The sequence below is a fragment of the Podarcis raffonei genome, chromosome 15, assembly GCF_027172205.1.
Source record: "Podarcis raffonei isolate rPodRaf1 chromosome 15, rPodRaf1.pri, whole genome shotgun sequence".
In the NCBI taxonomy this organism is placed as follows: Eukaryota; Metazoa; Chordata; class Lepidosauria; order Squamata; family Lacertidae; genus Podarcis; species Podarcis raffonei.
The window spans coordinates 22,168,415-22,240,503 of NC_070616.1; the positions used below are offsets into that span (position 1 = coordinate 22,168,415).

The 72,089-nt window shown below is 44.1% G+C and overlaps 1 long non-coding RNA gene across 2 annotated transcripts; it reads left to right on the forward strand.

Moving 5' to 3' along the window:
* Positions 1 to 16,477: 16,477 nt before the first annotated feature.
* LOC128402798 (uncharacterized) lies at positions 16,478 to 34,221 on the forward strand. Of its 2 annotated transcripts, none has more exons than XR_008327776.1 (3): positions 16,478 to 18,275; positions 21,949 to 22,747; positions 32,823 to 34,221. It is a non-coding gene; the product is annotated as an uncharacterized LOC128402798 (long non-coding RNA). The 2 variants fall into 2 exon arrangements; XR_008327775.1 differs by lacking the exon at positions 16,478 to 18,275 and having other exon boundaries at positions 21,457 to 22,074; positions 22,650 to 22,747.
* The last annotated feature ends 37,868 nt before the right edge of the window (positions 34,222 to 72,089 follow it).

Sequence of the window (72,089 nt, forward strand, 5' to 3'; positions counted from 1 at the left end):
TTTAGTCTGCTCTAGCGTTTATTCTGCAGACCTAACCACCCAATTATTTTGGAGAGTACATCTCCAAAATAAAAGCAGAAGGATTTTCCCCGCCTCCCTGGGCCCGCAAGCGTTAAACTTTTTTTGGCACACAAACTGCAGTGTAGCAGCGGATCGATTCATTTCTATGAAGGGAATCGCAGATCCTGCCATCTGATTTTCCAATTTTACATTTCATGCTTCTATTCTGCCTTCTGCTTTCCTCCTCTCTCCTTAATTCACACACCGTACACACGCACACACACACAAAACTCTTATTGGTTCAATTTGAAATACTTATGCTGTTAGTCGTACTGGATTACTGTTTTTCCCAGCTTCTGTTTTTCTTTCTTTCTTTAAATTAAAAAATCACTTTCCACTGAAGCATAAGACCTGTGCTAGTCAATTTCCTGAAACTGAAGAGGGTTTGATGATTATTTTCATTAGAACAAAATAACTTTATTCTTTGTTATAATTATATTCCTGAATCCAGTGAATCATAGAGACTTAAATTTAGATAGTATAAACATTCCTGACACTGATTTAGTATGTTATATTTAGGGACGCCTACCTCTAATTATCTACATATAAACAATATGATTTGCTCTAAATTTGCCTATCTATGTGGTTTGTGCTTTTTTTAAAAAAAAAAAAAGACCATCACATACATTTCTTTATTTCGCCATATCAGTACATCTGGTGCAAAAAATTTGATTGGTCTGTATAGTGTACTACAAATTTGTGGTCCAAAAATGTAGAATTACCTTCATGCGTCACCATAAGTTTGCCATGACTGTCCGTTGTACTGTCATATGTGGAAAAAATAAAATTATTTCCTTGATCATTCCCCACAAAATTTACAAAATTTAACTTTTTTCCCCTTTTAAACGCCAAACCAGAAAAAAACCAACCTCAAAACACCGTAGTTTCACTTACAGTCACCAATTCCATTGAACAATTGTCCTTTTCCAATTAGAATTGAATTCTGAGAATGACTCCTGTGCTATTGTTTATTTGGGTGCAGTACCATTGGCAAAGACATAGACAGTATGAGCTTAAGAATGCCGGACGTCCTAAAAACTACATTATAAAAGGAATAAGAGGGAAACCTTCCTCTCTCCCTTTGTTTTGGTTTTGAGCTTTGTCCTTCATGGGAGATGGAATGGAAGAGGAGAGTGTGGAAATGGGCAGACCCAAGCCACCTCACCCAACAGCAGCCTTTACATAACTATGGTGGCTAACAAATTCAAACAATTTAGTTTCGCCTGTTTTTTGAGTGGCATCCCTGGTCATTTCATAAAAAGAAATAAAAAAATCCAAGTTCTGCCTCAAGTATGAGAAAGCCTCCTCCCAAAAACAAAACAAAAAAACACATCTTTGTAGGTATCACTCCATTTCCATCCCAGGGGTGGTCTTCAAAGCAAAACTGAAATATCTCCTCCTCCTCCTCCTCCTCCTCCTCTTCTTCTTCTTCTTCTTCTTCTTCTTCTTCTTCTTCTTCTTCTTCTTCTTCTTCCCCCTCCTGTTAGCAGCTGCGTGGTTTTAAGTGGTTGCGAAAGGAACAATAAAATGAAAGGCAAAACCGGCATTTTGAAAACTTGGCACGAGAAAGAGGTTTGGACTAGCAGCCAAGAATCCTGCTGGGGCATAGAGAGAATAGCATTTGCAAAAGCACCAAGAATAAGCATTTCTGCCGCTCTCCTTCCCCCCCCCCCCCCGTGATTTTTCTATTTTTCTATTTTCTCTCTCTCTCTCTCTTTTTGGGTAACAATCTCGGCAGCCGGAGCAATTATTCCTCCATCCATGTTAAAAGTTACAGTGGAGAATTGATGAGCCTTTGTGGAAACAGGTAACGCTTCTCTAAATCTTATTACTTTTTCTCAAATGCATCTACATTGTGTTATCCACTGTCCCTAGTACAATGTTGGTAGCTACCCAATATGTGATATGTTTACTGCAGTTGTGCCCTTCCCCTTGCTTATTTGGGCAATATTCAAATTAGCACCATCCCCCTGCCCCACCCATTGTCTTCAAGCATGCAGGAAAGCAATGCTATTTTGTATTTTCTTAAAGTTAGCACCTTATCCTGGAGGTGAGTCCAGGCAAGACATGTCTATGTGTGTGATGATATAGACAACTGGCTTCTGTTTTAAAATATCACCTGTCTCTAGGGGGATTCCTCTTGCTTCACATCACAAACACTGCTCATCAACAACTCTTTCAAAAACCCAGCATATTGGTTAATATGAACCCAATATATAAGGATATTTTTTTTTTAAATCAGTGGAACTTCACCCTGACCCCCTGAATTCATTTGTCAAAGATTTGGGCCCAACAAGATGGGGACATCTATTCACTAAGAATTTCCCCAATGTGTTGACGAATCGTTAACATACCTTTTGTTCCAGTTCTGGGCCTCCCCCAGCAACAGTTCTATATTTTTTTTCTTGTTCCCATTCTGCCCTCTCCACAATAAGTTCTGCGAAATATAATAAGTTCTGGAAGAATAAATTTATGACCACTGACATAAGTGTTTCAAAAAGCCCCGAATGTCTTCACGACATTGGTCTGGTTGAAACACAAAATGGTTGCAAACAGCTTTTATTTTGCATGCAAACTATATCACCAGTACACCAGCAGAAAGGTCCACCCTATCTTAGATTCCACCATTCCAGAAAAGAAAGGGGAAGTGACACTCCTCTGAAAAGCACAGAATGGGATCCTCCACCTACCAGTCACACCCTGCGTGGTGATGTCATGGAGCCTGTTGGATCAGACCAATGGGCCTTCTAGTCCAGCATCCTGTTCTCACAACGACCAACCAGATGCCTGTGAGAAACCCTCAAGCAGAATCTGAGCATGATAGCACTAGCTTCTCCTGTGGCTTCCGGCAACCGGTACTCAGAAGCATCGCTGCTTCCAACCGCAGGGGCAGAGCATCACCATCAGGACTAGTAGCCATGGATAGCCTTCTGCTCCATGACTTTGTTCAATCCTTTTTTAAAAAAGCCATTCAGTTTGGTGGCCATCACTGCCTCCTGTGGGAGCCAGTTCCATAGTTTAATCTATGGAATGATGAAGTTGTGAAGATGCCAAGGAGATTATGTGAAGTTGATGTGGGGATGTTGCAGAGGGGTCGTGGAAATGTCTCCCACTCCACAGCAGCTGGACACAGGAGGAATCAATTCACTAACTGGCATCACCCACCAGTATGATCCTCTGACACCCCGCACCCCAATATGTCAGATTATTTATTATTATTATTTATTTGAAAATATAGTCCATTGTCTTATTTTAAAAAACAAACAAACAAAGCACTTTATAACAAAAGTACATAAAACCACACAGTAAAAACATATGTAAAAGATATGCTGCAAGAGCCACTGTGGTCCACATAGTAAGACACCAGCAATCGAGAACCAGAGGTATTCCTGCATACAAAGCTTCACTTCCCCTGATTCCCCCCCCCCCCACTGCTCACAAGTGCTGGTTTTTGGGGGGAGAGGTCGTGTAAGGCTGCATCCAGACAAGACCATTGGGAGAAGGCATAGCCCCCATTGGGAGAAAGGTTCAAGGGTCACCGAGCGAGGAAGAGTCTCTCTCTTTCTGTGGAGTAGGGATGGAAAAGGGCCAGGAGAGGCAATGAGGGAAGCCACAGCCACCACAGCAGCAAAAGTACCAATGCTTCCAGTGAAGTGCTTTGTCTTTGTCAGTAGAGAGCTAGGATACATGGGGGAGTAAGTCTTAGATGAGAGACACTCCCGACAATACAATTTGGGCAAGATATGGGATGTTCACATACAGCAAAGGAGTGGAAGAGACACAGGACACAACTGCGGCAGATACCCTATGTAGCATGGCTACAGGATGCTCTGTCCAGTTGTTCAAGTGGGGTAGAGGTTGCTATTTGCAACTGTACCTCCAAGGCAAAGCAAGTGTCCTGGTCGAGTTCCTCTTTGTATTCTGGAGACAGGGTGTTTGGTGCAAAACACTTCCTTTTTCTTTTTTTTAAAATACAATTTATTAATTTTCTGATATGAAAAACATCACAAACAAAAATTCAAACCATAATTCTTAATTCAACTATACAGTAGTACCTTGGTTTAAGAACAGCCCTGTTTACAAACTATTCGGTTTACGAACTCCGCAAAACCAGAAGTAGTGTCCTGGTTTGCGAACTTTACCTCGGTCTAAGAACAGAAGCCGAACGGTGGAAGGACACCGGTGGCCAGAGGCCTCATTAGGGAAAGTGCGCCTCGGTTTAAGAATGGTTTCAGTTTAAGAACGGACTTCTGGAACAGATTAAGTCCGTAAACCGAGGTACCACTGTATATACAAATCATAACATCACCATACCCTGGGATTTCAAAAATCCCTTGACTTCTCTCCACTCCCCCTCTTGGTTCCATTGTTTCGTGCTTATTCATGCACGTCTGTAACACCTTATATTCTTAACAATCCATTTTTAAAACCTTATTCATGTTATTACAAGTGACTTTTAAGAGTTCTAATGTAAAGATCTATACACAAAGCTTGAAAAATATGCATTAAACATTTCCCTTTTTTGCAATTAATGTAATGTCCTCTTTCTTTCATGAATTTCAAACTGTCTAAATTGTCCTGCATAGTTCATTAACTTATTTTGCCAATCTTCTTTATCTTCTTTGGCGGTGGCTTCTTCCTTCTGTCGGGGTGGGCTGGTCGTGGCCTGGTAACCAGCCTCAAGTGCAAGGACAAAGTCTTTAGCTAAAGCACTTCCTTTTTCCATGCAAAGTGCCCTATCTCCCTCTTTCCCATCATCAGAGTTATCCCTCATAGTGTTCTAGGCATGCACAGGTTGAGGTCAGACAGATATAGCCCCATGCTATATTTGCATTGTCTGAATCAGAGTCTCCCTTGGTTGGGTTTATTTCCTGATGGTGGCATGCCGTGATTGGGTGCTGATTAATGCTAAGTCCTGTACTCTGTCATTGCAGAGCAAGAGGCAGTGGGAAGCAGTGGTTTGCTTTTTCCTCCAAGTCTTGTTGAACTGGGTTGGCCAGTGTTGAGTTCTCCCCATCATTTAGGGATGTATTAATCTTCTGATGGGTTAGAGGATTTGTGACATCAGTATGCTCCTCCCTTGTTCCACACACATCTCTGCCATACTAGCAGAGTCGTGTGAGCATAGCAGGTCCTTTGGTGTAGCGCTGCAGTGGCAAAACTGCATGGTTGCAGTGGCATATTCTGTGTGCTGGTGGTGTATCTCACATTTTGCCAGAGAAGGGGGCTTCTGCCATAGCTCATTGCCGAACAGTCCTCGTCCTGGTGTAGGATAGTGGCAAATTCAGAAGTGCAGGGTCCCTTCATGATAGTCACACAGCCCGGTCCTTTCGCAGTCCGGCCCCTTCTAAGATTATACAACAATAATGATGATGTTAATAATAATAATAAGGGATACATTGCAACCATCATTGCAGATCTCCATGTGTTGCTTTTCAGCTAGATCTATTTTCTTTTGACGTACATGGGCCAATGATTTGGAGTGCACCAGCCACTTCTTTCAGAGTGATTTATGCTGTGTTTTCTGTGGAGTCCTATTTTATGTAACATAACATGTCCCCTTTGTCTGGAAACTGGCGTGCCTTGTGTTTTCAGTGTGCCGAAATGCTTATCTTTGGAGCATTTGGTGTCTAAAAAGCTCCCATTTCATGCTGACTGAGCAATTCTAGGATACTCTAGATGGGGGACCATGCTGGGATCCTGCTGGAAAAACAGCAGCAGGTCTTTGAACACCCCCATGACCCCTAACCCCTACTTCTGGGTGTTTCAGACTCCAACTCCCATCAATTCCACCCAGCATGGCCAGTGGTCAGGGATGATGGGAGTTGTAGTCTGAAAACATATGGAAGGTCCATGGGTCAGGAAAGTTGCTGTAGCCCTTCTGCTGCCATAACTGTAGTATGTATAGGATTGCACTCGCAGTCTGCCATATCTGGATCAAAGGTTACTTCTTTAATGAAGGCTACCTTCAAAAGTATTATGAACTCTGCTTGCTCCATTTCATTTCCAACCATCCTTTCTTTGTTCTCAAGATATTTCAAAGCTAATTGCAGTGTGTGTGTGTTTAATTTCATCAATGGGCATTACAGTCGCAGTGAGGAAGGGTTTCATACCACCATGACCCCCTGGTTGTTGTTGTTGTTTTTACACCCAGCACCTGACATGGATGCAAAGTATACACAGCCCATCTCCACCCATTTCTAACTAAATTGCTCATGCTTAAGCCATTTCACTGAGCATTTTGGAGCGGCCTTCAGTAGCATCTTCTATCTTTGGTGAATAGGGTTTGCTGCTGTGTTTTGCCCCTCAATATGCTTGTCTTTCCTACAAGTAGAGGATTTTACGAGCTGTAGACATTCCCCCCCCTTAAAAAAATGGTTTGTGGCTCTGTGATAAAAGACAAAGGGAAGATTAATTTGGTTTATGATTGGCTGGGTGAAAGGGTCACATGATCTTCTTAACTAATGTGGCTTCCCAGCCATTTCTCTCCGGCATCTCGATGCCTCCCTCCTTCCGTATCGACCCATTACATCAGTTCTTCCAAAGCAATCCCCCTGCTGCCTATTTATAAAATGCTTAGGAGCATAGCTTGGCCTCCCCATCCCCTCCCTCACCCCCCCCCGCAAAAGCCACGAAATAACAGGTAGCGTTGATGCTATCTTTGCAACTGTGCAAGCCTTCCTCCAGTATTTGCAGTTGGCTCTGTGGTTTTGCTTTCAAGCAAAATAAATGCAAGGTGTTCCTGCAAAAAAAGCCTCCTCAAATAAAAATTCTCTTCTTTTGTTGGGGGGGGGGGGCAAGCTGTAAACAGAGAATGAGCTTCCCAGGTGAGAAAAAGTCCAAACGTCACCCTGTGACAACTCAAAAATGAATTTTATGAAGGGACACCTCAGTTTTTGTGAGGAAGAATCATGAACAAGATCTCTCCCCCCACTTGGTGCTTTTAAAGTGCCTCATAGGTAGTATGAGGGCAGGAATTGATTCAGATCAGGACAACAATGCTGAGGGAACACCCCGCCCCTTGAAATCTCTTCCCTCCCTGCATTTGCCCCTGCCCATGGCTCTTGCGCATAGGGCTGCTGTCCTGTGGCATGTCACATGGTGCGGGATTGCCACACTCACCATCTCTAAGCACTGGTCATGCTGGCTGGGGCTGATGGGAGCTGGAAAGCCACTGGCTAACCACCTGAACTCTCCTGTAGGCATGCAAAAATCCTGGCCGAGCTGTTTGCTAAGTGTGTTGGAGCAAACTACAGTTCCCAGGACCTTTTGAGGGGGAGCCATGTGTCAAATGCACTTTAAATCTAGGCCATGGGTGTGAGCTCAGTGTATATAGCAAGGGTAGGAACCTCAGGCCTCCAAGCGCTTTCCTTTCCCACCTCAGGCCTTTCATGAGGCCACGCCCCCTTGAAAGACCTCAGGTGTCACCAGCCCTGCCCCCCCTCCACCCTCCTCGAGTGATTTTGCTGAGCTGGAATATATACCCTTGAGCTGTGATAAGGCTTCACATTTGCCTGGATAGAAAGGTGGAGGGTGCACATAGAAATACCTGGATTTTGTTTTTTTAAATATTTTTATTAAATGTACAAAAGTTCCACATAAAATTCCAATACATATTATAAAAAATCTTTTGTATTATCGACTTCCCATCCCATTTTCTGTTATGTTTTTCTTATCCACCCCCCTTTTCTGCATCCTCTCTTCCGTATATTTTAACACAATAATCTTTAACTCCTCTGTTGCTTCTAGTTCAAAACCTGTTCGCTGATTCTTCATGTTATAGTATTTCTTCAAATAATCCCCAAAAAGGCTTCCATTCTTTCTTTCTTTTATAAAAAAAGTCATCATTAGATTCTCTTATTTTAGCTGTTAGCTTTGTTGTTTCAACACAGTCCATTTGTCTATGAGTTTTGTATGGCTGGAATGTGGCCTCCTGAGCACAGGGAGGAGCCACAGGCCTTGCTCCACCCACTCCTTGCCTCCAGCCCCTCCTACCACTGGCACGCGGCCCCTGGAAGGTTGCCCATGAGAGAATGTGGCCCTCAGGCTGAAAACAATCCTCTACCCCAGGTGTCTAGGCTGGCAGCCTAAATCTTGCCGATTGCCTCTGTCTAATTCACTAGCTTGCTTTCTCATGCAGTTTGATGGGGCTGCCTTAATTGTGTTGATGCCTTAATTGTACAAACTGTCTTGGAACCAATTACATTGATGGGCAGTATAAAAAATGTTTCAAACGAGCAAATAAAGAAATGTGATGTATTGTTGATATTTAAAGTGGCAAGGGTAACAACAAGGGGGGCAACAGAAAATAAATGGGAAGGAAGCGTGGAAGCTGTCAGAAAGCTGGAAGCCAAAGCTGTTGATTGGCTTCACATCTGCATGTGTTCCTGGGGGTTGTCGTATTGGTCCTTGGCCACAGATCACGAAAGAGGAGAAGGATTGGTAAAGCCTCCTTCCTAGGCAGATGAAAGTTGAGCTGCGTAGGGCAGCCCAGAAGGGAGCTGGCCTCCAGGACGTATGTAAGAACATGAGAAAAACACTGTTGGATCAGGCCAATAGTAATCCAAATGTTCTGCTTCCCACTGTGACCAACCAAAGGCCTCTACAGAAGCCCACAAGTAGGTGAAGGAGGCGCCCTAACCTTCTCCCACTGTTGCCTCTCACCAGGGCCAGCCTAAGACATCTTGGCACCTGAGGCAAAACACAAAACGGCATCCCACCAGCCAGGGAACAAGGGGTGAGTGAAGATCTACATCAGAAGCAAGGGGGGCATAAAGATCTGTGTTGGGAACAATGTGGGGAAGAGATCAAGGGGCTACTGTAGAGGCAGCATAGATTGGGAGGAGCTGACAGAGAGGCAGCATAGCCAAGGAACAGGACCGTCTTTAGCATATGCACCACCGGGGAGCAAATATCCACCCAGCGCCCCCAAATTTAGTTTAAAGGTAAAGGTAAAGGGACCCCTGGCCATTAGGTCCAGTCGTGGCTGACTCTGGGGTTGTGGCGCTCATCTTGCTTTATTGGCCGAGGGAGCCGGCGTACAGCTTCTGGGTCCTGTGGCCAGCATGCCTAAGCAGCTTCTGGCGAACCAGAGCAGTGCACGGAAACGCCGTGTACCTTCCCGCCGGACCGGTACCTATTTATCTACTTGCACTTTGACGTGCTTTTGAACTGCTAGGTTGGCAGGAGCAGGGACCAAGCAATGGGAGCTCACCCCGTTGAAGGGATTCGAACTGCCGACCTTCTGATCAGCAAGTCCTAGGCTCTGTGGTTTAACCCACAGCGCCACCCGCGTCCCTCCCTAAATTTTTTAGGGGGGCAAACTCAAAGTTGCTGACCTTTTTTGGTGGAGGAAAATCATTCACCTGTAACAACAAAGCAGCGGAAATAACTGCTTTTGTTTCCTGACTCGTCAGGAATATTTGATGCTACGGAGAAACAGAGCGACGGGGAAGGGGGACTTTCACTCCATTGCTTTTCACTGCCGCCAGTCGAGAGAGACCGGTATACAGTAGGTATACATTTGGCACCCCCCAGAATTTGGTGCCCACAAGCACCGCACCCCTTGCACCCCCAGGTAAAGGTCGCCCTGCCAAGGAACATGCCACAGTCAGCGCTGCTACCACAGCAACAGCAGTGGGCAGTGAATTCCTTGGAGGCCAGATCTGCTGCCTCTGTGGATCCTGCAACCCGAGGCAGTCACCTCACCTTGCCTCATGGGTGGGCCAGTCCTGCCTCTCCGTAGCTGGTATTCATTCAATGGCACCCTTCCTCTAAACGTGGCCAACACTCCCTTATAACAGTGAACTCAGTGTGCCTGGAGAAGCCTGAGCATTACAGAAGTACAAGTGCTTTAGGTCTCAAACCCCACCATCCTACCCCCAAAATCCAGTTAGGAGGATTGAACCTGCTGAGGGCTTCCAGGAGCCCTGGAATGTTGAGTGTCAGCTGGGAAAGAAAATAGCTAGAGGTGGTAGTGGATGCAATAGAGTAGTCTAAAGGAGGGCATGGCTGGCTGCAACCCTGATCAGGAGAACATTTGCTCTGCTGTACTGTAGGCCCCATTTTTCATGCCTAGCAGCCACTGGACACTGCAGGAAGTAACCAAGGAGGGCTGGGTTCATGTTCATCCCGCATATTCATCCCTTGATGTGCATCATCAAGTGAATATGTGAACAGGCCATTGCAAATGTAATTCCACAGACCCAGCTTTCCAAGACCTCAAATATTTTCCATTTCTTCCCCCATGGCATCATGTCTTCAGTTCATACATTCAGCCCCCAGCCATTGAGCAGGGATAAACTGCATATAATCTAGGCATGGATAAAGGTACTAGGAAAGGAGCAAACATTCTGCCTGTTTTTTATTCTTATTTTTGGTGGGAATTGTTTTAGTTACTAGAATACATTTTGGATATTTGCCACATCTTTGAGACCTGTTTTGGGGTGGAGATCAACAATCCTTTCCTGGTGTAGATTCCAGTATTTGAAAATCAGCTGGTTTTTTGTTTTTGTTTTTATTGTCTTAAGTGCCTTTGTGAAAATGTTGAGAGTGAACTTTTCCCATTTCTAACAGCCTTGTGTTTTCACTTCCAGAAATGGCTTATTTCTCTTTAATATTATAAGAAGACCTTCCTGCCAGTTGCCACAAACCCGTAGATCCGAACTTGTGCTCCTATCCTACACAAGCTTGTATCTATAGGTATGTGTCTGCTTGGCCAATGCACAAAACGTGGATTTTAAAAATAACAATAAATGTTTAATGCTTTTCAATATGGCAATAAGTAGATTGGCCTAACTGCCTCACTTGTCTTCCCCCTTCCCTTCCGCTCAGGAGCACTGAAATTAGCCATACAAATCTTGCTGCACAATTAAAATGCCATCCTGGGGACTTCCGGGTTAGCGCCATTGACTAATGGCGGATTCCCTCCGAGCTCCGGAGGGAATCGGCTCCGCAGGATTTGGGTCTTGCCGCTGCGGCGACGCGGGGACCCTCAGAAATCACAGGCGCTGAAGCCTGTGAACCTGGTGACTCAGCGGGCACCATTTGCGCCCCCCGACCCGCGAAGGAGCCTTTTTAAAGGCTTCGGAACGGGGGACGGGGCGAGCGGAGCGGTGCTGAGAGTTGACTGCTTCTCCTGCGGAGTGAAGCTGCATGCCATGGTCGGAGAGCGCTGACTTCTTCTTGTGAACAATTGGACTTTAAAAGCAACAACCCGTGAGTAGTATGGAAATTGGATTTGCAAAGAAAATTTTTTTTTGAATTAGGCACGATCGGGGAAGGCGCAAACAGGAAGTCTGTCTCCCCGCCTTGTAAATAATTTAAAGCAAGGACTAGTTAACTAAGGTCGAGAGAACTTCTTCTTTATTGGGTAAAAGACATTAATTTCACGATTTGGCAGTATAAGCAATTTTACTGGAGGATAAGAGCTAATTTTGAGAGCTGAAGTGCCACCCCCCTGGACCCGGGAGTGATCCGCGAGAGAGCCTGTTGAGGAGATATAGAAGAGTTTGACAGCTGTCAAATTAGCTGTCAAGAAGGAAAAAGAGAACTTTGTTTCTGCTGTCTCTGCTGGATATATTTGTTACAATTTGGTTATATTTTGTTGAAAACAAGGAAGAACTGATACAAACTAACTTGATTTTTGGATTTGAACTGGAAGGAAGATTAAGTAACCAAAATCCCTCTAGAGGGGGTTTTGGGACATTACAAGAATGGCTGAAGGAGGAAAAATTCAAGCTAAATTGGACAGAGTTTTTCTTCTCTTGGGAAAGTTACAAGGCCAAATTGATGTTTTGGCTACCAATGTTGCAACTCTGGACTTAACAGTAAACAAATTCATTGAATTTGATAAGGATTTGACTCAGGAAGTTCATGCAGCTGGACAAGAAGAGAAACTTGAGAGATTTGAGAGTGTGGAGAAAGAGATATATGTTGTTTCTGAGGAAAAGGAAGGAGGAGATGTAATGTTGCAGATGACAAAGGAGAGCCAGAGGCCTGACATGATGGTTACAAAGGAAAATAAGTACTGGATGATGAAAATCTGGTCTGAATTGGAGATTGAAGAATGGAGAGATCTCCTTATGTGGATATCTGAAGACTTATGGATTACAAATTTGATTAAGGTGGAAGTTGGAGCTTTCGGGACATTTGGACTTAAAAGGAGTAAGAAACAAGATTCGGGCTCCACTTTTAAGTATGGAGGTCTGGCTGGAAGAAACATGGACCCTACTGGGACAGAGCTTCTCCGAGATCTGGTGTTTAATACTAAGGACTACCAAAAAAACCGGCAGAGAGGAATTGAGAGAGAATTAAGAGCCTCGGACGTGAGGTCTCCAGACTGATAGTAGACTAAGACTGATGGACATTTGTTGGGGATCGAAACCGGGAAAGGGGGGGTGGGGTTTGGGAATCCAAAGGGTGTACAATTATAATCTGTTTTTTTATTTTGTTTTGTTATTAGTATGGAAATTGGGGAATTCGTGGAAGGGAATTTGGGTCGACTTTAGAAAAAGGTTTTAAGAATGAGCACTGATGTATAAATATTGATGTTTATAAGTTAAAATTGGTTTTTCTAAAATGAATTAAATATAAAAAGGTGAAAAATTGGGGATAAGAACTTGTTGAACTAACAATTTGAATTGGAATATAAGAAGGGGAGGTGTGGGGAAGTCAGGGAAATATGTTATTGAAAATACGGATTGTAAAATTTATGTGTTTTTAACTTTTTTGTTTTTTCTTTTTTGATTTTTTAATGTATTAAGGTGGAAAATCTCAATAAATATCTTTTTTTAAAAAATGCCATCCTGGTTATGCTTCATACAGTGCCCCAAATGTGGTTTAAATGACTTTATTCAAAGAAAGTAAATGACAAGGTGTGCAACGTAATGAATGCAGGAGGGCTGGCTTATATACTTTTGCACTATTGGCCCATCTAGCTCTGCATTGTCTGTTCTGATTGGCAGAGGTGCTTCTGATGCCCCATGTGTCACAGTGGACCATTTCCCACTGGGATGCACCCAAAAAATGCATTCTGGTTTCATACCAGTTTTAAACCGTCATGGCTCCCCTGCAAAAGATCTTGGGAGCTGTAATTTGAGGGCCTCACCCAGCTTACAAAAGAGCAACCAGGAGCTCATGTCAAGCTCCAAATTGTTCCTTTGTAGCTACATTTCTACCTGCGCCATACACGATATCACATACGGCATGGGACAGGTGGGAGTAGTTTGGGGGAGAAACAGCTTTGTGGGCCAAATTGGGGACCTGTCTTCATACAACAATGAAGGACAGAACCTTGCCATGTTTCTTTTAATTGGAAGTTAGTGAAGTTCTCAGGATGCTGCCAATATCTGCTTATTTGGGTTGCACGGAGTCGTGGGACGCATGTGGTTCTTGATCTCACTGTCTATGGCGTGTGTATGTTTGTTCTTCTCTACATGTGGGAGTTGACTTGGATTATGATGGAAGACTTCAAAGAGCCTAAGTCTCCCCCTGCCCCACTTTGAGCTGTTATTTAGCTACCATCATGTGGTAGATTTATCTTGCGATATTATTTTTGCTTGTAGCATTCAAATCCACAGGTGTTTCTCAGGACTGGAACAAAGCAGGTGACTGCTTTTGCCTTCCTTGATCCTTGCTTTCCAAGGAAATTTCACAGGTTGACTCCCCCCCCTCCCCATTCCCAATTTTATTTATAATGCTGATGTACTGTAATGCTAATAGGCTTCACTATTTCATTGAAGTCTGCTTGCAATTGGACAGGAAGTTCTATTCCTTTCTTGGCAAAGGATTTGCTATGGATGATGAGCTTAGAAGGGTTTCTCAATTAATGTCTTCAGTCAGCTTCTGAACCAAACTTTTGCAGTGCTTTCATGCTTGATTTCTGTGTTGATGCTTGCTTGCCTTGAATGATGTCAGTGGTGTTTGACAACACCTGTACTAATTAGGGATAACACCCTAGAATGCAAAGCTGATGGAGGACTAGGTAGAAAAAAGAGGTATTCTTTAGATTATTATTTTTTTAATACTAAGACTTGGTTCCTACAAGAATGATATATGGACATGAGCAAAAACTGCTTTTGAAAAACAAGAGTAATGAGCAGGAGAATGAGATAAGCCGCCTTATCCAGAATCACCCCAAAAGAGCATATGTCTCAAGGTGCTGAAAAAGTATAAAATCAGTTGCAAAACAGTTCAACACACTTGAACCTTCTTCAGTGGCTAAACTGAAAAGTGACCTGCAGAGATGTCTGTTAGATATAGCCCCCAATATATTTATCTGTGCTGGCCATTTTCCAGTTTAACCCCTGAAGAAAGCCTTTTAAACAATGATTGTCCAAAGTGTGTTAAGCTGATTAGAAAATAAATCCCAAATTGTTTTTACAGCATCTTGAGACACATGTTTTTTGTTTTAGGGTTTATTTTGGATGCTCTCTGGGATCCAGAATCACACTGTTGGTCTGCCTAGTCAGTTTGGTCTACTCTGCCCAAGCTAGGGATGGATGAATCTGTCAAGTTTTTTTCATTTTTACAATATTAAGCTCAGTTCTCTAATGCATGACAATGTGCATGCCTTTCACCAAACATACACCTTTCTGTATGCAACCTTGCATAATATGCAAAAATTTTGATAGCATTTTCTCCTAACGTAATACATTTTAAACACATTCACCAATATAAGCATTTTTGTGAGCATGCTTCCTTACTGCACACATTTTCATGCACATTTTTTGATGGAGAACTGCACTACAAAATTTGGAGAAGTGTAAGTTTAGAAGGATAGCTGTGTTTCAATTTGCATACTGTTCGGGGCAGAATTGCAAACCAGGATGTGAACTGGATGAATTTGTCCCTGTCCTTACTCCCAGCCTTAATATTTTATAGCCTTTTAACTGGAAATAGTGAGAAGCAAATCTAAGACCAAAGGCATGCAAAACATGCGGTTTAGCACTAAGCTATGACCTTTCCCCAGAAAACTCATGGCCCCCTGCTCCCAAGACTCACACCACTTTTGCTCCCTCTTTTGCCATCCTGGAGCACTGCTTCAGCCACACACATGTAAGCAGCAGGTGGGCCACACATAACCTGAATCCACTGTCAGCTGGATGAAGCCAAGCTTTTCATGTGTTCTGTGAATTTTGGTCATTGTTGACCATGATTTTATGAAACCTACAGAGGCTGCAGGAGGAGCCCTAGGCAGGTAGAGCTACTTCTGTGTTACACGTGGGATTGATTTGAATCCAGCATGCAACCACACTCTAGGAAAGGTGGGGTCAGGGCCCCAGACACAGAGGCACAGCTGAGCCAAACAGAAGGAGCACTGCTTCAGATTCCTCCTGCATGGTTGTGGCTGTGAGTGCTCTTCCTCCTTGAGCACTGCAGTGAAACACTGGGTATGAACAGTGTTTGCTTGGTCTGCTATATGTATCCAGGCTGCGATTTTGTAAGGCAAGAGTGTGCATGAGTGTTTGGCCATGGTTGGCGTGGAGTGCCTGGCTATTCTCAGCAGGTGAGCTTACCTGAGAATGAGCACTGCACTTGTGTCTGCAGGACACTGCTCCCTGCTGTTAGGAAGTGAAGAGTGCTAGAGCAATCCAGCCCAGACGTATATGAAAGAGGGTGGGAAAGATGGTGGTGACTGCAGCTGTCATACATTATAGCATGTGTTCTCTCCACCCCCTTGCTTAAGTTTGTGGGGTGCCCTGGCCTCTCTAGTTGTTGGAGTGAAGTTGGATTGAGGGTTTGCCTCTAAAGTCCAAAGGTAAGGGACCTGTTAAAGTTCTGAGCAGTGAAGTGTTAGCAAAGCGTCTAAGCTCCTCCATATGTTCTAGTCTTGGGATGTTCTGCGCAAAGTGTTCTCTCTGTGTGTGCAGAGAACCCAAGTTTGGGAAACCCTGGTTAACCAAACTGCAGCAGTCATTCAAAATTCACACTTCTCTGAATTTTGCAATAACATCTCCAGCTAAGTAATGTGTACAAAAATGCATTTACTAGAGTAAAAATGCACATGTTGGTAAAAAAAAAAGTATAGGGGGAAAAACAATCTTATTAGGTGAAATTGCTTGCAAAAATGTGTATATGTCAAAATTGCATTTAAAAGTTGCATGTTAAGAAAATAAGAATGTAAGAAGAGCCTGTAGGATCAAGTCTGTGGCCCGTCGAGTGCAGCATCATATTCTTAGTTTCCAATCAGATGCCTGTGGGAAATCCACAAGCAAGACCCAAGCACCCTGTCCTACTGTGGTTTCCAGCAGCTGATATACAGCAGCAGAGAATATTCATCCAATATTAGTTTTTTTAAAAAATCCCCAGGAAAATGCTGGTAAATTTTATGAGAACCCAACAAAAGAAATTTGGAGAAGTGAACCTAAGACTTGGAAAATGAAAAAAATAAAATAAAAACAAAAACATAGATTTGTATATTGAAAGAAAGAGAGAAAACAAAAGTAAAGCATGCCAAACAGATAAACTTAATCGCAGCTTTTGGTTGCTACTTTTATATGCCATACTTTCACCATTGTGGTATATTTACTCACTAATGCTTCATGACATTACTACATATTGTAATGTCACATTGTTATTACATGACTGCACATATTCAACCTAATTGCATAATTATCTATAATTGCACTAATTCGGTAAAGACATAATTGACTAAAATCAACAAGGAAATACTGCCAATAGGAAAAAGGACATTAGAGGAAGCAGGGCTTGTTGTTTTCCCCCTCTCAAATTAACTCTCTGAAAGCATTCAGGTGTCCTTTAAATGTGCTCCCATCCACCTGGGGACTGCTTATCGGTGAGTAGATCCCATTTGGTGGGAGAAAGTCAGGATCAACCCAGTGTGCATGTGGCAGATTCAAATGGAATCAGCACCCAAATGAGTTGAGGATACAGGGCACAAACATGGGCGCTCATGTGTGGAAAGGCTATACTTTGGCCATGGGGGGAAATGAAGCTAAATGGTAAATAACAAAGAACTGGATTTGACTGGTTAGCTGGATCCTTCCTTTCCTTTGCCCCACCTGCCGCGGGCCATCTTTGGCAGGTTGGTGCGACTGCCCACCTGCCAATCATCTGATGCCAGGTGACAACTTGAAAGGGGCTTGCTGAGTCTGCTTGAATACTGTCTGTCAGCACTGATCATCTGATGGGTGCTAACAGTCATCCCCTTTGAAGTCCACTGGTAGGCAGTTTGTATTCATCTGATGGGTGCTGAGAGCCATCCCCTTTGAAGTCCGTTTGCAAGCAGTTTGAATACTAGCTGCTGCAGACTTCCTCATGGCCATCAGTTGATCAGCACCTATCTTCTATCAGGGAGTTCCAGATGAGCTGCGAGATCCATTCTGTGGGAGGATCAGATCCACCTGCATCATCATCATCACATCCCTGGGTAGTGACTGAGCTAAAGGCCATTAGCTGATTCTGATTGGATGGTGATACTGTGATGTGGCTGGGCCACATGATGCTACAACATGCTTGCTTTTCTTCACCAAAACATTTGCAATCTATCAATACCCTCCTAGAAATGCGCTGGCCAGATGTTTAACCCACAGCACCACCCGCGTCCCCAGATGTACTGTAGTTCTTTTAAATAAATGTATTCTCCACACCCACTCCATTCTAGGCTAAGAATGATGTTGACCTTCTTGTGCCACAGCATCCCACACAGGACTTTTGTTGTTGCTTCTGATGCTGCAACTTCTAATTCACCCCCCCCCCTTTTTGCCAAACTAATGCACAATCAGTTTGATCCTAGCTTGTGCCTGTGTGTGTGGTCACTTCTTCCTATGTGGGATTGCCAACTTCTTTTACTGGTCTTTTTCGTCTTGGTTGTCTCTTCTGGCACCATATTTCCTGCTTGCTCCTTGTTTATCTGGTAGGTGGTGGTACTCCCACTGTGAACTTGTTTATTTCATTTATCCAGCACGTTCCCAACTTCTGCTGCTGTGCTGGTCACTCACGTTATTGGCCTACCCTGGCAAGTACGTGCTGGGACATTATTGGGGCAGGGATTTTGACCCTCCCAACATATTTGACTTCTTGCATGTATCCGGGTTGAGGTAGTAGGTTGTATGGTTTAGAATTACACCAAGGGAGATAACTGTACAACCTCCTAGCTTTCCCTGGGTCTTGCACAAAACAGCGAGCATGGTGAAAAGGCTATAAACCTTCAAGAATGTTTTGCTGTCCACGGTCAAATTGAGAAACAACAGGTAAGGTGTGTTTTGTGAATCTTTTTTTAAGTCAATGAAGTCTCTCTTCCCCGGCATGCACCACACCACAAAGACAAATCAGCTTTGTGGTTGGGCTACAAAGTTGCAGCCTGTTTATGGAATGGGGTGGTGATGTCTGGACATCACCTTTGGGTCCCCTCCACACCTATGGATGGGATTCTTTAGGATGGGATTTTGTAGTAGAAGGGGTGGGCAAAGTGGTCAAACCTTTTGAAGTTAATGCCCCTAGCCCTGTCTGTAAAGCATCTCTCTGCATGACTAAAGAGTTGGCCAAGAACTGGTGTGTTGCCATAGAAACTACAAGTGAATGATGCTTCCAGAGGAAAAGGACAGGACTTCCCCCCACACACCTGTTATTCTGGGCATAGGAGAACAATAGACACAAGGCCAGTTTTGGGCTGATGTTTGGAGACAGACGGTCATAGCCAACTAAGCTCTACTCAGTGTGTGCCCATTTAAGTTAATTGATCTAACTTAGGTTTATTAATGGGTCTACACCCCCAAGTGGCCTAATTGCCCCCCTAACAACCTGATGTGGCCAGGGTCTCTCCCAGCATAACGCGGGACACTGTCCTGCCCCCACACTAAGGTGGGCGGCTAGGCAGCCCGACCACAACCCAGTTCCACCAGGAAATGGACCCAATTTCTTAGACTCTGGCCAGCTTAAAAGGTGCACATTCAAGAAAGCACCTTGGCCACATAATTGACTTCTTCGGTTGTGGCTGCAGCCTGGAATTTGCTTAGGAGCTTTGGTGTCTTGCATTACTGCATCAGGTTCTGTTTTGTGAGCATATATTTTGCTTGCTTCCCTGCCCACCCCTTTAATTTCTCACAACCAAAGGACTCTAAGGGCAATTTGGTGAATATCTTATGCAGTTATGAGGCACTGAGAGGGGATAATGTGCTTACCCTTTTTGTATTGAATGCATCACTATATATATATATATATATATATATATATATATATATATATATATATATATATATATTATATACCGTATTTTTCGCCCCATAGGACGCACTTTTCCCCCTCCAAAAATGAAGGGGAAATGTGTGTGCGTCCTATGGGGCGAATGCAGGCTTTCGCTGAAGCCTGGAGAGCGAGAGGCATCGGTGCGCACCGACCCCTCTCGCTCTCCAGGCTTCAGGAAGCTATCCGCAAGCCTTGCAAGCCCGGCGGGAGTTCCCGCGGGCTTACAAGGCTTGCGGGCAGCAGCCTGCAGCCCCGGCGAGTGTCCACAAGCCTTGCGCGCCCGGCGGGAGGTCCCGCCGAGCGCGCGAGGCTTGGGGCGCAACCTGTCGCCCGAAGCACGGGGAGCCCTCCGGAGGGCTCCCCGTGCTTCGGGCGTCTGCAAGCCTTGCGCACCCGGCGGGAGGTCCCAACGGGTGCGCGAGGCTTGGGGTGGCAGCCTGCCGCCCGAAGCACGCGGAGCCCTCCGGAGGGCTCCCCGTGCTTTGGGCGAATGTCCGCAAGCCTTGCGTGCCCGGCGGGAGGTCCTGCCGAGCACATGAGGCTTGGGGCGGCAGCCTGTCGCCTGAAGCATGAGGAGCCCTCCGGAGGGCTCCCCGTGCTTCGGGCGAGTGTTCGCAAGCCTTGCGCGCCCGGCGGGAGGTCTCGCCGGGCGCGCAAGACTTGGGGCGGCAGCCTGCAGCCCAAAGCATGCGGAGCCCTCCGGAGGGTGCCCCGTGCTTCGGGCAGGTGTGCGCAAGGCTTGGGGCGGCAGCAGCGGCTGGAATATATATTTTTTATTCATTTCCCCCCCAAAAAAACCGAGGTGCGTCCTATGGGCCGGTGCGAAAAATACGGTATATATATATATAAAATCTCCCAACTCCCATTTCCAGTAGAAAACAAGATACTCAAGGGCAAGCTTGGTTAAAACTTCTCTCAGCTTTGTTAGCTTTCTACATGCAGGGCATTTTTTATGTGAATCAGCCATGGTGAATCTGAATTCACCTGAATCATAAAACTGAAAAACCTTGGGGGCTGTACTGCATGCTTACCCCTAATATGCGATGATCTGACCTGATTAGCTCTGTGCCAGGGCTGTATGAAACTGATAGCCCTGGACCATTCCTCAGCCGTCTCTTTTGAACTACAGCTCCCATCAGCCCCATCCAGCATAGCCAAAGCTTAGGAATTATGGTCACTGTGGTCCAAACCATCCAGAGGGAAGCAGGTTGGAAAAAGACTGGACTAAGTCTACACAAGAGTGGGTGTACCATGCAAGGTTCAGTGGTGCATGTACTGGTTTCAGCCACGTCATCTGAATTCTTGAGTTCAAGGGAGAATTCCAGCACTTCTCATTTATGCAGTTCAATTGTACCCAGTGCCTCAATTTCATTGGCTCAGCCCACTCTCCTGTCAATGGGACTGACATGGAACTGCATCAGATGACCATGAGTTGTGCATTCTTTAGGGGTGTCTTCCTCCATGATATGGAAGCATCCAGGAAGGAAAAGGAACATGTTGCCCACCACCTATGAGACACTTCCTGCACTCCAGGTTTTGTACTGCAGCATCTAGTAGGGAGCATATTGGTTTCGCTCTGGGTGCATCCTCTGATCAAGGGCTGGAGAATCTGTGCCCCTCCAGATATTCTTATTGGACCCATTAGCCCCAGAAAGTATGACCAATAACCATGAATGAGTAGACTCGGAGTCCAACAACATCTGGAGGACCAGTTTCCTCCTCCTTTCTATAATTGTGTCAGTTGTTTTTTAAGAATGTGGTGAGAGACTGCCCTTATGTTTCATTGAAATCTGTTGCCAAGAGCAAATTGCCTTGTCTCATTTATGCCTTCAAAAGGAATATAGATATAAGGACTGCAAAATCACTTGGCCTTGGGAATTCATACTCCTATTAAAGATGGCACTGGGGAACCCATTTTGATTGGGTCTAAAATATTTGTGGCCAGTTCACAGTAACTGGCACTGGACTTAAAACATTGTAAGGGGCTCTTCCCCATTTCAAACTTTCAATCATGATTGAAGGCAGAAGGGAAATTTCCCAGGGGGCAGGATCCACTAAAGTACACCCATCTGAAAGTTCTGTTATCTCTGTGTCCTTTTCTATCCTTGGAACGGTCAAATTTTCAAATTTATTATTATTATTATCATTATTATTGCAGATATATTGCTGTATTAAATACAGGTTAGTGGAAAACACCCCCCCCCCTTTGTTCATCTCTGGGAAATGTTCCTTAACTTTGTAAACTTGATCAAATCATAGGAAACGCAGAACAGGATGGTTAACCTGGTCCCCTCTGGGTGCTGTTGTCCTTCAGCTCCCATCTGCCCCAACCAGCATGGCCCATGGCCAGGGATGGTGAGAGCTGTGACTGAACAGCAGTGCTTTGAGTTCCCCATCCATTGTATAGAATGTTGCCTGCTTCAGAGAGAACCTCCGGCTTACTAACTGGAACCCATGAGCATTCCAGGACTGAAATTAACATGAAAGGTAGCCGTTTGGCAATTCTGGAAAAGAGCATTCATAACAAGAATATTGGACTGTTGATTAATTATGGCATTCCTAATATGTCCTTGAGTGCCCTTCTGTCATATGTTCTCCATATATCCTTCTGTCATATGTTTTCCATATGTCTTGTCACTAATTAGTTTTCCATCATATGGCTTCCATCACATTAATTAGACTTCCTGGAGAATGTGGCAGTATTGCAAGCAAACGTGGACCTTTTGCAGTGGGCACAGGAACAGCTATTTTGTACCTTTCAGCCCTTGAGCGATGGAGCAAAAGGAGAAAGAAACAGGTGGAAAGGTAATGTGTCAAGATATGGACAGATTTCTCACTTTGTCTCACACCTTGGATAGTGCTGGGTCTAAATAATGCCTGTTTTGAGATTTCTCTGTTTTCCTTTTACTTGCCTATTACTACAGTGCATTACAAGATACCTTCGATTTTTCCTTGTTAATTTGCTGGATGTTTTAATGAAAACGAAGGGAAATACCATCAGTCCTAGATTCTTAGTTTATTTTGCAAAGCCCAAATGAGCATTGCTCTGGAATGAGTGGTGGAAGAAAAGAAACTTCAGAAAGTTCAGAAATGCATTGCTCTAAAAAGCAGGGTTTCTGGTCTGCTGTAAAGGGTGAAAGGTAGATAGGATCAGAGAAACAAGGTGTGTAGCTGTGATGCAGCAACTGCATGCCCTGGTGTTCCAGCAGCATGTTAATACACCAAGGATGATGTGCAGAGGTTCATGATATCTCAATAAATCCTGTTTGCAGCTGTGAAAATCTGAACAAGAGAACTCCAGTTCATTCCATAGTAGCTGAAATGTAATATTAAATTAAATGCAATGGATGAGTTGTGGCTGACATTTTCTTCTTCTTCAGGGGATATTTTTAAAAAGACAAGGTGTGCTAAACCAAAAAGGGGTTTGCATCCAAGACCTCAGGGGCAGGAGGCTTCCCAGCATCACCCACTGACACTGGTAAGTTGCATGAAGTGTGTTATGGGATACCAGAAGGGAAGGGACTCCAGAGTATGCTATCAGGGAAATTGGAATCTTGCCCTCCATCCTTGCATTGATTGACGAGTGGGTAACTTTGAAGTACATCTATGAACAATATTCCTGGTCGATTGTGCTTGTTTATTTGGGATCAATCAAAGGACAGTAATGTAATAATAATAATAATAATAATAATAATAATAATAATAATAATAAATAATTTATTATTTATTCCCCGCCCATCTGGCTGGTTTCCCCAGTCACTGTGGGCGGCTTCCATCAAAAGATTTGGTGTTTGCTTGTTTGTTTTTGTTGTTGTTTGTTGTTGTTTAGTCATTTAGTCGTGTCTGATTCTTCATGACCCCATGGACCAGAGCATACCAGGCACTCCTGTCTTCCACTGCCTCCCGCAGTTTGGTCAGACTCATGCTGGTAGCTTCGAGAACACTGTCCAACCATCTCGTCCTCTGTCGTCCCCTTCTCCTTGTGCCCTCCATCTTTCCCAGCATCAGGGAGTCTTCTCTTCTCATGAGGTGGCTAAAGTATTGCAGCCTCAGCTTCAGGATCTATCAAAAGATTAAAAATACATTAAAACACCAATCATTAAAAACTTCCCTAAACAGGGCTGCCTTCAGATGTCTTCTAAACATCAGATAGTTGTTTATCTCTTTGACATATGATGGGAGGGCATTCCACATAGTGGGTGCCACTACCGAGAAGGCCCTCTGCCTGGTTCCCAGTAACTTCGCTTCTTGCAGTGAGGGAACTGCCAGAAGGTCTTTGGCACTGGACCTCAGTGTCTGGGCAGAATGATGAGGATGGAGACGCTCTTTCAGGTATACTGGGCTGAGGCCGTTTAGGGCTTTAAAGGTCAGCACCAACACTTTGAACTGTGCTTGGAAACGTACTGGGAGCCAATGTAGGTCTTTCAAGACTGGTGTTATGTGGTCTCTGGAGCTGCTCCCAGTCTCCAGTCTGGCTGCTGCATTCTGGATTAGTTGTAGTTTCCGGGTCACCTTCAAAGGTAGACCCACGTAGAGTGCGTTGGATTTGGGGGTGTGAAGTGAAAACACCCCCAAAAATTGATTTAATCTTCAGGATATGAGTGTCCCCCCCCCAGAATTTTCATATCTTTGCAGAGAAAGGAAAGTGGTCAGTAACACTGCTGCGGCACTCATGCCTGGCCACAGCTCCATTCCTGGGGCGGGTCTGACCCAAGGGTGAAGAGCAGCAGGAGAGTCAGCGACAGCTTCCCCACCCTTCTCCTTGCTCATGAGTATGCCCCCATTCCACTTTGCGAGGTGAGCTGCAGTGGGCTCCCTCTGTGCCCTGCCCACCTCGGGGTGTCGGCCTACACTCTGCAGCTGGGCTCCACCCTTTGGCCTTCTCCCTCAGATCTTTAGCCAAACTCTCTCTGTGTCTTCCTCTTCTTCATCCTTGTCTTCACCTCTCTCCTCCAGTAGTAAAAAGACCCATTTAATGTTCTAGCTAGCCTATCCTCCAACCCACCAGAATTGAGTAGAACAAAATTCTTCCTCTCATCAGACCACTTCCCCTGTCCAATGAGTGACCAAGAATTTCTACCTAATAAGCCAATCAGAAGTGCAATTTTATCTTAGAACACACAAGTTTCGCTTTCTGAATGCATTGCATTCCCAGGAAATCATTTGTTAAGCTAGCGTTCACATAACGAGCTGGTGGTTTCCATTATTTCCTATGGAAACATTTCTAATCCATGCTTTCTCCCTCCATGCTTCCTTCCTGAAACTGCTGCAGCTAATTAGCAGAAGCCAAACAAAGTGGGGAGGGGACTGTTTTGCCCCTTTTCTCCTGCTCCCTGGTTTGTCTAATAGATTTTTCTCCTTCCATGGTTTCTGCCCCAAAAGACTGCTGTCAATCAGTGAAACACAAACAATTAAGGAAGTGGGCAAACTCCAGCTGTTTGGATATCTGAATCAGTCATTTGTGTAGTGAGGTTTGGGTATAAGGTTTGTGTAGTGAGGTGTTTTTTGGGGGGGTTATTAGGTTGTTGTTTTTATTTTGATTATGTATTTTGTGGTTTTATATTCTGATTTTATTCTGTGAACCACCCTGAGACCTCAATGTATAGGGCGATAGATAAATTCAACAAATAATAATTATATAATTCTTTGTGTTCAGAAAACTGAGATTTCAGATAATGAGCATTTCAATAGCTAGATCTGTGTGCATTTAAAAGAACTCAGTTTTTCCCAGGTCAGCCTTATTAAAGGAAGTAATCAATCACCAATGGATACTTTGTATTTCAAATCTAACCTTTTACATTACCCCACATACACATACATTGTATCTAAACCAAGTCCTGCTCTAGTAAACACATTTGAAAAGGTGATTTCTCCATATCCACTTACTAGAGAGTAAGCCCCATTTAGCTCCATGGGGCTTACTCCTGCTTTAGACATGCATAGGATTGCATTCTAAGACTCCCTAATAACCTGCCTATCAAACCCAGTAAGGTTTGCGTCTTTGCAGATTACAAATAAATGTTCCTCTGAGCCTGTTGCAAATGTCATATTATTTTCCCCAGGCACACATCTCGCAGGAAATGCTAACTTTGGTCCCACTCCTCCAGCATTGATTTGTGCTTTTGTTTCTCTCCTTGAATGTCAAGGATTCCAACTTCTAGAATTGGTTTCCTTGTATACAGTGAGGCCCGTAAGCTGAATAATGGATTTACTTCTGTCAAAGGTATAAAAAGCATTTGGAGTGTTTCCACTGAAGTTCTAGGCAATTTTCTCATACATGTGTTTTTCAAAAGCTACTTCAAAAACAAAGGGTGCCACTTAAACTTGCTCATGGTGGGTTAAGAGAAATGTATGTTTCTCTTAAAGTTCTGTAGAAGGGAGGATGAACCTGTCTTCCTCCAGTTGTTAAACTACAGTTCCCATAACACTTGGCCATTGGCCATGCTGGCTGGGACTCATGGGAGCTGGAGTCCAGCAATATTTAGAAGACCACAGCTTGCCCATTCCTGGTGTCCACCATCCTCTACAAGATAAGGCAAGAGATCGTTGGTTTTGGCATCATAAGTTGAAAGCTAAACAACAAAAGACATGCAGAAAAGGCTGTGGTTGACTGTGAGCAAAAAAAGGAAACACTTAAATTGGCAGCAGTTCTCACACTTTTCCACAGACTGATTGGAAATTGTTAGGAGTCTTGCTGGACCACATAAGCATCAACATTGTCAAAATCACCACCAAAATCACAGGCCAGGCTGTGAAAAAGGTCCCGTTTCATTGGTAATGGGGGGGGTGGAATTAGTAGATTGCACCAGCTCCATATTATGAAAATCACAAAGCCTTAGCCAGGCCCTTTTTAGCTTATTAAGTCAATCTTGTTCTGGTCAAAATGGCCTCAAAAACAATAACTGCAGTGTCGAGCCAATTGCAGATGTTCTCATTAGTTCCGCAACCTTTTTGCAACCACTGGAATGGAGCTCCTAGGCCCACAGTTGGGGAAATAAACCAAAAGCTTTATTTATTGCATTTTCATGCTGTATTTCCTCCATCATGGAGCAAGGTTGCATTCATGGGGTTCCCAGACCATTTCCATGCTGGGCACTGAAGAGACCTAAAGTAGCTTAGCTTCAACAAGGTGGCTGCATCACAATGCACAATCATTGGTGGGTTGGTAGAAGAACTCAAAGATCATCCCATGAGAGACGGTGCGTAGTAGTGATTGGAATATTCAAGTAGATGACAGGGAACTGGTGGCCTTCCAGATATTGTTGGATTCCAGCTCCCATCAGCACCAACCAGCATGACCCAGAGTCAGGAATGATGGTAGCTGTAGTCCAACATAATCAGGAGGGACATAGGTTTCCCCATCCCTGAACTAGGGGCAGGGAGATCCAGCTTCAAATCTCATGAAACTCGCTGGGTTAGCCAGTGGACCATGGATATCTCGCAGCCTAAACCTGCCTCACAGGTTTGTTGTGGGGATAAACCGATGAAGGTATGCATCTGAGCCTGTTTCTGTATCCTAGTCTGTAAGCAGTATTTCTAGCCAGTTTCCCAGTTTGAAATCCAGGCCAGGATATTAGCAGCAAAGCTGAGTATGCAAGGAGAGAAGCAAAAGGTAACATGAAGGCTCAAGGCTCATTCTTGGTCTGATTAACCATGTATCTGTCTTATTCTTAGGCTGATACACCATTGTTTCTGGACTGAACTTGCTATATCTGAACAGCCTCACTGTATGGGGAACTACTTGAACACCACTACTAAGTCATTTAGACTACCACCCTGGTGCTCTCTGGACACTGTTGGATCATGGGCAGACCTTGGTAATATGCCACCCTGTGTGAGGCTATTTGACACCCCCCCCCACCAGCCAGCATAGCCAATGGCCAGGAATGATGGGAGTTAATAACACGAAATAGCTGGAGAGCCCAAGTTTGGAGGACAACTGGTTGAAATCTGGGATTTGCAAAGGTTTTGTCATAACAGTTGCCCCATAAAGAAAGGGTGGGAAATAAATTTTCAAATGACAGAAAAGCTTTGATTAATTTTTAAAGAAGTTGTTTAAAATACATGTTTATATGCTTGACCTGCTAGCACAGAGAGGACGAGTTAACGGCAAGGTGGTATCGGTGCGCCTTCATAGCCAGTCTTTTCCCAGAGAGGAAACAAGACCACTGAGCAGTATTTGAGCCTTTGTTCATCACATCTTGATGAACGCTTCAGAACTTGTTTTTTGCTCCAGTTAGAGAACACCTAAAGCTCATAGGGTTTCATTATGTCTTTTGAGCTGAGAGTCACAATGGAGCAGTTTATAATTAACAGCAGTGCCTAGGTGTCAGGTCTAACAATGAGTATCATAGTCATTGGGAGACAATGGACCATTTCTTTTAAAAAACTGTCATGGAACCTGAACCTGGTTCCCATCAGCAAAATTGGCTGGCTAAAGAGATTCTTGACTGGTGCTATTTGGGTCCCACCAACCGACAGAACAAAAGCTGCTAAAAATGACTGGGTGATATGATGAGGCTCCAAATCATTGTCATACAGCCTTTGGATGATGGACAACTGAGCATATTTTTTTTAAGGGTCAAATGGTCTTGTTAAAAAAGAGAGTTTCACTTGGAAAAGTTTAAGTTTTTCCCTTGGAGTATGTTGAAGGAAATACCAAAATGTTAACCATTCTCTCTCAAGACAGACAGATGCCAACAACAAACCCATTATGGACCAGTGTATCTGTCTTTATTTCTGCAAGGGATGGTTTTCATAGACCTGAGGTTCTAGAGCAGGGGTGGAGATCCTCAGTTTCCCCATTGTTCACTACATTCTGTAAGTCCTCGAGAAAATTTGTCAGCATTTTAGTACAAACGTCGTCCATTATACACATTTGTATATGCAGGTTTATCTAATACTTGAGTTTTTTCATGCAGTTTCCCCAATGTACTGCATTTTTGTGTGTTATTTTCCTTAATACATAATGTTTTAGCACAGCTTGCTCTGAACTATGCATTTTTGTAAACTTTAATTGGTTGGAGAACTCTATTGCAAAATTCTATGAATTTTAAAGGTCAGCTGTGCTTTAGTTCATGTATTGTTTCAGGAAGTCAAATTGCATTAAAAGGTGAGCAACCAAAACAAATTTCAGCCCTATCTTAATTTCTGATCTTCATCCTTCTCTCCAGGATTGATTAAAAAAGAAAATAAACTGGTCCAAAAGTTCAGAACAGCATTTTGAAATCTAAGAGTGATTGCATTAGCAGGAAACATTTGGGGTTAGCACTTGTTTGTCTCACTACCCTTTGGAGCTGTCCTTCCCCTTTTGCATAAAAAAGCACATGAGTGCATCAATTTCAAAACACCCACCATAAAAAGCAATCTTGTATAAAAAGTTTTATTAGTTTTCAATTACAGTCCAATAATAGCCTCATTATAACAATACCAATTTATAATACAATTGTTAATACCAATAATTCAAATACTGAATTATATAATTTAGTTAAAGTGGCCTCCCGTGAACTAGATTTGATGGTTTTCTTTATCCCTAAATTCCAAAAACCTTAGTTTCAATTACTTTCCAGTCATAATAATAATCCCTTATACAACAACTGCAATAATAATAACAACTTCTATCCGTGTTGGCATATTAAATGATTTATAAAAACTTCAAGTGAGGAGCTCAAACCATATCCTTGTTCTTCCTGTGTATGGCAATTATTCTGTCCATGGTGTTTCTTCCTGTCCTTGTAAAATACTATGTCTTTCCTTTCCCCAATTGTTGCTGTTATCTGTCATGCCTTGGGCGGAGCTGATATCCCATTGTTATTTTAGAAATTTCTCCATCATAAAAGGCAATCTTGGTTTGAGCAAACGAATCTGGATGCAAGTGCATGTACAATCAAACCAAGATTGCTTTTTATGGCTCCCCTTTATCACATACACAGCCCAACAAGACAACAAACCGAACCCACCGACAGCATACAATTCAATATGGCTAACTTAACCCAACAATAAACCCCAACCAACCAACCAAACAAACAAATCCTACTTCAGCCAACCAAAGACAATCAACCACACCCTAGACCACCCCAACCTCTCTCACCACCAAGGATACATAACAAGTGACTAGAAAGGGAACCTACTTAAGGGATGCTGACACAAAAACCCCACACATACGCTGAGTAAAAGAACATAAGCTTTGCCACCCACCCCCGCTCTCTCTCCCACCCACCCCTCTTTTCTTCCCAACCCTATAGTGCATATAACACCAATGTCTCACAGCAAGTGTAGCCGATCTGTAGAAAACACAACCTGAAGAAAGAGACCATTGTTTTTTTACATCTATAGAGGGCAGCCAGAATTCAAAGAAAGCAGAATTCAGAGCAAATTCATGGAATAATAAAGGATCAGAAGGAGGGGGCAGGATTGCTGATAAGGGTGGCCCACCATTGCATCACCCCAAGAAAGGTCAGAAGAGGACACAGGTTTGCATAATATTTGCATGTGCTAATTTATGTGTATTGATGCAGATTTAGAAATATTACTATGACTTACCTAGAAACATAATACATCTTGCCATAGTGGGGAAGACTGTGACCAGGTGAGCTGTGTTCAGTCTGGGTGCTTCTAATAGGGATGGAGGAAAAATTCATTTGATCCACATCTGACACAGCAGACCACCTGGCCCAACATTCCTGAAGCTGCTTGCAGGATGCAACTGCCTGTCAAATTGGGTTAGGGTTAGGGGTTAGGGTTAGGGTTAGGGTTAGGGTTAGTCATCCTGGGTTTTGCAATGAGGAAACATATATGTACGCAAAAAGACATCTCTTACTTTTAAAAATGCCTACAAATGCACACATAGCATAATAATGCATTGGGGAAAATGTGTATTTTACATAATGACTGTGTACAAAATGTGTACAAATTAAACACAGACTTTTTGCGTGTTCTTTCAAAAAGACCTAACCGACCTACGATTAGGTACCAGTGAAATGGGATGGAAGTCAACTACTCAGTTCATCCCTACAAACTGTGGATGGGAGTCTACAATGTCCCTGCTGCTCTCTGTTTTTATAATTTAATATCTTTAAACCCAGCTGGTACAAGACAACCACTCAAACCGAGGACTGTACTTGACAGCTGTTCAAATAGAGGATCACCCTGTGTAAAATAGGACACATGGCTACCCATACCCACATCCCAAGTAGAACTGGAGTATTGGCTCCCTCAAAACATAGAACCCTTTCAAATCCTTTCTTTGCTTCTGTCTATTTCTCCTTTCCTATTCCTCATTCAACTTACTTCCCTTTCCCTTTCTTCCTTATCTCTATAAGCACCTTGACCTTGGCTGAGTGGCTTGTTTTGAACAGGACAATAGCGGGCTTTTTTTTTTCTCTTCCCTGCAATGCTGCCAGACCACCCTTTCCTCCATTTAACTTAGGGGCTCAGTTTCCAGTTTGCATTGAAATGTTAAGGTGGGGTCTCTCCTTTCTGGTTTCAGTCTCTGTCCACGATTTTCTCTGTAGTCTTCATCCATGAAATAACCAACCACACAGTCCACTCTAATCAACTGGAGTCTTTTTATAGACTTTGTGAGTCTTTTGGGGGGCCCTTGAGACAATTTGGGGAGTTGCAATCATTTCAGAAATGATAAACACAAAAGAATGGTGGGAGAAAAAGAAGGCTATAATTCCACAAACATGCTCGTTTTGGTTCTTTTTTATGACTTTAACCAAAATCTATCCACGTCAACAAAAGAATTTCCATTCAGTGGCTTTAAGACATTTTATATAATTTCATTGACTCTAGAGGAATTGCCCCAAAGCTGTTTCTTTATATGTTGTGTGTATACGCACACAAATATTTAAAGATTTTGGTTGGATTAAATTGTCCCGTCTCTTTCATGACTCTGACAGGAATAACAGCTGTGGCATTGGAGGGCACACACATTTTTCAATAAATGGTCTGTGTGGGTTTTCAAGCACCACAGCTTCCCTTTTCAGATTTCACTTTCCTCCAGTGGAAACAACTAGGTTTCTTAAGGCCAAAGTTTTCCAAGTCCTTGACAGATCTTCTACTGCTTGGCTGGATTGAAATCCTGATTCCATATTGGTGGGAAATGGGAGAGGTAGGGGATGTCTCCCAAAACCTTTATCCTGAGATTTTCCACTTTTGATATAACTTGGATGACTAGAAATGCTTAGTAAATTATCTGTGCCTTGAAATCAGAGCTGAAGGGGATATCAAATACCATCTACTTCATTCCACTTTAACCATATTTCCCACTATCTTCCAGCAACTCTATACTCACCCACCCCTGGACTCCCTGCAAGTATCTTACCTCCCTTAAATGGTCCCACACATTCTCTATCACTGCCTCCCAAGTCAGGAAATCCCTCCTGGGACATCTGTGTAGGACCACAGCATCAAGTTCCTCTTCAAAAACCACTTTCTAAACCTCTCAGTCTGCATAGTTTTCCTGTTTGGTCCCAATGAAGAGTCCATAGGGCACAGTGGGGCAAGGCATATTGGTTGTCCCAGCACCAAGGAGAGCTCCAAGTAAGCAGCTTGCTCCAACAAGAGCTCGAGGTGAATTGAAGCCTTTTGAGCCTCTGCATCCCTGTTCACCTCTCCTAGGCTCCACCTGCTTTGTTGGAGAACTACTTACCTTAAAGGGTAGCATGAAGAGCAGGCACTTCTTTGACCCATGGCCTCTCACTTGGTGTGCTCCCTGCCCTGAAGGATGGGTGAAGCTCTTGATTCCTCAGCCACAAGGGAAAGCGTCCATGAGGGTCCCAGCTCTACTTATACAGACTCTGGTGTTCTGAGATCCAGTTCAGTGACCTAGTACCTGCAAGACTCACATGTAGTGGGTTCCTGGTCCACAACATCAGCCTCAGTGCCAGGAATCTGCTCCAGCTCCAAACAGATGTATGTGTTTGCATTATTCTCCGTTACCCTGGGCTGTTTCCTTCCTTACATTGTAACCATCATAATCATTTAGGCTGAAAGTTCATGGGTGCCCAGCCTGGTCCATTAAGCATCTCTGTGTCTTGACTCCAAACATAGTTGAACATAGTTCTCATGGAAACCAATGGGATTTAGATTAGTCCCATTTATTAAGTGGCTATGTTCTACCTCCACTGCTGAAGGCAGTAAAGCTCTGAATACCAGTTGCTGCAACCTACAAGTGGGAAGAGTGCTGTTGTGCTCAGTTCATGCTTGCTGACTTCCCACTGGGGCATTTGGTTGGCCACTGTGAGAACAAGATGCTGAACTAGATGAGCCACCAACCTGATCCAGCAGGCTCTCCTTATGTTCTTATGAAGAAAGCTAGGGAAAAGCCGGGATGCTGGATTGTCATTAGGGAGCAATGCACAGTTAATTCCCTGTGCCTGGCTACAATACAAAAATTGCAGAATACAAAGTCTTTTAATTGTCTTGTTATAGAATAATTAATGTCTTACAACCTACATTTCATTCCAACACAAGAATACTTGGTCCTTTGTCACTTTTTAAACTGCCTATTTACCAGATATATATATTTTTTGTTCTCTTCTCAATAGGAAATTTGAGGCTGGCTACTTCATTCACTCCAAGTGGAAGAGGCCTTGTTGCCTCTAAGATGTCTCTGTGGCACACAAAATATTTGCAATACTTGTCGCATTGCAGAAACACTTCAAGGCTGGGTTTCGTTACTTCCCCATTTCTTAATGGGGTGATGTGTATCTGAAAGCACCACAGGTAACTGGTGTGATCCTCCATGAGAGCTGGTTGAATGTTATGATCAGGGATGGTGGTGGGCATTTTTGGATGGTCCATAGCTCAGCAAGGGCCTCCTGACAAAAGGTTCCTGAACCTGCTGCATTATGGAGGTAGACTCACTGAGAACGTGGTGCGTGGAGGATATCTTCTCCAGGAGCCCTCAAAAACTGAGTGACACTGTCCACAGAACAAAACTCAGCTGAGCTATGGAACTCCTGTATAGCCATTGGAAAACCATCATCTTTCTTCCACAACCCCCTCCTTGTTAGCTGGCTTGGGCTACTCCAGATGCTTGGGCTACTCCAGATGCTGTAGAACTCCAAGTTCCAACATCTCCAGGTAGGGCTTGGAAAGACTCTTGTCTGAAACTCTGGAAAACCACTGCCCATCAGTGCCCTGAGCTAGTTGGACCTAAGGATAGGAGAGAAAGTGGACTCAGTTTGGACTTGAAGGCAACGTACCTAAATTTGCACTTCCCAAAATAATATGCGAACCAGAACACAGATGTCCTCTGAAATCTTCACTTCTCCAAATTTTGTGTAGCCGTTCCCTCACCGATTAATGTGCATATCCTGGGAGATAGTATGCATAAATGCATATATTAGTGAAAAATAACTTTTAAAAAATGAATTCTGTTGAGGGGAATTGCATGTGAAAATAGGTAAAATTGCATTAAATATGTGCATATGAGGAGAAATTTGCACTGAACTCGGGCAGGAGCATGTTTATATAATTTATAAAAGGGCAGTTTAAGTCATTCTATCCCAGCACACTCCAGTGTTGTAGTATAATAGCTGCCTCAGCTGCCTGCAAGCCAATTAAGAAGTTCAAATAATTGGTGCCACAAATTCATACTCAGGCTGCAATCCTATATACACTAAGTCCAAGTGAACTCATTGGGGCTTAATTCTGAATAGACATGCATAAGACTGTACTTTAAGTTGTCTTATACCATGATGCAAGTTTCATTACCCTCACCTTACAGACTGAAGGAGGCTTGGAGAGCAGTGACTTGTCTATTGAGTTTAGATGATGGAGAAATTTTGTTTTCTGTTGTTCCAGAGAATAGAACCCAATCCAACAGGTTCAAATTATAAGAAAGGGATTTCAGTTGAACATGAGAAAGACCTTTCTGATGGCGTGAAGCCAGTCAACCTCCAATGTGAATGACTTTAAATGAAGATTAAACAAATTCATACAGGGCAATGTTGGCTGCGTAATGAAAATGGTGGAGGAGAAATGCAATTCAGTTCATATTTGTAGCCAAATATATTAAATTTGTACTTTCAAAGCTAATATGATAACTGAAGTACAGCCATCCTTCAAAATCTGCACCCACCTGAATTTTGTAGTACAACCCTCCAGCCAAACATTTCCCCAGAAAATGCGTATGTAGGGGATAAAAGGTAAAGGTAAAGGGACCCCTAACCATTAGGTCCAGTCATGACCGACTCTGCGGTTGCAGCGCTCATCTCGCTTTATTGGCCGGTGGAGCAGGCGTACAGCTTCCGGGTCATGTGGCCAGCATGACTAAGCCGCTTCTGGCGAACCAGAGCAGTGCACAGAAACGCTGTTTACCTTCCCGCTGAAGCGGTTTATCTACTTGCACTTTGACGTAGTTTTGAACTGCTAGGTTGGCAGGAGCAGGGACCAAGCAACAAGAGCTCACCCCATCGCGGGGATTTGAACCACCGACCATCTGATCGGCAAGTCCTAGGCTCTGTGGTTTAACACACAGCGCCACCCGCGTCCCTCTATGTAGGGGGATAGTGGGCATTAAAAAGAAGATAGCATAACATACGAAAAAATGTGTGTGCTAGTCCAAAATGCATGTGAAAATCTGTTTATTAGGAGAGAATTGCACTATAATATTGACGAATTTTCATGAGGTTTTTTTTTAATGAAGTGAACTTTGCAAATGGCTGCAGTAATGTGGAGAACTGAATTTCAGATTGGAATGCCTGGGATCACAGGTGAGGGGAGTGCTGTGGGCTTTTCATAGGTGTCTGGTCGGCCAGGGTGAGAACAGGATGCTAGACTGATAAGATCTTTAATCTGATCCAGCAGGGCTCTCCTTATGTTCTTATGACAGTGGAGCAGACTGCAGCAGTAGGTAGTAGACTCTCCCTCCTTACACTTTTAAAAGCAGGGGCTACCAAGGATTTGCTAGGTCAAATCAAGGACCTATCAGGTCTTGCTTGCAGGCTTCCCACAGGCACTGTGAGAAAAGGATGGGCTATTTGCTTGATCCAGCAAACTCTTCTTGCGTTCTTACATTGCAATAGTTGGTTTCCTGTACTGAACAGGAGGCCAATGACTTTTGAGGTCCCTTCAAACCCTATTATTCTAATAATATAACATACAGGAATACACACAGAGAGAGCAAAAGTTACCAGGGAATAGAACAAAAGAAAGCGAATCAGCTTGGATACAAATAGTTACAGAAAACTTCTCATGCAATCTGTGGGTGTTTTAACAGTGAAGGAGAGACCTGCTCATACGTACCACCAGTGCTATTTTTCTAGGGACAAAATGGGATGCCGGAAATCATCATGAATGCCCCGCTTGTTCTCTTATTATGGCAATGGTGCCTACCTGAGAGGTGCCGGAACTGAATTCCGGCTGGGGAAAAAAGCCTTGCTTACCACAAACTGCTTTTGATAATTTCCTCTGATTTAAAAGGGAGTTTGCTGTTTGTTAGAAGGAAGAGGAGCTGATGATGATGATGATGATGATGATGATGATGATGATGATGATAAGTTTAAATGCACTTTGGCTGGTAGAGCCAGACACGTGGTTCCATGGATCCTGGCTAATGTAAAGGAGCAGTCATGAAGAAGCCCCTTTTGCATGCAAGATAATGTGATCTTTTCTGGATGCACAATTCTGTCTTAAAATAAATGTGACCTAAGATCCACCCCCCCAACCTTAAAAAGGATAAAAAGTTTTATTTATACTCCTGTGTGCATTTAAAGGAAAAACTTCAAGAACTTAGTTTTGAGGGGCTATTGTGACTCGAATCACTGGGAGGCCCCCTTGAAAGAGTCTCTGAATATTCCATATTTTCCTGGAACTGTCAAGGAAGGTCTGCCAAATGGTCTTGGCAGCATTCCCAGGTGCCCAGCCAACTTTGAGGCAACTGTGGGGACTCGGTGGGTTTATGTAACCTCCGTTTCCAATCCTGTTCGTACATACAAAGCATATAGATTTACTTAAGTAATCTTGCCACACGGAGGAGCAAACTGCTCTGCTTATTTTGCCTCTGTATCGTCAAGTCCGAAAGTCAGAAAGAATTCATTCAGAAGTCTACAAAAAAAGGTGGGAGAGAGGCTTCCTTTATGTTAAATGCCGGCTTAGAGGCCATTTCCAGTGTATTGTGGAGTGGGGGAGATGATGTTTTTGGAACGTGGGCAATAGTCAAAGTACCCAGGAAACTCCATCCATCTAACTGCTGCTGTCCAGGCAATGTTTGGCTGTAAACTGGCTGGCTGTGGAGTGGGGAGAGGTTGTGGGGTCACCAGTGACATCCTTATAATGCACCCTTGAACCTGGCTGCAGAGTAGGACTTATTTCATTAGGGGGAAGGGAAGAAAACCTTCCTTTTAGGGCACTAAGCAGGTTATATGTGAGGTTTCCAGAAATTCTGTTGCTAAATGTGGTTATAAGACATGGTAGACGTTTAATTAGTATGCAGCCGATAAGCAGGTGGGAAGTATAAAAGGGCTGGAATCAAAAGGGTACTGTGCTACTTATCTGTAATGAAATCTCTTGCTGATATGCAGAAAGAGAGTAAGAGAAAGACAGACAGACCTGGTTATAAAGGATTATATTGCATCCACCCCAAATATGAGATATCCCAAATAAACAATTATGTGTTTTGCTTATTCGTTATGTAGCCCAGTCCTTGGCTTATCGAGTTGCAGGAGCTGGATTCCTCCCCTGCTCTTGTAAAAGAGCGATGTTGTTACATTTTGCAATTTGAAATTGTTTAGCTTAATCCGGCCTGGACTATAATATCATCATGATTCAGAAACATAGACAGGCACCAGGAGACTGGCTGCAGCATTCCGCCTGCCCTGCTGCTATTTGTGGCATTGCTGGGGAAGGGAGAGGAGGGTGCTTCGAGGGAAGCATGTGGCGGGTCATATGCACACCCTGTCTGTTTGTGGCTTTGATCTTTATGCCCTGCACTTCATCCTGCCTTTTTGTCTGATTTTTGTACTTTTGGGGACTAGAACAAGCTGCCAAAGGACAGGTATGTATTGGGAGGTGCAGAGGAGGGAGGAAATGAAATTCAGGTCGTCTTTGGTTTGCTCATTTAATGCAGCCCTTAAACTGTCCTTCATCAGTTAATATCTCAGGAAGGTTTGCACTAGATAAAACAATCAGATTTGGTATAAGATGTCCCAATCATTAGAAGACTATGCATTTATCAAAACCCGCAGCATACAACTCCTCAAATCAGTATAGCAGCAGATAAAAGAAGTAGCTCTGGCAGTGTATAGTGGACACTCAGGTTGCGAACGTGATCCGTGCAGGATGCACGTTCGCGACCCGCAGCATCTGCGACCTGCAGCGGCACGCCTGCGCATGTGTGGGTCATGATTTGGTGCTTCTGCACATGCACAAAGAACGATTTAGTCTTCTGTGCATGCGTGACTGCCGAAACCCAGAAGTAACCCGTTCTGGTACTTCCGGGTTTCAGCGGTCCGTAACCCGAAAATACACAACCTGAAGTGTCTGTAACCCGAGGTATGACTGTATAGTGGTTAGACTGTCCTACTAGGACCTGGGAGACCAGGGTTCAAATCCCCACTCAGCCATGAAACTCACTGGGCGAACTTAAGCCGAAATCACTGCCTCTCAGACTAAACTGCCTAACAGGGTTATTTGGAGAATTAAATGAGATGGGGACGGGTGGACTGTGTAATCCACCTTGAACTCCTTGGAGAAAAAGGTGTAATATAAATGCAATAAGATAAATAACTAAACAAATAAATGACAACGAAATTATTAAAATCCTACATGTCTATTAAAATCCACAGCATTCAACTCCTGAGGTCAATACAGCAGCACACATAGGTACCTACAGTTTGGGTGTATATGGGGGGCAGTTGTTGTTGTTGTCCCCCACCCCACATGAGGAACTATAATCTCTAGATTCCCAGCTTTCATTTGAAACAAGAGTAAGTCTCTAGCATTTGTAGAAGCTGAGATATGAGGCAAAATGTGCAGGCATTATTCTTCTCACTGGTTTGTGAGAAACCAGCCTGTCCCCACTTTTCACTATTTTACTTTACCTGCAGCCTGAAATAAAATACCACAAGCACACATGTCTCTGGCCTTGAACACAACAATGCCCCCCCAAGTTTGGGTGAAAAGGTACATCTTAGGTAGATGCCGAAGAGTGAGGGGTGAGGGAGCTGCACCTCCAAGGAAGGTCTGCAAATGGGGTGGAATTATGCAGAAGGGCTGAACCACAAGGGAGTACCTACGGTAGTTAGAATGGATGATGAGAAACTGATGAATGGCAGTTGGGGTCAGCTGAGCCAATGGAGGGGCCTTTTTGTCTCATTTTTCTCCCTGATTCATCCAGGTGGGATAACCAGGTAGTCAGGTTAAATAGATGACCTCCCCACACACCCCATTCAATCCCTGTGGGTCGATCTATGTAACCCAGACCACAAATTATGAGCTTGTTTGGGACTTTACTAATTTGCATACAACTTTTTAAAGTGTGCAACCTTCCAAAGTGGTTTATAGAAATTTGATCAATGCCACCTCTGTAAGCATACACCAAAAGAACCTCATAACAGAAGAGCATTTAAAAATAAAGATAGATGAATGAATGGACAGGCTATATCAGTCACCTGGTGCTGGAAAAACAACAGATGGCACTCTGAATTTTTCTGGGGAGCAAGTTCCAAATGCAGAATATCCCCACAGAAAAGTCTCTATTCCACCACTACCCCAGTCAGGAACCAATGGAAAGACCTCTAATGAGGTTCTTGGGACCGAAGCATGCTCATATGAAAACTGAGCATGCAACACTGTTGCAAGCTGAAAGCCACTAAACATCAAGAGATGCTTACTGAGTGATAGCTACAGAAGGATGTTGCTAGTGTAGGTTTTTGTGCCTCATTCACTTCTGTGGTCTAAACCCATCCTTTGCACTGGTCTCCCAAAGAATGGAAGAGCAGCACATAGGGCAGATTTGTGTTTGCATGCTGGATCTGAGTGTCAGCTCCATGAGCCCTTAAATGTTGCATGGGTTGAACAACTGCCTGGTCTTCCTGGATGCTGTTACCAGCCATGGTGTTTCTGGGTCCCTGTGGACTTGCCACACTGGCTAAGGTAAAAAAGAAGAAGAAGCAAAAACTGTTTTCCAAACCTACCAGTCCATTGAATAAGTAGGCTTAGAATCATAGAATTGTAAAGTTGGAAGTGACCTTGAGGATCATTTAGTCCAATGCCCTGCAATACAGGAATATGCAACTGACCCATACAGGGATCAAACCTGCAACTTTGGTGTTATCAGCACTATGCTCTAACCAGCTGAGCTATCCAGGAACTAGTGCACAAAGCAAGGAAACGTAGAAGGTTCTTTCTATCATATTAGCGTGCATTCAACAAAGGTGTAAACTGCTAAGGCTCAATATACTCAAACACACTGCATGGAGGTTGGAGTCTTTCAGCCCTATGATGGATGGACAGGTCATAGGGGAGTTGCAACTCTTAATCATGCTGGGAGTGCCACCATGAAAGCCTTCATATAATTATTCATGTGCTTTGTGTTAAAGATCATTTGGATGGAACTCTAATCAATGGCTTACAACTAGTGACGTGATTTGCCATGATAAGATGTGTTGAGATTATGTTAAAGCATACCTATGAAACAAGAGACCAAATATAATGTTTGCTTCTTTGTTTCCTTCATACCCTCTCTTCCACTTAGAAGCTTATGGTGAAAACAGAGGAGCTGGAAGAACAACAGCATTGCTGGGGAAATATTATAATGGCTAATGGTTTATACACGAGCCAATGATATGATGCTGTGGCATAAAATGCCAATGCCATTGTGAGTCATATTGACAGAAACATGGTATCCCAGACCATAGAAAAATGGAAAGTATAGCTGATGTTGAATTTTGCCAAGAGTGTAGTGTTGAGGTCAACTTGAGAGATAGAGGCACCTATTTTTGATACTAACTCAATTTCTCATGAGCGTTTGGTAATGGTCTGTCTATAAATTCCTAGTGGAAACAGTGGGCAGGTTGGCAATTTCTGCATGCATTAGAAGGGACCGGACTAGGAGTGAGTGGTGTGTGTTTGCATGAGAGAACAAGATCACATGCTTGTGCAAAGCTATTTCCCTGTACCATATTTATATTAAGTGATATTAAAAAAAAATAAAAAAATAAAAAATGGTCCCTATCAAGAGCACAACTTATTACCCTCAGAGGTACCTGTGTTTTGGATGAAGGCCTACAGAAATGATGCCTGCACCACTTGGCGTTATCCAAATGAGTTCTTGCAGCAAGGACCTTTGCGTGATTGTGCCCTCCATATGGAATTCCCAACTTGAGCCCCCTTGAGTAGCTTGCTAAGAGTACCAGGCACCCTAGAGCAGTTGCTGGGGCTCCAAATACCCTAGGTAAAGGTAAAGGGACCCCTGACCATTATGTCCAGTCGTGGCCGACTCTGGGGTTGCGGCGCTCATCTCGCTTTGCTGGCTGAGGGAGCCGGCGTACAGCTTCCAGGTCATGTGGCCAGCATGACTAAGCCGCTTCTGGCAAACCAGAGCAGTGCATGAAAATGCCATTTACCTTCCCGCCGGAGCGGTACCTATTTATCTACTTGCACTTTTACGTGCTTTCGAACTGCTAGATTGGCAGGAGCAGGGACCGAGCAATGGGAGCTCACCCCATCACGGGGATTCGAACCGCCGACCTTCTGATTGGCAAGCCCTAGGCTCTGTGGTTTAACCCACAGCGCCAAGTACCCTAGCACAGCCCAATGGCACTCACACTTGCTTTGGTCCTACCACCTGCCTGTGTCTGTAGCCACAGGCTTATTGGTAACATTGTCTAGGTCTGGGAAGCCACATTCTTTTTTAAATTAAAATGATGGGTGGCTTCTCAGACATAGCTGTTGCCACAAACTGGGTCTTTCTGACCAGGAGGTACCAGATAGCACTTTTCTGGACACCACCTAGAGTTGGCCATGGTGATAGTTTTCTGGAAGCTGGTGACACATTTCCTGTTGATCTTCATTTTTGTCGCTGTGTTTTTACTCCAGTTTCTGCCGGATGCTTGTTTTTTGTTTTGTTTGTTCCTTATTTTTAAATTGTCTCACTGATCGTGATTTTGTTGCCTATTAGATCATGTCTTTGAATAATTTGTAAACTGCCATGATGAGTAATTTGTAAATCGCTCATTCACAAACTGGGAGGCAGGGTAGAAATGTTAGAATAAATAAATATTATGTTTCCCTGCCCTATGAATCACCTCCTAGATCCAAATTGGTCCTTGGCAAGCAGACCTAAGAAATAACTGCTGATGTAGTGCAATGATAAAAGAGCCACAAACTCAGCCGTGATACCTCAAACATCCAACGTGGAGGGTCTGCAGCTAGCATGCCTTGGCATGCTTTGAGCTATCACATTGACACCATAGCTCTGTCGACCACAGTAAGGTCAACAACATCATGTGTGTGAGGATTAATATCATTCTGCCAACACCTTTTCTTCCTCTTCATACATTTGATAGTACTGCTGCTTTGCTAAGGAGGACACAGGCAGCATACTCCTTTCTGTTCCTGGTAACCAAGCAGAAAAGGGAGGTTTGGGTAACCTCAGTGGCTAAACAAGGGACATGGGTGGCGCTGTGGGTTAAACCACAGAGCCTAGGACTTGCTGATCAGAAGGTCGGTGGTTCGAATCCCCGTGATGGGGTGAGCTCCCGTTGCTCGGTCCCTGCTCCTGCTAACCTAGCAGTTCGAAAGCATGTCAAAGTGTAAGTAGATAAATAGGTACTGCCCCGGAGGGAAGGTAAATGGCATTTCCGTGCGCTGCTCTGGTTCGCCAGAAGTGGCTTAGTCATGCTGGCCACATGACCCAGAAGCTGTACGCTGGCTCCCTTGGCTAATAAAGCGAGATGAGCACCACAACCCCAGAGTCGGTCATGACTGGACCTAATGGCCAAGGGTTACCTTTACCTAGTGGCTAAACAAGTTTGTTCAGCACCAGAGGTTCTAGATCAGGGGTGAGATACCTGTGGCCCCGCTCCAAATGTTGGTGTCCTACAGCTCCCTGACATTGGCCATGCTGCCTGGGAGTGATGGAAGTCATAGCCCAGCAACATTGGGCAGGGCACAGGTATCTCACACCTGTTCCATATAGGCATCATCCAGTTCAGCTCTCCCTAACTGGCTGCTTTTCAGATGCCGTTGGACAGCTACTATCATCACCATCACCACTGACCCTTCACTGTGCTGCCTGGGGCTGATGAGAGCCCAAAACACCAGGTTGGGGAAGATTTTCCAATTTACAATCCAGGAAAGAGTGTGCTCTATCTCCATTCACCTGTAGAATGGTTAACTTGCACACTTCAATGTTTTGAGCACTCTGTCAGACCAGGGGAATCAGGGCTGAGTCAGTTTTCTCATACAGAGGACATGGTGTTTACAGAGTTTAAGGATCAGGTTGGTACCATACTCTCTTATCTTCAAGGATGGTATGACTAAAAAAAAAGATAGTTCAAGTGTTGCTCAGACTCTCTTTCTGTCACAGAGACACACACTTTTTCCAGTTTACAAATAGAAATGTGGTGGTTTACTTCAAATGGATTCATAAAGAAATATCTTCCTTTTTTGGTGGAATGTCAAGGGTGTCATCATTCACATCACGGTTTTTAGACATACACCAGAGATTGCTTTTCAGTTTCCTCTTAAAAATGCAATGAGACTATTGTATCCGGATACAGGTGAATCCTGCAAATAGTTATGCTCATTAGCATTGCCCAGCCAAATGTATATTTAGCTACAAGAACAGGTTTACTGCCACTTAAGAAATGGAGTAGCTCTGACTGCCAGGTTGTTGTTGTTGTTGTTGTTGAAATGTCCAATGTTGTTTTTATGCAATGCAAACCAGCAATCAGCAGCTGAGTTACCGGGGCTCTCCTCCTAGAGATATTACCTCTTAAGATACGATCAAATGGTGGGTGTGGGATTTCTTAGGGCAGATAAATGATAACATTGTGGCTTCCTTCTTTGATCCCATTTATCTTGTCCTTGGGAAGTCCCTGCTATTCCAGCCCTCCTGCATCCTTAAAACAGCAAGTGCTTGGTTCTGAGAAAGATAAATCACACTAAAGTCTCACTGAAATCAATGGGAATTTAGCAAGGTCGATTCATCCACAGGGTATAGTGAGGTGGATATCTTGAGTGGCAGATATAGGGCATCATGAAAGGGCAGCAATTTCTCACTGTATGTACGGATGCATGGATGTTGTTGTTGTTGTTGTTAATAAAATAATAATAATAATAATAATAATAATAATAATAATAATACATATATGTCTGCTATGAGGCTGAGGGATCACTGAGAGCCCCCATCTCTCACACTAAAATACCTTTGGGTGGACCAGGTTTCATCTGCTAAAGCTGCACTCTGATATTTTGTTGGGGTTTGAGTGCATTAGTGAAAGTGAGAGAAGTTCATAGAATCATAGAATCATAGAGTTGGAAGAGACCACAAGGGCCATCGAGCCCAGCCCCCTGCCAAGCAGGAAACACCATCAGAGCACTCCTGACATATGGTTGTCAAGCCTCTGCTTAAAGACCTCCAAAGAAGGAGACTCCACCACACTCCTTGGCAGCAAATTCCACTGTCGAACAGCTCTTACTGTCAGGAAGTTCTTCCTAATGTTTAGGTGGAATCTTCTTTCTTGTAGTTTGGATCCATTGCTCCGTGTCCGCTTCTCTGGAGCAGCAGAAAACAACCTTTCTCTCTCCTCTATAGGACATCCTTTTATATGTTTGAACATGGCTATCATATCACCCCTTAACCTCCTCTTCTCCAGGCTAAACATGCCCAGCTCCCTTAGCCGTTCCTCATAAGGCATCGTTTCCAGGCCTTTGACCATTTTGGTTGCCCTCCTCTGGACACGTTCCAGTTTGTCAGTGTCCTTCTTGAACTGTGGTGCCCAGAACTGGACACAGTACTCCAGGTGAGGTCTGACCAGAGCAGAATACAGTGGCACTATTACTTCCCTTGATCTAGATGCTATACTCCTATTGACGCAGCCCAGAATTGCATTGGCTTTTTTAGCTGCCGCGTCACACTGTTGGCTCATGTCAAGTTTGTGGTCAACCAAGACTCCTAGATCCTTTTAACTAGTTCAGTTGCACTATCTGAAATAGTATAAGAACTGAAACACAGGCATCCTTCAAAATTCACATGTTGCCGAATTTTGCAATGCATTTTTGCAAGCAAGTGATGTATACAAGTAAGCATATACTGGGGTAAAGTGTGCGTGAAAGTGCACATATTAGGGAAGCTAATGTACAAAAATGCATTATATTAGGGGAAACTGCAGTGGGGGGTTGTATATAGGAGGAATTCGCACTAAAATTCTGGTGAATTTTTGTGAGGACTTAATAATAATAAGTAGTAGTAGTAGTAGTAGTAGTAGTAAACTGATATGGAAATGTGGAGAACAGAACTTAAGATTTTAAAAAAGAGAGAAATTGAAAGATACCAGATTTGCTCATCCCTAGCACCCCTCTCCTTTTGCTTGTCCCAAGAATTCCCCCTTTCCTGTTTGCACAATATGGAAGCAAAGCCACACCTGCCATCAGCATCAAGGAACATTTCCCAAACCTGAGTGGCTCTGGAAGGTAAGTGCATTTCATTCCCTTTTGCCATCCGGCCTGCCGTTTGATTAGATCATGTGTACGTGCAACGGGAACCCAAGGAGTTTGCTGATTTATCACGAATCATTAGGGAAGAGCGACTGTATTTTTAAAACATGGCCAGCGCAAATATACAATAATTAGAGATGTGCTTTTGTTAACATTGCCAGCCACTACCCACTTGTACTGTACCCTTGGGTACTAAATAATTACCCACTTTGTGTGGTTATCTAGTTCACTAATTACCCACAGAAATTGGGGTCAGGTGTTAACTGCTTGAAATAAGTATCCTCCAAAGAGTTGGCTTAGCTGTATAAAGAAATGGTGTGTTTTTAGAAAAGGAAGGGGAAGGAGGAGAAAGATGTCAAATACATATCAATTTTCCATTTCTCTGGAGCATATGTGTGTAGTCACAAGGGGGTATGTTTGTGCACTCACAACATTGCCAGTTGTGTCTGTCCCTGCACTAAGTAGAGAGCACCCTCTGGAATCCTCTCTGCAACAGACACCAGCGTTCCTGCAAAAGGATTTTTGATGTATGAAGCTCGATCTATCCTTTAAGTTGTATATGCAATGGATTTCCTTGCCATCTCTCCATCCATTTGCCCAGCTTCCTAGTAGATCTCCCTACCCATTGGTTCCTTTTTATAATTAGCATCTGGTCCTATATTTGCAATACCATTCTAGATTGTTGCCAAACTGGTGGCTTGTGAATCTGAGTCATGGGAATTCCTGCACTTGTTGGATTGTGCTGTGATTCAGAACACATCCAGCAAAGTCTCTAGGATTTGGGGAAAGGAGACTTGAGCAAGTTGGACTTGCGGGGGCCTTAATTATGGGTGGGTAGATGGAGGCAGCGCTGGCATTGGTCAGAGAGGGACAGCGTGCATTTTCCAATGGGCCTGACTAGACTGAAGGTAGCACAGGCTAAAAACAGAACAGGATTTAGGACATCATGGTTAGGAAGCCTTGTTCTGCTTCCACCTTAGCAAGCCAAATAAAAGTAGGAAGGATCCAGGTTGAATCCCCAGAATCTCCAGGTAGGACTGGGAGAGATTCCTGCCTGAAATGATGCAGCCATAAAAGCAATATTAGGTTAAATGAACTGATGGTCTGACTCTGTGTAAGGTGCCAGCCTCTTTAAACCAGAATGAGTCCTAGTATCTGACAAACTTGCCAGTGTGCCCAACTAGCAACTCAATAGTTCAGCATGTATTACATCTTTCTTCAGTTTCTTCATGTTCAACTTCAAACTGAGAATTTTTCTACAATAATATTCAAGTCTGTCTAGTTGTTGTTTGGCTTATGCCTTCATAATGCCATTGTTTTATTGCAGCAACTGCCTAAGGATGTATTGCAATGCGACCGTGATCAGCAGATCTAGCTATGATGCGTAAGAGCGGGGAAATGAACTTGTTGCTTTTAATCCAGAATCATCACCTAGTTCACTTTTGCAAGTTATACACAGTTGGTACTGAGAGGGATGCAGCAGATAAGGCTATTAGGTTGGACTGTAGTACATCAGATTGAAGGAAGGGGGATTGAAGGTTTGATTTACCCCCCCCCCCATCAAAGCACACTCACCCACACCTTCAAAACAAGCATGTCAGGTAGGATGTTCTGGCCTAGATTGACATCTGCATTTGGTTTTGGTTTTTAAATGATGGTGATGCTGATACAGCATTCCACCAGTTGATTGCATATCTGCAGTCTGAAGCAGTACGGTCCCAGCAACAGGTTCATCCCATGAGCGCTGAGGGCCATGCAGCTCAGTTCCAAAATGTATTTCTGAATAGACTTTTGGAAGCTATTTATAGCCAAAGGATCAGGAGCGGCTGCCCTGGTCTAACCCTGGTTTCATAAAAACCACAGACATCCACCAGGAATGTTAATATTTCACACCAGATCCTCAATTACATTTTTTACAGCAGAACTTAACTCTCCCTCTCCCTCTATTTTACCTTTTCATTGCCTTAATTGCCTTGACATTTTTGGAGACAGGCTGCAGGCCATATATTCCAAGCTGGAGCTTGTAATGCTCTTTGAGTAATCACCAATTCCTGTGTCCAAGGGAGGCACCCCAGTGACTCAAAGGCTCTTGAGGGCCCCACCCTCTCTAACTTTCCTGCACAGCCTTTGGCTTAACCCCTTCACCTCATCCCTAACTCAGCTGGAGCCTCTGCACTTGCAGCCGACCCCATCCACCCCTCTATGAGACACTATAGCTTCGCCTCTTGGTATCTCCTCTTACGTTAAAATGTAGATTGCAAGCTGACTTCATCGCTTAGGCTGCCTTGCACACAGTGTACAGTGATGGAACTATATACATTGTTGCTTTATTAATCATACCCTTTGGAATATCTGGTTCATATCATCACAGCAGAGGCTGGAGCCCCTTGAGACTGGTGGGCCAGAAGCCAGGGAGCCCAAACAGCAGGAGGGACCACAGCCAATGATAGGTACAGACAACTCCTTCTAGTTTTGTCTTCCTCCTTGCTGAGTTCTAGAAAGGCAACACTGAGACAGGAAACTGACAGACTTCTAGATGGGTTGTAAGAAAGAAGGCTGGCAAGTGGGGAGCTGGCTGAGGGCAGGCTGAGTTTGATGGGGCAGGACTCAGTTTGCCTAGCCAGGTGCCCTTCCACTTGTTCTTTCTATATCCATGTTAGTCCATCGCTGCAGAAACAGCAGAAGACAACATTTATTATGGCATAAGCTTTCATGGACCATAATAAATGGGTTTTGTCTTTAAGATGCCACCAGATTCTGTTGGCCATAATAATAATAATCCCCCACCCATTTGGCTGGGTTTCCCCCAGCCACTCTGAGCAGCTTCCAGCAGAATATAGAAACATAATAAAACATCAAACATTAAAAACTTCCCAATACAGCAGGGTGAATCACAGTGAAATCAAGAGAGAGACTTTTATAGGTTGGGGTTCAGATGGTCTAACTTGGGCTCACAAAAGTCTCTCTTGCAGGGAGAGTGCAAGACATGTCTGCCCCCCCATTAACTATATCAATGGCATTATATTTGCTTATATTAACTCACCTGGAACACCACCATAGGATGCAGGTTTTAGAATAAGGTAGCCTCTGTGGTCTGCACCCATGATGTGTGAAAGTCATAAGCCCTACTACCAGGGCTGCTTGCTTGGATTTTTTTGTCTAATGTGTATGCACAACACACAATGCAACTGTCATCTTCCTGGAAAATATACATACACATGTTGGTGTTTTGTTTTGTCTTTTTGGTGTTTGTTTTTTTAAAAAAAATTAATGTTTTTGGTTGGCTTTAGGTGCTTTTCACCAATTTATTGAGATGTACAGTGGAAGCTTCATATTGTCTACTCAGAAGGGAGGCCCATTGAGCTCTATGAGGCTTACTCTCAGGGAAGTGAGTTTAGGATGGCAGCCTTTCCGATTACTAAAGGCTAAAATGCTTTGGAGAGAGACATTGGGTGGTGGAAGAATGCTGTGTCTGTCTGTCTGTCTGTCTGCCTGCCTGCCTGCCTGCCTGCTAGCGAAGGGAGAGCGCGCGCGTGAAAGCATCTCTTCCTAGAAGCGCTGCCTGACTGATGAGTTCATCAGTACAGCATATAGCTGGTGAATTACCAAATGTTGCAAATATAGTCTCTTCTCCCTGTGCGGGTGGGGGAGGGGGGAGCGCTCAACCCTGGTGGCGTGAAAGTGGTGTGGATGGACAATTTTGGAAAGGGGTGGGGTGGGGTAAGACAGAGCGCGTGTCCGCCAGCTTTGAAGTCACCCCCGCCACGAGACAGCGGGTCTGCTAGCTCTTAATGCCTGCTTCATGTCGCCGGTACTAACAATATACCGCAATATAAAGGAGAGGTGCCGTGGGTGGGGTTGGAGGGAGAAAAAGCGAGGGAGGGGGGACCAGGAGAGCTGCGTGCCATTTCATTTATTGCAAGGAGAGGTGGGCTGTAGAGCACCCCCATCGTTCCTTAACGCAGCCCCTCCCTTCGTTTTGGGGGTTTTTTTTTCTGGGGAAGGGTAGTGTGGGATACCTGATCCGGGATTTTTTTTTTGGGGGGGGGAATAGTGTCGACTGTGTTTTTCGGAAGGGTAATGTAGAATACATTTGGGGACACACACACACGTAACGTCTGTAGCTTAACTCGTGCCCCGACCCCGCTGGTGTATTCTTGGCCTCATTAGTAGTCAGGGTGATGGTCTGGAAGTATCCGGTGCCGCGCCGCGAGTGAAAGAAGGGATGTCGTAGTGGCGAGGCTCGGGGAGAGCGAGAGAGAGAGAGGGAGAGCGAGGGAGACGGGGTCGGATGCAGAGTCAGAGGAAGGGCTCATTCCAGCCTCGCCGAGAGGAAGTCAGACGTGATGGGCAAAAATGATGGTGACACCCCGGGGTTTTCTTTTGGCGTGTGTGTGTGGGGGGGCGTTGTTGGAGCGATGTCAAGGGTGTGGGGTGGAGGGAAGGAAGGAGGCCCTTTTTTAGGAAAGAGGCGGGGGAGGGGTGCGCGCGTATAGGTGTAGTCCCAATATTTTGCGGGCTGGGGGCTCGTAAAGCGAGCATGCGAGCAAGCTGTAAGATGGATGGCACCGAACTGTGTGTGTGTGTGTGTGTGTGTGTGTCTGTAACCAGACACTGAAGGATTTCGAGAGAGAGAGAGAGAGAGGAAGGAAAATGAAAGGAAGACAGACAGACAGAAAGAAAGGGGGCACTGTGGTCTAGTACATTGCATCTGGTCGTTGATTTGAGCCTTTTGCAAGCTGCCCTTCAAGAACCTCCCTTGAGTTCTTTCTCTCTCCATATATATATTTATATATCTATCTCTCCCCCCCCCATCACACACCTCGGCTTTCCTCCCCCTCTTTTTTTACTTCAACCACTTCATGTTGTTGTGTCTGCAACCATTCCCCCTCCCCTTCTTTTTTAAAAAAGAGAGAGAGAAAGTGGGGAGAGAGAGAGAGACTTGGCAAGAAGGGAAGCAGGAGAAGGAGACGAAGGAGGAGAGGACTTGTAGCTTAACGATGCCGGTAACTGGCTGATCCCGGAAGAAAGGTCGGGAGGGAAGGAGGGACGGAGTGGGGAGTGGAGAAGAGAGAGAGAGAGAGAGAGAGAGAGAGAGAGATGGAAACAGAGGTGGGGAGAGAAGGGAAGGGTCCCTGGTGGCGACCTGTAGAGGTGAGCAAAAGGATGGCTCCTTCCCGCCCCGCCCCTCTCCCCCCTCCCCTTTCACCAGCCCCCCCTCCCCGCTTTGTAGTGCATTTGGAACGTCCGCGGCTCGCGTTTAGAACGTTGACAGTGAAAGTGAGAGTGCGGGGGAGGCGGGGGCTGCGCGCGGCAGGGCGCGGAGCGGGGGGGGGGACGCGCTGGAGAGGAGGGAGAGAGGCGAAGCGGGCGGAGAGAGAGCTCCGAAGGCAAAGTTGGACGCTCTCCTTCTCCTCCTCCTTGGCAGCGGCCGCCTTTGCTTGCTTGTAAAACGAAAAAGCGGGTGGGAGGGTAGAAAAGAAGAGGTTGGCGGAGATTTGCGGCGGGTGCGGGTGCGGGGGGGGGGCGATTGGAGGGAGAGAGAGACTGCCGCCGACGGGGCGGGGGGAGAAAAAAAAACCCGCACAATGTCTCTCAGGCTTTGGGATTTATTTATTATTTTCTGCCCATTTTTTTTTTAAAAAAACCTTCTAATTCCGCCCCCCTCCCTAAGAAAAACACACAGCCCTGGATGCTTATTAATCTTTGCCCAATGCACACACTATTTTTTTGAGGGGGGGAGAGATTGTACAGGCAACGGCCTCTCAATCGTGGGTCGGTGGGTGGATCCGGGGTGCTGTATAGTTAGAAAAGTCGCGGTGGAGAAATATGAGACCTGAGTGATTTCTTGCGCGCGCGGGGGGGGGCGTTTGCAAGAAACCTTCCTTCCCTCTTTGGAAGAATTGTCCAAGGATCTATGATGGCGGGGGCGGGGGGGTAGAGAGAGGAGAGGGCCGCTTTAAGAGTTAATGCCGTCTGCATTCATATCAGTTAGGTGTGTGGTTTTGTCCGCGGGGGGGGGGGGAGTAGAGAGGGAGAGTCTCCCCGCACCCCACCCCACCCCGTCCCTACCAGCCTGTTGCCAGCTCTCTCTCGCAGACTGTTGCAAGGTGATTATGTCTTCAGGTCTTCCCCCCCTCCTTCCTCTTCCTCCTAACCCCCCCCCCTCCCGAAATGGAGGCTATCCGTGAGATGGGATGCGGGGTTTTCTGGAGGGGTGGGGGGTGGGCGGCTGCACCAGCTCCCTCGCTCCCTCCCGCCCCTCCGGTCTTCCACCAGACAAACCGGAGCTGGCTGTTGTTAAAACCGGCCTCGATTCTGACCCGCCACGGGCCTGATTTGGCGACGCTGCCGGGCGGGAGGAGGCTGAAATCCGGAAGATTTGGGAAATAAAATATATTGATTTTTTAAAATATATATCTATATATTAAAAACAATTTTTTGAAGGAAAAAAGATGATTCCCACTCTCACACAGTCACGGCTAGCCCTTCTGCCTTGTTTCAAAATATAGCGAAGAGCTCTTCAGAGGCGGGGTTGGTGCCTATTCTAGATTCCCTACCCAATCTAGGAAACCCCCAAATCCACTTATTTCTTCCCACCTTTTCCCCTCCCCTTGCATCTTAAAATTTGCTCTGCTTTTGTTGAAGACTGGACCCTTCGCCACTTCCAAAGGGTGAGTTTCAAACGGCTTCCTCCCCCACTTCTGAGTATTTTATGGTGCTTTTTAAAAAAATAAATAAATTCCCCAATATAATTTTCCAAAGGGGATCTATGCCTCTCCATCCTTGCATGCCTCTCTACCAGGTGAATAGTTTTGCTGTAGAATGTTACTGTTCTCATGAACAAAATGCCCAGCCTGTATCTAATATAACTTATCTCTAGATAAACTTTTAAACAATAAATATACATTGAATGTTGTTTATTGCTGGGGAAGGGTTTGGCTTGCTTTCTTCTTCTTTTGTACCAATTGTTTGAATGCATTCCCCCCCTCCCCATTGAAACCTTGTCTTTCGACGTAGATATTCTGGTTTAGGATTTTTCTGCCCTTCTTAATTCCAGATCCCTCCCTACCCCACTTTCTTTCTAGATATTATTTGGTGATTTTTTAATTTTATTTTTACTCTTTCCCTCCTCCCCCCCCAACCTCCCATTTTTGAATTGACTTTTATTTATGGTTTACTGTCCCCCTCCCAAAAATAAACAATATTAATCTTTATGGTGTGCAGGAACCCTTGGATTGCGCCCCTCTCTGTCCCTGAGACCCTAACTTGTGACGTTTCGTTTTTAAGTCCACGGGTTAGGCTCTTGGGAGCTGTGAGTTGTGCCACTACATCTTTCTCGAGTCTTATGCATTAGTAAAACTTGAAAGAGGAAACTTCCTTTAAGTTCAAGTAGGTCTTTGCCATTGCATTAGGGTGGTTCCCTTCCTGCTCCCTCCAAAACCAGGAGGTTTAAAACATTGACTTTGATTACTGCCCCTCCCCAAATAATATACAGTGGTAAATAATGACATTTAAATTTTGTGTATCTGTTTCCATATAAAGAGTTGACCGGGCTCGGTCTTTCTGTATGTCCGTGCGACAGTGCGGACACAGGCTGAAGGTTTCCATGTGCAAGTTTATGTGGGCAAGTTATAGGAACGGATGTGAATTTGCGAATCCAGGTGTGAGCATCTGTATGGATGCCAGTAACTGTAGAGATCGGGGACCTATGTTTTTCATATATATAATGTACCCAGTGGAACTCTTGTTTATCTAGCCTTCTTGTCCTTGGAACCTTCAAATATGATATATTTTGACATTTTTGACAAGGCTCTGGAATGCGTTATGCCCCCCAGCCTTTGCACTTCTGTACTTTCAGTTTTCAACATGATGTCCGGCTATCAGGATTTCTAATGCCTTTCTACGAATAAATACCTGTGATGAATCTAAATGTGTAGGGGTGATAACGGCTTGCTTATGGGCCTGTCAATAAAAACATCTATTCCCCCCTCCCCACTTTATTGAGAGCAGCACACAGTACCCTCAGAGCGTAACAGAAACAGCTCAGTACCTTGGTGCCTGACCTCAGTCTATCTCTCAGCTGAAATCCCAGAATCCCACCCACTTCTAAGTTTAAAACTGAACAATATCTCTCAAACAAATGTCCTCTGGAGAGAGATGCATTGTAAAGAAAGGACTGTGCATGGATATCTGTTAGTTGTTGTTTTTTAATCTACATGTCTGTCTATTCCCCATTTCAACATTATATTCAAGATAAACAATATGACTTATGGTAGCAAACAGCTGTTCTTTCCTGGTTGCGATGTTCCCCATCCCCTGCCTTAACATCCAAATCCATCATGACTTATTTTCATTTTATTTTCTTGGTGAGAGGTTGAATTGACAAAGTGCTTTTAAAAAGAAAGAAAGAAAGAAAGAAACTAATATGATGTGTGTGTGTGAGAGAGAGAGAGAGACCAGTATTTATTATGCCTGTGGTTGCATTTTTTAAATGATTCCTCCGGTAGGCAATTTATAATTAGGTTACTACTGTCTGGTGATGGTCCTTTTTGAATTAGCTTAATGAACAATGCAGCAAATAGAGTCACTGAAGGTGGGAGGATCTAACGCTAAAGATGTGATCCTATGAATAACTAGTCCCATTGAACTAAATTGGTGCTACTCTTGAGGCAACATGTAAGATTCTGATCCGATGCTTGGTTACTTGAACACAATTCCTACTGCACGCAGTGGGACTTGCTTCTGCGCAAAGGTGCATAGCATTGACTACTTGTCTGATACTTCAAGTGGTTAAATTATTTATAAAAGAACAACAATGCTTATTAATTCCACTTCTTTGTTGCCTCCCAAAAATTAAAGGCAAAAACCTTTTGCCGGCTAAATTCTGAATGACATCCTTCCTTCGCTGTGTAATGCAGCTAAGTATCTTTTCAGTAAAATCAGGATTCCTATGTTAACCTCACCTGATGTTGTTTTGTCATTACCATCCTCCTGTTTTTGGATTCAGCACAAAAATACCCTAAAGTCTTCCAAACCTTTCACTTCACACCTACGATTTATGAGGGAAAATATGTTATGTTTTGCTGGTCTACGATAACATGTTAAAGCAGATTTTAAACCATTCATGTCTTAAAAAAAAAACAGCGAAGAGACTGGTTTTTTTGTGATGTTTCAGCAATAAATTGTTTTAATGTCTGTGTGTCCAACATTTATCGTGAATCATCTCGGCACAGGTAGTTAAATACGGTACTTGAATGGGAGCTTTAAAATGGAAATAAATAAAATGAGATTAGATATTTCTCTTTTTGTTCAGCGATGCCAACCTTCTGTTAGTCCCCACCCCTTCCCCCTGCTCCCAAATCAAATTGTGGAGAATAATATGGTCTAGCAACCTGATTGTGTGCATAGGTGCTATGGAAATAATCGCCTTCCCTACCTCCCATCCCTTAGGGATAATGGTAGATTTGTCAATGCACTCAGATGATTGCTGGGTAATAGATTCCATAGGGAAACAAGGTGTAAGGCACCAATGCATGAGAATGCAGTCTTCCTCTCTCTCTCTCTCCTCCTTCTGTAGCACAGACAGGTTCTCCCTCCCCTCTCCCCCTCCCCCCCCAGAAGCACATCACTGAAGTTCAGTGAAATGAATAACATAATTGGGAGTTGGTTCAATCACTACCAGTCTAGACTAGCCCAGACACATCAATTAGAGGGGGCTGTCTTTTTTTTTTAAGGGAAAGCGCACTCAAAACAAGAAGGCCCTTATGGATACTGATCTCCCTCTTTTTCTCAAAGTGCAAAATCTTAACTCGGGGAAAAAAGCAAGAGAGATGTTTGGGGGTAATTTAGAAAAGCAGGAACTCTGACAGAAAGGAGCTATAATAGCAGCAATCAAATGCACTTTTTCTCTCTCTTCTGCCCCCCCCCACCTTACATATATCTCCCACATTCCACATTTCTCCCCCCATCATGTGAGGAAACCTATAAGTTCAATGGGGTTTCTCAGTTAGCTTGGCATCTGTGTCATCTAAGAGGTAAAAAGGTGGTGCTTGGAATGGAATTGCATTATAAATGTAGCCAGTTGGAAGAATTTCTGAGTAATCAAACAGGAATCCATGTGAATAATCAGAAGCAGGTTTCCTTTTGCTCCTTCTAACAAATCATTCTTCCTTTCCTCTAAACAGCCCTTCCCCCTTCTTTTCCTTTCCTCTCTCAGCCATGCATTATATTACTAAGTTCTGATAGGTAAATGTTTTATTTTAAGAGAATCGAGAACGACACTTGAACTATTCTCGAATTTCTCAGTATGTCATTAACAGGTCTATGTGTTGTGCTAGGGAGAATCACTTAATTTGCAGGGAAACCACGGGGGGAAAAGTCAATGGTCAAGTTTGACTTATTATTATTATTATTATTATTATTATTATTATTATTATTATGCTGCAGTACATTCTTTTGTTAAATAGGATAACAAACCAACAGCAGAAGTCCTTAGCTAGTATGAATTGCAGTATGCCTGATCTGAATGCAAGCTATTCTAACATGTTCCTCTGCTAATCTGTTTGAAAATGAACACATCTTTCAGATCTAACGCTATTATGTTTCCACTTTTGCATATGCTATCTTTTTATATATATAAAAAACCCGGAACCTTTTACATGAGTTAAAATCTGAAGGATTCTTATTACAATTCATTATTATTATTATAATATTTGTGAGCAGTGAGCCTCTTTATAGTTCAGGAGTCCTTCCTTCTCCATGTCAGAATGTCCTGGCCTATTCTTTCAAAGTTCTTTGTTCCTCTTGCATTTCAAGAGCTTTTGAATGCAGGTGGTAGCTCAGCCCTTGGAAGCTAAAATGGAGTCCAGCCTCTCTACCTTTTCCCCCTTCCTAATTCCTTCCAGGGCCTTTTAAGTGTTTTCTTGGGCCCGTTACCAATTAGATGGCTGACATGCAATTAAAGGGCTGGTGCTGATGAGATGATTGATTTGTTCCTAATTGATTTCTAATTTCAAGCTCCTTTCACTTTATAAATCCTTTGCCAGCAACAGAAGAGAACAAAACCCCAGCTCTGATAGGGGTCCATTCGGGCTTGCTTGTTTGTATCACGGGGCCACATTAAATACAAATAAAAACCAGCCATTGCTGAGATTTTGAATTCACCATTTGAATGCAGTTCTTTGTCTCGCCTTTTAAGATTGTCCGCATTCCATTTTCCTAATAGCTCACATCTAGACACCCTTCTAGAACTATGCAGAGAGTCACATTCATATTGTTGTTCCCCCCAATAATTTTGTGTGTACGGAGTAGTGGAGGTAGGAGTTTTCCTTAAATTGTTGCTATCCCTTTGTGGTCCAGGAATTGTGAGCTTCTGGCCCCGTCTCACAAAGGCTACAAAATGCTAAAATGAGGCAGAGAGAGAGAGAGAGAGAGAGTGCAACAAAGGACAGGACTTTTTGATACTATTCTCTTACACCTTTTCTAAATGGCAGTGTCCACAAGGCTTGCAAGAGGAGCCCCGTGTTAACAGTTCAGCTTTTCTGAGTTGGGATTTCTCTTCCCTCCCACCCCATCCCCACCCAATAGCTCAAAAGGGGGGGGGATCCTAGGTCCTTTACTCTAGAGAACACACACATTGTTTCAATAATCCAGGCAATAAATGCTAATTAGTAATGCTCAAGGACCCTATCAGTCAAAGTAATTATCATAATTTACCTCTTTCTTGTTAAATGCATTCTTTGCTAATTTACATTTTTAGAGAAACTAAAGGACTGTTGCATCTTCCTCACTAAGGGCTTGGTCAGTTATGGGGGTTCCCCACTTCCATTGTACTCGTAAAAACCTTTATACCCAGATCTCTTAACTGTAGCAGTTTTCCTTTTCTCCATATGATATTTTATTTTATTATTTTTAAAAAATCTCCCTTTCCCCTCTCTGTGCTGCCCTCCTCCCCTCCAAAAGAAACTCTTGCTGGGAAGAACAAAGGAGGACACTCACTCTAAAGGCATCATTAAGACTGAGCAGCAACATCAGATGAAGTGTGTGATATGACAACATATCTCACTCCACAAAAGTAGAGATAATTATATAATTCATTTGTATTCAGGGCTAATTAGCACAATGGTCTTTTATACATATATCTATAGGGCCCCCTCCTTCCTTCAGAAGCAATGAGAAAAATAATGGAGCCCATAAAACCAAAAGCTATAAGCTGTGGTTTCTCAAATGAACACACACACACACACAATACATCTCCCCATGCGTTCATTTCCAGCTGAGATCAACCCATTTGTTATGAGGTTCTGTGTGGTTATCAATTAGGCCTCCTTTGCGATGGGCTCGCCTTCCTCCACAAAGTGATAACCTATTTGCAAACATATACATTTATGCACCTGATACGCACCCTGCAGACAGGAAGTTCCCAAATCAAATCAGCTGTGGCGATAGACAAACATGGATTAAGAAAATCAGGTCTGCAACAATAGATCTTCTTTCTCCTTTCCCTTTTTTTTTTTAAAGGATTCATTATTAGGCATGGATTTGTTAATGTGCGTATGACTCAAAAACTGAATTGCTCTGATTTAGAGTTTGTGCACGTACCCCGGAGTTTTGCTTCAGATCTTTGGACATGGTTCATCTCTCCCTCATTCCTTCCCTCCCCCTGCCCCTCCCCACACTCATTTTTTGGATTTTTATTTTTTTTTAAATGTCTGCCAACTTCTTGGAACAGCCTGGGACACCCCAAGCCCCTTCCTTCTTGCTTATTTTAATTTGGGGATCCAATTATAGTGCCAGATTATCTCCTCATTGTCATGGATGTAATTCAGGAGAAGCTGTCCTCTGCAACATCCCTTGAAGTTGCTGGTGATCTTCAAGGGGAGTAAACAGGGTCAGAGCAGGACTTGCTGTTATAAGGGGGAAGTTCTCTTTCTCCTCCAAGGACATGGGTCTTTAAACAGGCGCCACGGTCTATGCATCACAGACGGGGAGACAATGGGGGCAGTCTGTCTTTCGTTTGGCAAGTGAGCAGACACCATCACAAAGATGCACCTGCAAGGCGAGGATGCTGTTGTTTCAAAGCGCCTTTCCTTTTCAGCAGCGACTAACAATGTCGGCACACATGGTTTGAGATATATGCAATTATACAGCAAGGCCCATCAAGTACATTCACGTACAGATATATGTATTACCTATGCTGACTCATCCCTGATGATATGCCACTGGTGACTCACTCAGACATTGAATTCGGCAATCTGGGGAATGGGGACACCTAGTAATTTTCCTGCACTTGTGGATATTCTGCCTTATTAGAAAGTCCTCTCATGTTATCCAGAGGTTGGTAACCCAAATTTGCAGTGTCTCCCCCAGGCAATGTGCAGCACTTCCGGATAGGCTTGGCTGCAGATTATCCAAACAATTTGACACATCCCTCTTGGCTATTGGGAGAAATGATACTGTATTTGTCTCTCAGTGGCCATTGACTAACCAGTTTTTGCTTCATGTGGGCTTGTAAGGCACCTAAGGGTTTGGAACCTGGCTAGGCTAGGGGCTGTGCAAATAGCCTTTAATAATCTTTAAAGCAGAAAGTTTCAAGAATTGGTATGCAGAAAAATGGTTGTGGAGAACTTTCCAGAAAAACAGATGATGCCAGCTGATTTGTTACAGCTCATAGCTCACAGCCTATGGTAGGACAGAGAATCAAACTACAGGGTGCAGGGGCTCATCTGAAAAATAAAAAAGGATGCTTGCATGACCCAGATGATCAATATGAATGACTTGTATACACCTCTTTGTTTCTGTGAACTGGTGGCTGGGCAATCACTCTCAATCTGTCCTCTGCAATTGTGTGCATACAGAGATATGGCTGGTGTTTTTCGGAAAGACCTGGGGGAAACAAGCAAAATATGTGAATGGATAGAATGTCTATGTATTTATATAGAATTCCATTGACTTGGAGCTAGTTGTGCATGAGAAACAAAGATAGGAAGGAGCTCCAGGTAGCTAATGGGTGGACAGAAAACTTGTTTTCTCCTCTTCTGGAGGCTCGGACTTGAACCAATGGGTTCAAGCTACAAGAAAGGAGATTCTGACTAAACATCAAGAAGAACCTTCTGGCAGTAAGAGCTATTTGATTGTGCTACAGCGTCCCATGAGAAGTGGTGGCCTCTCCTTCCATGGAGGTTTTTAAGCAGAGGTTGGATGGCCATCTGTCATGGGTGAGCTTGTTGAGATTCCAGCTTTGTAGGGGGTTAGACTAGATGACCCCCAGGACCCCTTCCGACTGTACAATTCCATGATTCTATGAAACCATCAAGAGCACCGTCATCCAGAAAGGCTGACTTCAAAACTCGTTGGTCAACATGATGTTCGGCTAATAAATTCCAGAGGATTATCATTAGCTGTTGAACAAAGGGTTTTGGCCGTTCATAAATGTGGGAAGGAATGTCCATTAAATGCAGATTACACAAAAGGAGAGGAAAAGAGAATGTGGCTCATACTTGACGGCCTTGCAAGGTGTTGCAGAGAAAATGCTGGTGCTTATATGAATTTGCTGAAGGAGAGAAACCAATTCTCTCTCTTTCTGAATTAAATAGTGGTCAAGGATAAGGGAGTCTTTATATAGAAATCCAAGCAATGATGCATTGCTTTTTTACATCTTAAAAATAGTCTTTGTGATGCTCATGGTGAGACACCTGTTACTTGCTATAGTCTGGTGCGTTTGACTATATGGCCCTTTGTTCTGCAGAAATATCCGCCCAGGGTGACTTGTATTCTATACAGAGAACTCCAGCATATGAAACCTACACCTCCCCCTTCCCCCACTTTGACAAAATGAACAATTGTTACACATGATTTCAATTGGCGAGTTATTTTTCCTTTCCTTTCCTTTTTTTCTTTTCCTTTTAATGGTGGTTGGGGATTGTGGTAGACACTATTATGCATTTGGATGTTTCCAATTATGTTCTGCAACCAAAGGTAGCTTCTAGATTATGATGATGATATCCCCCCTCCCTTCCTGGATGAAGAATTTCTTGTTGTTGTAGTAAAGGCCCATCAGAACAAGCAGTGCATTTGGACTCTCTAGAGTTCAGCATCTTAGACAGTGTTCCCTTGAAGTATTAGTCCCAAAGGTAAACCCCAACATAACAGCCAAATCAGTGGCTGCTGTCTGCATTACCAACTTATCAAGCGAAACTGATCGGAAGCTAGATGGCCGTAAGGGGTGCGGCCATTTCCCTCCTTGCAAAGAGGTTTGTCTGTAATGAATACATAGTGAAATGAAAGGTTCTACCAGACCCCTGTTTATGGGAGGGCAGTCAGGGGATGCTTTAAGAAGGCTAGAATTTGGGAGCTGCCAGAGAATGCTCTGCCAAATTTCCCGGTTTCCCTTTTGCATTCTTTTGTTTTGCAGGGGGTGCCAAGCTCCTTTCAAGAGACAAACCACCCCTTGAGAAAAAAAATAGAATTTTGCACCAGACAGTACTCGGTGCCATCGCTTCCCCAGCCTTGGTGTGCATTTTTGCCAAAAGAAGGAATTGGAGAGGGGGAAGGAGAGCGGTAGATTACATTGTGCATTGGCTCCTTTAAAAGTGGCAACTCTCATTCTGAAGGAGGCAATCTGTGCTTCCCTTTCTTTTGGCAAGCCGCTTGCCAAGAGAGGAGAGACTGTGCCAGGCATTTCCTATTTTTGAAGGGGCAGCTGCTACATTAAAATGAGGTGGACATTGATGCCACCATCCCTGTGTACTCCCAAAAGATTCCCCAAAGGGGGCTCCCCATTTTGTAACCTCTGTTTCTTGTCTGCACTCACTGAGATGTTGCCTGTGGTTTAACTCTCACTAAAAATGCACACCAGTCAAAACCTTTATTTCGTCTTTACCTCTAGCCGAAGTTTGTTGAAAGAGAAAGATCTGCGAATTTTATTCATCACTGACAATTCAGTGATGTGCAAAAGCATCCCACTTGTGACGAATTCTCTAGTTTTATTGCTTCCCTTCAAAATTTTCAGTTGTTTGGCCTCAGGATCTACTTCCTAGATCACTTTCAGCCAAATTGCCATAGCTACTTTTGCTTGGTTGTTCTGGCAAGGTATTCAAAGGATGGAAGCAGCTAATTGCCAAGAAACTGACTTCTGGGAGCCCTGAAAATATATTTTACATTTTGCTTTAGGTGGAACTGGGGTGGGGACCCTGAACTGCACCCCACCAAAGCATGTAAATGCCATTAAAAGGGGGTTGGAGTATTGGGGTGTGTGCTGTGTGGGGCTGGCCCTCTGCCATTTTGGACCACCTTCTTAGGGACTGCTTTGAGGAGGATACAGAAGAGAATGACTTAGGTAAAGTTGCAGGAGGTTAATGGTAGGACTTATGGGTTTCATTCATAGTCCCCCCTATATCTAGGAATGGACAAAACTGTTCTTGTTTTTCTCCTTTTCTCCTTTTCCAGTAGTAAGTTCAGTTTGTCCCATTTCAGCATCAGCTTTAGAATGGTTTTGTTTTGAACAAAACAAAACTCTGCAGGAATATTGGTCAGCCTTTTTATTTGCATTCCTCTTAATAGGCTCATTTTTGCAAGCACATATTGATGAAATGTGCTTTTGTACATTATGTTTACCAATATACACAATTTTGTGCACACTTTCCTGAAATAAATTCTTCTTCTAGTACTGCCTTGGACATAGCTTTTGCCTGAAGTACTGCAGAATTTGGAAGAGTCAAGATTTCAAAAGATAACTACATTTTGGTTTGTGTATTGGTCCAGGAAATGCCAGTTAGGTAGGTTTCCTTTAAAATGTGATCTGAACTAATTTCTTCCCCACTCTACCTGTTTGTTCCCCATCATTCAAGTACCAGCACTGATATAACAATCCTAATAGTTGTTTTCTGAGCCCCATTCAACCATGCTTACTTTGTCAATGAAAGCCCTAAGTGGTCTGGGACTAAAATAGTAGCTGAATAGGGCCTCCTCCTGTATCAACCTACCTATGCTTTAAGATCAGCAGTCGAGGCAAAGTAGGTGGTCCTCATGCAGGATGACATACAGGGAGTGGAGGTACAAAGAAGGGCCTTTTCAGTGGTGGCTCCTCACATTTGGAACTCCCTCTTATTGAAGTGAAATTGATCCCATCTCTTGACAGTTTTATGCAGCTGGGACAGATGCACTTTTCAGGAGCAGACCTCTGGAGGAGGAGAGACTTGATTTTTTAAAAAAATGGATTAGCTGTTATTGCTGCTGCTTCCAAGTGACTGTTTAGTGAATAGCTATGAGTTGTTGTGTTCTGTGTTTTATGGATTTTAGAGGTTCCTATTATCTTATTTGATTCTACTGCAAACCATGCCATGCCTTGTGCAAAGAGGGAATATAAATAAACTTTAAAAACTATCACCACCATCATTTTCCTCCTGTTCTTAGAACACCCATTTTTCTTGATTTACTCCCAAAGTGACATCCCTACAGGTAGTTCAGTTCTCTTATGCTTTTATCCATTCTTCCCTGAGGAACTCTGACCCTAACCCAGGCAGACAGTCTCCCATCCAGGGCCAAACCATCCTACCTTTAGCAGTGGAATTGCATTGTATTCCATCCTTCTGGGCATCATCTGAACCAAGAGCCTTCTGGCAGACATTTGAGGCTAATATGATAATGTGAATTCTGGGCAGCATCAACTGACTGAAATGGATACAGCTATCTGGGCTTTCTATACAAGAAGCACTTGCAGGTTTAAGAGCAGAGCAGAAACCAACCCCTTCCTCAACAAACTCGGCATTAAATAAATATTCCCAGTTTAAAACAGTTGCGAGAGAAATGCCATTCAACAGCATTTGAATATGAGAGCCATTTGTCAGGGACTCTTTAGCTGTGATTCCTGCATTGCAGGGGGTTGAACTGGACAAGCCTTTGAGTCCCTTCCAAAACCTGCAATTCACAATTCTATGAATTCTTTGGGGTGCTGGTGTTCTGGTGGATTCAAGGCTGTTTCAAGGATAATCCACAGGGAATCTCTTCTGTGGAAGAGCCATTGAAATGAATAGAGCAGGATGACGCCATGCTAGATTGCGCCCTTGGGTGTTAGTTCTCATTTTCATGTCAGAGGAAACTGTGTTGTGTACCTGCATTGCAAGCTCTGTATGCCCCACGGCCTGGCTGTTCAGATGTCCTTAAACAATGATCAGTGAGTGAAACCACCTGGGACAAATCTAGGAACACAGGAACATATGCAGCTGCCTTCTACAGAATCAGACTATTAGTCCACCTACCCCAGTAATGTCTACTTTGATTGACAGTGGCTCTCTGGGATTTCAGACATTGGTGTCTCCCAGCCTCATCTGGAGGTGCCAGGGATTGAACCTGCAATCTTCTACTGCAGAGCTAGCAATCTTCCTTGAAAGTTAGCTCTTTTTTGTTCTAGCTCTCTGAAAGTTGTTCCTTTGCCCCCACTCTCCCCTCCCCATTACCAGCCTGATCCTTATTCCTAAGAATCCCAGACCCTCCTTCAACTCCCAGCCAGTTGATTCAACACCATCAATAGAATCAAGTGGTAAAGCTTGTGTGTCTGAAGGCTCCCTCTTAGGACAAAATCTCCTTAGATGTGTAGAGTGGGTATTGGTGCATTCTTTGCAAAGCTTAAAGTGGTGTATTCCAGGGAAAGGTTTTGCAATTTCGTTTTGCTTGTTACTATATGCGTACAAATAACTTTGAGAGGCAGTGGGATGATCTTTAAACTCTGACAGCTCTCTATCCTGGCCTTGGGCAGCCAAAGGAAAATGTGGGGTCAGCATACAGCTTGCGCTCTCTTCGCTTTTCCTATCTCTTTAAGTCCAGGAAAGGGGAAGAGGTAGTGAGCTGCTGCTTCTCCCCTATTTGCAATGGGGTGAAATAATCTCTGCCAATGGTGGCTGATACTCCTAGGGACTGGTAGGGTGGAAGGCAGGGAGGTCAACAGAAGGTGGCACCAGAGCCAATGACAAGAGGAACCAAAATTCTAGATTTATCCGCATCCTCTACCCCGTTGACACCTACAAGGGGGCAACACTGAGGCTAAAGAGGAGGCAGCTGACAGGTAGGAGCTAGTTGAGGGCAGGCTAAGGTTAGTGGCACAGTGCCCCATTTGTCCTAATGGACCAATTTCCACTGACTCCCTGCCCATTTGTGTTAACTGATGGCAATGATGGCAAATGCAACCACCAATGATGTTATTTACATGCCATGTTTCCACCAAAAATCTGGGACCACAATAAGCGTAAACATTAGCAAAACATATAGCAATGTGAGGGAGATCAATTTGCTACAAAAAGCTATCAGTACCTTCCAGTATGACAAAATCAACAATTCAATCAGCGCAGGGTAACTTGCAATAAAATAAGTCTAGACTTCATGCATTAGCAAGCACAGAGGTAAATCTGAACCAAAAAAACGTATGAAAAGAGAGGTAATCCAGTCTACTAGGTCTAGCCACTTCTATCCTGGGTGTTTATACAAAGTTCAGAAGGGGGCGGGGCCTTCATGCCAGGCTAGGTAATTCACCACAGGCTCCTTTGTTTCTTCTCTAGAGAAGCTCAGCAGCAACCAAAGCAGGAGTGGCAATATGTGGTGGTGATGGCAAGTTTCATCCCATGGCCTTCCAGGGATTCCAGCTTCTGGTGCTGGTCCTACTATAACAACATCCTGCAGGATTCATCTCACCCGGGATACAGTCTGTTTGCACTACTGCCTTCTGGCAGGAGATATAGAAACATCAAGTCAAGGACAAATAGACTGAAAAACAGTTTTTACCCGAGAGCTGTGGCCCTTTTGAATGCTGTAACTCGATAGTGTGACCTGGGAGATTGATGGGTGTGGGTGTGGCTGGAATGTGGTTTGTTGGTTGTTGTTGTTGTTTTGCTTTTGTTGTTTTTAAGGGATGGCATCCAATTTCGTTGCACTTGTGCAATGTTGCACGTGTGTAATGACAATAAAGAATCTATCTATCTATCTATCTATATGAGCATCGATGCTATTCAGAGCAGTTGCTTCTCCCCAATATACTTCATCACATGCCTGGGATACGAGTGAGCCAATTTGCTTTTGTGAGTGTCCCACAGTGCTTCTTAGGGCAAATGGGGTACTGTCCCACCAACCTCAGTCTGCCTTCTTAACAACAAGTCCATGGCATGGGACAGCCTGTCTGTTTCCTCTTCATTGAATTGTAGAGTTGGAAGGGACTCTGAAGACCGTCTAGTCCAAACCCCTGCAAAGCAGGAATCTCAATTTAGATCATCCATGACAGATGGTCTTCCAACCTCTGCTCAAAAACTTCCAAGGAAGGCGAGTTCATCACCTCTTGTTGGAATATCTTCCACTGTTGAACAGCTCTTACCATCAGAAAGTTATTCCTTCTGTTTAGTTGGAATCTCCTTTCTTGTAACTTGAAACCACTTGTTTGAGTCCTACCCTCTGGATCAGGAGAAAACAAGCTTGCTCCATCCTTCTTGTGACAGCCCTTTAGATATTGAAGATGGCTATCATATCTCGCCTCAGTCTCCTCTATTCCAGGCTTCTCCTTAGTCTCAGTGTTGCTCCGGGTAGAACTCAGCAAGGGACATTAACTTTGGCTCCAGTGACTATTTGGGTGCCCTACTTTCCACTCAACCAGTCCCAAAGGGCATCAGCCACCATTGCCACAGGGATCAAGGCCTTTACTGTTGGTTGGTAATGAAGGCCATTGTCAACTGCCAACAAGCACCAACACCTTTCTGGAAACACCTTCTTGCTCTTGGTTGGCTGGTTGGCTTGATATTTTTTTGCTGAAAGAATATGCATTTCATTTCCTCTTTTTTCTTTTGCACATATCTTCTTCTGGTGCTAGATTGCAGGCTCTGCTCCTGGTCTCAAGTGTGTCTCCCTCCAGTTTTCCATGTTTGCTGCCTGTCCCCAGACAGCCTTCTGCCTATCTTGCTGACCTGATCCTCTCTGCCTTTAATCCCCATTTCTTGGTCTTCCTGAATTCTTGGTTCTAGACCCACAGACCTGTTTCCCTGGTCATCACAAGAGACTTCACTGCCTTGCTGGAGTTACAGCTCTCTCCTCTTCCAGTTCTCTGCATGCTTGTGTCTTCCAGCCTTGTTCTTAGGTCCGCTGTCTGTTTGGTGTTAACCCTGTCTGGTGACCATGAGTTAAGACTTCTGCAGATGTTCCCTGTCAGTTTCATGGTATTTCTAACACTGAGCGTGCAACTTAATTTTACCAAAAGTGGAGCCAGAGATGAAATTTGGTGCACCTCCAAGGTCATCAGAGCCAACTCCTAGGGGCCAATGTCCCTTTGCCCTCCCCCATAAAATATTTGAGGAGGCAAGGACCCCCCAAATTGATGGGCATTGCTATTCAAATGGTGTGTGTGTACCACATCTTGTGATTGATTATGCAGGGTGGGGCTTACCTGGCCCCCAATATTTCATTCAAGTTGGCACCCCTGTGCAATGAAGAATCATTGCTCTTTCTCATAGACATCTAGCTGACCACTGTAGGAACAGAATGCTGGACAAGATAGGTCTTGGTCTGGTTAAGCATGTCTCTTCTTATGTACTTTTTGTTGTTGTTGCTCATAAAAAAGTATGGATGATCTGATTAACATGGACTGATATGCTTCTTAACTTGAGTTGTGTTACCTTCTTTGTCCCAGCCAAAGGCTCAAATAAGGCTCTTATCATGTCTCAAGGTAACCTCACCCACCTGATGCCTTCCAGATGTTGTTTGATTACAACTCCCACCATCCCTGGCCATGCTGAAGGGAATTGGAAGTCAACGACATCTGGAGGGCTTCCAGGCTGAGGAAGGCTATCTAAAGCTTTCTTCCAAGACATTTAATGTACTTTTCAAATGTGTGTGTATATGTTGCTAGAGACACAATAAGAGCTTTGCAAGTCAGATTAAAACTCCACCTAGTCCAGCATCTGGTTTTCTACAGTGGTCAACTTGGTGCTCCTTGGAAATCCTCCCAGCAACTTCTATGCAGTGGCATCCAGTCTCTGAAGATGGACTGAGTCCTTGGCCTAAGGAAGATCCCAGGTAGCCATCATGGTCAATGGGTAGACCAAGCTATCTTTCATGGGTGTCTTGGATCCTGAATTTGTTCACCTGTCAGACAAATGTCATTTCTTCATAGTTCTTCCCATGGCTGTCTAGTGTTACAGGCAGAAAACACACAGAGAGAGTCTATGTGGACCTTTGTTCTGACACAGCACAATGATTGACATTCTATGTAACAGAACTGTGGCCAGCAAACCAAGTTGGAGCACCTGATGCAGTAGTGCCACGGAGGCTAAGCTGATGTGAGCTTATCCATGTTCACCTAGCAGAGGTTTCTGGTTGTCCCAGTTAAGCTGCTAAGGGGCTTCGTTTAGATGATCTAAAACCCTCCATCTGGAGTGGTCTCATAGATGCAGCCTGTGAGGAAAGGGGTTAGAGCAGAAATGGATGAAGCAATGGGGTGAGAAGGGGAAGTCACTCTGCAAGTAATCAGCTAAAACAGGGTTTCTCAAACTTGGGTCTCCATCAGTTGTTGGACTACAAATCCCATCATCCCCAGCTAGCAGGGCCAGTGGTCAGGGATGATGGGAATTGTAGTCCAAATTGTAGTTGGAGACCCAGGTTTGGGAAACCCAGAGTTAAAACCTATGACAAAAGTCATCTGACCCTTTCCTGGGAATCCCCTGGTTTGGATGGAAGAGAGAGAATGGTGTGGTAAGGAAAGAGGAAGAGGAAAGCAGGTTGCTGTTGACCCTTTGGTCCTGCCAATCACCTGCGTAAGGCTCCCAACACAGTCTTGTTGCTCCTGCAACAGTGACGACTGGTACCCATTGTGCCTGGTAGGGTGGAAGGCAGGGAGGTCAACAGTAGGTGGAGCCAGAGTCAATGACAGGCAGAATAGGAATGCTGTCCTTGATAGCAAACAAAAGCTTTTCTCACCCCTTTTAGAGCATCTGCTCTAGCTCTGAGTCTTCTTAAAGAAGCATGGGATATAAATAGATCACATTTGAGAGGAATCATCTAATCAGTGGAGGAATTGCCTTCTCCTTCCTACTCTACAGTTCACCTTCCCACAAGCTAGCAGAACCTAGACTACATGCATTAGAAGCAGCCTGACTCAGAGTTGTCCCATTTAGCTTTGTACCGTCTACTTTGACTGACAGAAACTCTCCAAATCTCAGGTGAAGGTTAATCCCAGACCTGAGATCCTATAGCAGGAGATGCCACAGATGAAGACTGGGACTTCCTGTATGCTAAGCATGAGTTATGGCACTGAGCTCTGCTTTCACTTCCCACTACTTGGTTGGCCCCTGTGGGGCACATGATGCTGTGTTTCAATGAGCCATTGGTCCATCTCAGCAGAGCTCTACTGATATTAGGGATGGGTTAAAAATTGCATTCAATTTGCATTTAATGGCGAACATACCTAATTCTCACTTTCTGAAACCACATACAAATGGAAACACAGCCATCCTTCACAATTCATGCTTCTCTGAATTTTGCATCTCTGCAACAAACGAATGTGTACACCAATGCATATACTACAGTAAAGTGTGCATATCCATATACTGGTGAAATTACAAAAATGCATAGTATTGGGGGGAGAGGAAATGCTTTGCAAAAAAAGGTGTGCATTAGGGGAAATTGCACACTTGTTGGTGTATAGCAGAAGAAATGCTGGTGAATATTCACGAGGACTTAATTTTGGGTGTTTCACCCAAAAAAACTCATGTGGAAATGTGGACTACTAAACTTAAGATTGGAATGAACAGAAACTGAGAGGAAATGACCAATTCGCTCACCCCCAGCACATCACACTTGTGGCATGGGGAACCAATGTATGGACAATGTAGGCTTCCTCTTGTGTGCCTTTAGGAATCTGTGTAAGCTTCCCCACATGTCTCATGTCACAACCCTCCCCAAACTAGGAATGGTTCACAAGCTGCGCATGGAGGCGCATGCTGCCCCAGCACCCTCGATGACTAGAGTTTGCTACCAAAACACATTTCATGTTATGATAATATTAATTGCCTGTGTGCGCAGCTTAACTCTCCTTATCTGTAAATCCATCCCCATCCCTCTTTTCTCTTTTACTCCAAGCCCCCCACCCCACCCTTCACCTTCCCCACCATCGCCACCCCTCCCCTTGCCTGTATGAGTTAATCTGCTGGCTACACTCTCAGCTTTTTCTTTCTTTCTCTCTTTCTTTCTTCTCTCTTTTCTCCCTCTTCTCTCCCCCCCCCCCGCACCCCAGCCTCCCTTTAGCTTCTGGTTTCATTTTCAGATGACAAAATTCAAGGCACACAGCTCTGCTGTCTGGTTGCTATGGTAACTGCAGCCCTATTATCGTACCTTGTCATTCATCAAGAGAGAATTGTGTTTGACAGAGAAAGACTAAAATGCCTGCAGTCTGGAGTGTGTGTGTGTGTGTGTGTGTGTGTGTATATTCTTCAAAATATGTAAAAAGAGAGAGAGATTTTGATGCATGTTTTACTGTATGTTTAATGTTGCTAAGTTTGATCACCAGGTCATCACCCTTTCACCTTGAACATGTAGGAATTGTTCATGCCTCTTTGCTTCACATGTTCTCAGTCTCTGCGCATACACACACACACACACACACACACACACACCCCTCGTGAAATATATGATTCATAATCCAAAGGTAATGGTATAAACAATCAACTCCCACCCACCCACTCTTGGCTTAATTCGGCAAGCAGCACGGAGGAATGCTACCTTTGTTACTTATATCTAGCATTGCTACTTATATCCAGCAATGCCTTGGACAATAATTCCTGGGTAGATAGGTACTTAGTTAATTCACCGCTTTAAAGATTAATTTAATTCCTTCACACATCACATTGCACCTCTGGTCTGCCACCACCAAAGCCGCTGGAAACGGATTGATAGAGGGGCGCTGCACGAAATGAACTGACATTTTTCAGCCAATCGCCTTCGCCCCTTTCCGAATTTGGACCTGGCCCAAATTTATTGTTCCTGAAAGGCAGAAGAGAGGTAATTGCTTGTCATTGTGCAGAGCCTTTTGTGCCTTGGTCCAAATTAATTCCTGAAGTGCACAGCCTTTTAGAAACACAACAACCCACATTTGCAACTCTGTGCAGTTATCTTTTGATCATAGCATTATCTCTAACCTCTGTCGGTTTCAGGGACATAAATGGGAGCATGGGAAGCTGCCTTAACACGGAGCCCATACCTTTGGGCCATCAAAGCTTATTCTTGTCTACACTTACTGGCAGTGGCTCTCCAGGGTTCCAGGCAGGAGACCTTTAGAGCCCTACTTGGTGATGCTGAGGAATGAACCTGGGACCTTCTGCATGCAAAGCAGATGCTCTGTGGTCCTTCCTCAAGAACTTCCTTATATCAAGTCAGATCACTTGTCCTTCTAGCACAGCATCTTCTACTTTGACCAGCAGCTGCTCTCCAAGATCTTGAGCAGAGGTCATAGTCACCACTTGCTACTTGGTCCTCTTTTAATTGAACCTGAGACCTTCTGCATGAGACATGAAGAGTGATGCTTTCTTTCATGTTGGTAGACGTATGAATGAGATGAGTCCTCTTCAGGTGTGATGAAGAGGAGCAAGGAGGCAAAAGATGCTCCTCCTGTGTTAGGCACAGCGTTGTATCCAACAATCATTGGACTCAGAGCTGACCCATTGAGATTAATGGGCATGCCTCACTTTGTCAAATTCAACAAGACTGCTCTGATAACAACTCAGTTGGATGCAACCCATAATAATCTGAAGCTGGGAGCTGCTATGCTGTGCAAGTCTGCCACATTATCAAGAACCTGGATCACCCAGGGCACACAGAGAACCTCCACAAGTGGGACGTAATTCATGATCAAGAAATTATGCTCCAACATGGCAGGGGCTGTGCAGATTTGGGGGGCACAGCTAAAAGCACCATCGACCATCCCTTTTCACCATGCAGCATAATTCACTAACATAAATATCTACAGACCAATTAATGTAAACAAAGGAAGGAGAGAGAGGCCCCTAGTCAAGGAGTTTATGACATAATTCCCTGATGGCTAACAGAAAGCAAATATTGATAATCACTTCTTTGCTTTCCCTATATTCGAAAGGGTTCTGAGCTAGAGCATTTCCCTGGCAGACTGTCCTGGCAGGGGCTGATGGGAGTGGTAGTCCAACAACATCTGGAGTCATCTTCGTCTGTTGCCACGTTCCATCATCATCCCTACCCCTGTGTTAAAACGTCTCAGCAAAAAATGCTCTGTGAAACTGATTCCCTGCCTATCCCTTCCTTTGTTTTCCCCTGAACCACTGAAATGTGCACAGGAAACTCTTTGAGGCAAGGACTGGCCTGTGTGTGTGTGTGTGTGTGTGTGTGTGTGTGTTGCATGTATTTCCATGCTATTCTGTGGACTGCCATACATTGTGATGGCATTAAATGTATTAAAAGCAATTTGCCAACTTGTTTCCAGCCCGTTTTGCAATTTGGCAGCAAGCAAAATGGTAAGGGAGGGCAGGCAGTGTTTCAACCATCATTAACATTCCCGTTCCTAGAGTCACTCTCCGAGTTTAATAATCCTGCAATAGCAGGGTTAATTTCCTGTTTAACTCCAGACCTACCTTTTGATTCCTCCTCGCGCCCCCTCCTTAAAAATTCCTCCAGGCTAGTGGTTTCAGTGGATGGAGAAACGAACAGGCAGAAACAATTAAACTAGCAGATACAGTGGAAACCAATACCTCTGGCCCTTCCACAGAAATTGTAGCACAGGAATGGATTCTGTAATGTATTTTATCTTTCAGCAGTCTGCTTTTCCCCCTTGCAATTCTTTCAGCCCCTCCTGTGGGCTACAAGAATTCTGTCCTCCCCAAGGACCTCATAAATACACACATGCACTGAAAATATTTTCTCTGTGTATTAATATTACATGATGATCATCTCAAGAAGAGCGAGTGGGCTCCACCCCTCCCTTCTCCTCCTCAGCCCGCTTTCAGACCTTGACTGCAAAATGGCTCCTTAACAACCCCCCCTCTCCTCCCTCTCTCTTTTACTTCCAGCATTCACATCTGTCTAGGGCAAAATTAGACTTTTGAAGGCATTCTGTGACCCAGACTAGTTTGAATGTGTACTGGGGGTGGTGGGGT